General features: G+C 32.8%; 7 protein-coding genes across 8 annotated transcripts in view; 3 read left to right on the forward strand and 4 right to left on the reverse strand.

The window, feature by feature from the left end:
* Positions 1-3,301, reverse strand: part of LOC139843959 (uncharacterized) — a 4,067-nt gene extending 766 nt beyond the window's left edge. Inside the window, exons 1-7 of one of the 2 annotated variants that reach the window (XM_071834145.1) lie at positions 3,180-3,301; positions 2,646-2,828; positions 2,463-2,525; positions 1,781-1,838; positions 1,538-1,638; positions 1,222-1,266; positions 215-676 (exon numbers count right to left, since the gene is read on the reverse strand). In XM_071834145.1, the coding sequence (XP_071690246.1) occupies positions 215-676; positions 1,222-1,266; positions 1,538-1,638; positions 1,781-1,838; positions 2,463-2,525; positions 2,646-2,780 (864 nt within the window). In that variant the 5' untranslated portion in view covers positions 2,781-2,828; positions 3,180-3,301. Of the gene's footprint in view, positions 1-214; positions 677-1,221; positions 1,267-1,537; positions 1,639-1,780; positions 1,839-2,462; positions 2,526-2,645; positions 2,875-3,179 lie in introns of both variants that reach the window. The other variant, XM_071834144.1, reaches the window with a different exon arrangement.
* Positions 3,302-7,185: 3,884 nt separating this feature from the next.
* On the forward strand, positions 7,186-7,740 carry LOC139841860 (uncharacterized). The gene has a single exon (XM_071832053.1). It carries the CDS (start codon positions 7,186-7,188, stop codon positions 7,738-7,740), a length of 555 nt encoding a protein of 184 aa, XP_071688154.1.
* Positions 7,741-10,318: 2,578 nt separating this feature from the next.
* Positions 10,319-12,424, forward strand: LOC139841861 (uncharacterized). Its single transcript, XM_071832054.1, has 2 exons — positions 10,319-10,499; positions 11,853-12,424. Exons 1-2 carry the CDS (start codon positions 10,319-10,321, stop codon positions 12,422-12,424), a joined length of 753 nt encoding a protein of 250 aa, XP_071688155.1.
* A 726-nt stretch (positions 12,425-13,150) lies between these two features.
* LOC139841862 (uncharacterized) lies at positions 13,151-14,178 on the reverse strand. The gene is made up of 3 exons (XM_071832055.1): positions 13,875-14,178; positions 13,638-13,754; positions 13,151-13,545 (listed from the first exon to the last, which is right to left on the reverse strand). The coding sequence occupies exons 1-3, from the start codon at positions 14,176-14,178 to the stop codon at positions 13,151-13,153; spliced, it is 816 nt and encodes a 271-aa protein (XP_071688156.1).
* Positions 14,179-32,753: 18,575 nt separating this feature from the next.
* On the reverse strand, positions 32,754-33,648 carry LOC139841863 (uncharacterized). Its single transcript, XM_071832056.1, has 3 exons — positions 33,227-33,648; positions 33,061-33,137; positions 32,754-32,842 (listed from the first exon to the last, which is right to left on the reverse strand). Exons 1-3 carry the CDS (start codon positions 33,646-33,648, stop codon positions 32,754-32,756), a joined length of 588 nt encoding a protein of 195 aa, XP_071688157.1.
* A 222-nt stretch (positions 33,649-33,870) lies between these two features.
* Positions 33,871-36,245, forward strand: LOC139841864 (uncharacterized). Its single transcript, XM_071832057.1, has 2 exons — positions 33,871-33,940; positions 35,959-36,245. The coding sequence occupies exons 1-2, from the start codon at positions 33,871-33,873 to the stop codon at positions 36,243-36,245; spliced, it is 357 nt and encodes a 118-aa protein (XP_071688158.1).
* Positions 36,246-38,158: 1,913 nt separating this feature from the next.
* LOC139843960 (probable E3 ubiquitin-protein ligase ARI7) lies at positions 38,159-43,765 on the reverse strand. The gene is made up of 15 exons (XM_071834147.1): positions 43,411-43,765; positions 42,986-43,110; positions 42,788-42,893; positions 42,507-42,597; positions 42,204-42,376; positions 42,002-42,106; positions 41,817-41,905; positions 41,610-41,717; positions 40,873-40,963; positions 40,688-40,777; positions 40,337-40,384; positions 39,689-39,760; positions 39,326-39,425; positions 39,113-39,242; positions 38,159-38,752 (listed from the first exon to the last, which is right to left on the reverse strand). Exons 1-15 carry the CDS (start codon positions 43,573-43,575, stop codon positions 38,494-38,496), a joined length of 1,752 nt encoding a protein of 583 aa, XP_071690248.1. The 5' UTR covers positions 43,576-43,765; the 3' UTR covers positions 38,159-38,493.
* Between the last annotated feature and the right edge of the window lie 28,324 nt (positions 43,766-72,089).

Here is a 72,089-nt window from a genome sequence, read left to right on the forward strand (position 1 = left end):
GCGGTTATTGATTATTTTTAAAATGGCATTTATCTAGTTGTACAATACTTTAAAGTGTGTTAACGATAGCCCGAACCCATTTTGACCTAACTCACAACCAGCTATTTTGTCTACGAATATTTAGAACATATATACACGCGTACTTAGATTTCAGAACGTTATAATGATTATAAATTTATCCGTTCTGAAAGTGGTAAAGAATAGCACAACTGACCTTTTTAATTAGTGTATACAGTTTTTTCAAAGATGTTACAGAGTGTGGAATATCAGCCATCAATATGACATCATATCCTCCTCCATTGTCATCATCATTAGCCCTCTCCCACACCCGACTTCCCGGCCTTGATCGCTTGGACGAAGTAACTTGTCCCGTGATGCTACCGTCATGACTACTATACACATCCGTAAGATCTTCTTCCGAGAAGGTGCGGTTCACAATCGGTGACGTTTCGACTATATCGTTCTTAACAACAGACAAGACTTGAGCAAGATCGTCCCACTCTCCAGCATAAAATCGAGTCACTGGGGAGAGAGTTTGTGTTGAGGGAGTAACGGGACTTTCGGGATGTCGGCTCTGCGTTTCTCGAGCCTGCTCGAGATTGGCCAGAACGTTTGGGACAGTTGTGCATCTAACTATTTCAGCATTTAAACCATGAAAGTGCACTGTTGAAGCTCCCTGCAGTGTGTTACCAAACAAGTTTGGAATGAGAAATCTTAGAATATATGTTGGTGGTTTTAGTGTCATCTAACAATCATTTAAGGTAATTGTGATTTACTCGAAAGCATAGGTTATCAAATTATACTTAATAACAGGTTTGGAAAGTGTGAAGCGCACGCCTGTAAGAGTTAACTTGATATTGTCATGGAAATAACGGGGGTCAAAGGTGTTGCGCCCCCATGTGGGGTCAAGGGGCAGCTAAAATACCCGTAGTGTTTCCCGCCAAAAGTTGCACCCTTTCGGTTTAACTGCTATTAATTAATTTTCGAATGAATTCTCTTGGTAGATTGCTTTCATTTAGGATACACAGAAAAGACAAACTCTCTAACATCAAATTTGTGATTTGTTGCCAACAAGCAAATTGTATTCTTGTCATGTCCCGTTAGAGATTTGGTAAACCTAGGCATCAATCGGGTCAAAATACTTTGGAGCGATCCAGATTTCATACCTAATTTATAACATATCTACTGTGGTATGCAATAAATCAAGTCTTTTTGACGTACCTTCAGACACGCATAGATCCCTGGGATTCCATAGCTGCAATTAAGCTGGAAAATGAGAAGATATGGTTCTTAATATAGACTGGCAAATGGCGATAAAAAAAAAGCTTCTAAAAGACCAAAATAGCTCAAATCATAGGCAGTGTTTATGTGATTCACAAAAAAAAAAAAAAAAAAAAAATTCCATGGAAGATTGAAAAATCACAAGCATCTAACCTCATATCAATTATATTGTCCAACATAATCTTATCGGTTACACAAGTCAAGAGCAGAAAAGTACCCATCAATAAAAAAAAATTTCAGCTAAGAAAAAAAATACCTCAAGCACCCTTTTGCCTCTAAAGCTTAACTGTCCATCCCGAATCTCGTGCTTAAGAATATTAACAAGATCCACAGAGCTATCCCAGGATTTCAAAGCAACTGCAAATTTCAAGTTAGATTATTGGAAACTCTATAGATTAAAAATAACCATTCATTTTTCAGGTTAAACAAGTCTAGTGTCCCGTTACTGCAAAATCAAGTACACCATTAGCATGTAACAGTGGTATAAGTTTGTACTTACCGTCAGGTTTTGATGAAATCAACTCTGAACCTATAATATCCGAGACGCTAACTCTTCCCTACATATAAAATCAGGGGAACCATTAATCACTACTGCACAATCTTGAATATACATACAGTTAATGCACCAAAGCAGATATTAGTTAACCATAAATCAAATCTATGGTGCTATTAACATAAGAAATCATTAAATTTTCCTCCACATATATATATCACATTCACTTCGCATTGTGATTTGTGTATGACTACTAAACAAGACTTCTGAAGAAAATGTAGAGACGTAGCACAAAATGTCCAACTACAGAAAGCCAAATTCTAATGTAGCAAGCAGGCCTGAACTTGAACCCGGATACTGATGGGGCGGATGTAAAAATTTAATAAATTTTCCATTGTCAGCAGGGGTGAACACTATAAAAAAACCTTCTTTTTAAGTAAATTATTTTTTTTAGTGTAAAATTTTTTTTCCTATTAAATCCAGGTGGGTCGGATACCCCCTTTGGGATAAACTATAATCCGCCACTGGTAGCAAGGTAACCATTATACTTCTACATATACATAGACTGATAAACAACAATACATTATTTAAAGATCTAATCTATTAAACATGAGGGAGATCATATTGTGAAAAATATCACTACTTAACGACCACATAGTAGGTAAAAATCAGAAGGGAAATTATGCACCTTGAAGAGGTTTACACCTTGACAATCTGTGCTCTCCCCAGCATATTTGCAAGCATATCCCATCTGCATGGACAATACAATAATCGGTTCTTAAACATATACACTAAGCAGAAGTTAAGTGAAAAGAATATGATAAACCGAAAGGTCCAAATCGCCTCATGTAGAACAAAAAAAAAAAGGTACCTTCGATGGTATAATTTCAACAGCCGGTGAAGGCAGATGCATCTCCTTATCAGATACCATTGACACACTATGAGCTACCCGGTCATGGTGTCCCAAGCCGGGCAAACATTGTGTAAACAATGAAGGTGCACGCATTGTAGTCAAAAACACTTAGCTGATCTTAACTCTTTCAGAAACAAAGACCTATAAAGACCAGCACCTGATCCATCATACTTAGCCTTACATGATACTACAATTTTTCAAGCAATTAGAAGTCAAATAGTAATAGATAAACACAATAAAGTTGTTCAATGTAAATGCAAAATAAACTAAAAGCTAATTAATTAACATTAACAACAATCATAATAAGAAAAACACAACGTGAAAAGTAGCACATGATCACAATTTGATGCTACATAGATGCGTACCAACTTATTCATCAGTTAATTTGATTAACACGTCATTCAGCATATATATAAACCTATAGTCAAACAATTCATTACAAAATTCAGAAATAAACAGGCAGAATTATAAAAATTGATGTGAAGAACGAACCAAAACAACAGAAACCGAATCGAATGGTGATCGGTGAATGCAAAATTACGAAGAATTCAACTATATAAATAAGAGTCCCGGTAAATTGCATAGAATTGAAATAGGCTTTTATAATATAATATTAAATTCGATTTCAAAAGTCAAAAGAAAACACCAAATTTTTTGAATAAGCAGAATGAAGGTTCCGTATACAGACTTGCGTTTTCAAATTGGGTGTTGTGTTCCTTTTGGGCAATTTATCTATATCTATATTTTCTTCTACAATAATAACGACTATGTCATTGTTAAGCTAATTCATTTGTTAAAAAAAATTAAATAGAAAAAAAAGCTAATCTAATTATGAACTAATTAAATTAAATCTACTTATTTATTTATTTCATATTTTTTGGAAAAAAAATTCATTCTCATTAATTAATAATTATTTTTATATTACTATTCAAATTCAAATATGAATTCTTTACATACAATTCCGATTCGCTAGCCTCTCCATTTTTTTCATCGGGGTGAATTCGATATTAATTACGTTATATATGTATACGAAATATACGTCTCAATAAAAGGTTCTAATGTAGGCTTTTATGACAATGAAAATAGTAATTGTGATGAAAATTGGAAGATGATGGTGAGAGAATAAATGTAGTTCATTTATTCCGATCAAGTTAAGTATATCAATGTGTTTGTAAAAATAACGAGAAGTTTCTTAGTCATAATTCGCCGGGTCTTTAAACTAAATGACTTTAGCGTTTAAATTCACTTAATACTTAAAATACACCATTAAACTGTTTCGTTTAAAAAATCCCGTGATTTCACGGGTCATTTCACTAGTTTTTATTAAATTGTCGGAGGTGATTCTCTCACACAACTTTTTGATCCATGTCCACTTTTGTCTCATAATCTTATGGTTATGCCCCTAAGAAGTATTTATATTATTATTATATATATAATTAATGGTAAAACATGTAACTAGGTGTACATGAATCAAAAAATAGTGTGTGAGGATCACCTCCTATTTATTTATATTATTATAATTATTTAGGATTTAGGATTTAGAATTTATGATTAACATTTTGATAAACACCCGATCCTCTGGCAGCCTCACACTGACCGATCCCATGGCATAAAGACAGTAATATGGGTCATGGTTAAAATGCTTTAAATAATTGTACATTTTAATAACCGTCAATGTCATTGAAATTGAGTAACAACCATCATGTACAATAAATTAGTGTGTTAACATTGTTATTTATGATCGTCATTAGTAAATTCACATTATTATATTTAGTAGAATATTATTTTTATTATCTCTTTATCTAAAAGAGTAAATGTGTGAATTATTTAGGGGCGAACTTAGCATTATATTCGTGGAGTTCCGTAACACCACCAGTTGCGAAATTGTTTTTAAAAATGATTATTTAAAATTGTACATGCCACCACTAAATATAATTGTAGGACTTCATAATTTTTTAAATTTGTAATTTTATAGTATGAGCCATTAAAATATTTAAAACTAGTCCACATTTGATTTTATTGTATGAGCTAGTAATAAATAAATAAATAAATAAATAAACAAACAAACTAAAACTCAACTTTTTACTAATACAGTAATACCCACCACCACACGTGCACCTCTTCTTCTATTCCAAACTCTAATTCAACTAGTGAAATGACCCGTGAAATCACGGGTTTCTTTAAACGAAACAGTTTAGATGTATATTTTAGGTATTAAGTGAATTTAAACGCTAAAGTCACTTAGTTTAATGAGTCGACGGATTCCGACTAAGAAACTTCTCGTTGTTTTTCAAACACATTGATGTACTTAACTTGGTCGAACTAAATGAAGTACATTTATTCTCTCACCATCATCTTTCAATTTTAATCACAATTACTATTTTTCTTGTCATAAAAGCCTACATTAGAACCTTTTGTTGAGACGTGTATTTCGTATACATATATAACGTGATTAATCTAGTAAATAAAACTCATATTTGAATTCGAATAATAATACAATAATTTAATTATTAATTAATGAGAGTGATTTTTTTTTCCCGAAAAAATGAAATAAATAAATAAGTAGATTTAATTTAATTAGTCATTAATTAGATTAATGACATCACCTTAAGGGCTTAGATTTTTTTCTTTTTCTTTTTAATTTTTTCTTAACAAAGGAATTAGCCCAATAATGACATCATCATTTTAGAATTTTAATAGAAACTATAGATAGACAACTTTATTTTGACTTTTGTTCCCTACTTCACCACTTGGCCACTTGCTTACAAAATTGGAAGAATAGAAGTACAAAATTGGGAAATGGAAGTCCATTTCTAATCGATTGCTGACTTGCTGTGTTTATAAGGTGTGATCTTTTCTAGTTTTCTTTCACCTTTTTTACTATAATTTTACAACTCCTAATCTTTCTAATTTTCTATATAAGTGTGGTGCTTGATTATTATGTTTATATTCACAGTCTCATACATGATTTTCTAGTTTTCTTTCACTATTATTATGTTTGATTATTATGTTTCTTTCACCATTTTTTTTAACAAAGGCGAAGATTTTATAAAAGAAAGTAAAGCGCTTCATCAAAACAATGAAGACACTTACCAAAATTACAATGATGGAGTTAAACTCGATCATGAGTTGAAAGGAAACAAAGAAAGCAAAACAAAGGCCTATAAACATAAGAAAAATGGATTTTGATCTCATACATAGGATTGAAAGCCATTACAAAACTTGAGATTCGTAGCCCATAAGAAGACTTTTAGCTTGATGTTGCGCACTATGAAAGAACGACAAGTGAACTTTCCATTAAAAATGATGTCATTTCGGGCTAACCAAATGGCCCAAATTATGGCGGGACCAATCATCATGCTTAATGTTTAATTAATACCTAGATGGAATATTGGAATTTGATAGACCTAGAGTACCAGATTTTACTTATTTAAACATGCCCCTAATTAAAAAGATTTGGTATGTTTTGAAACTTTGGTTAGCATATATTATAACTTATAAGTGACATTCACCTCACATTGACACCTATTGTAACATGTTCCGGTACTTCAAAAAATTGGTGGAATAAAGGAATTCTGTTAGTGATTCAGTAACTACAAACTTAGACGAAGAACAAAACCATGCTGAAAAAACACCACTTGAAGAGGATGAACATGAACGTTGATGTAGATCCGGCCCAACTCGCAAACCAACCCACAACTTTATTTGATTATTTGGTGGGAATTGAAGATGGAGCTAAAAAGAAAAAGAAGGGCAGAAGCTAAAGAAGAAATACTGGAATTTGATAAGTCTATTTAATATAAGAAGTAATACTTGAACTTGATAAGTCTATGTAATATGTTATTTCCTCTTAGTTAAGCGGGGCTTTTTGTTCCCCTGGACTCAGTTTTTCTTTTTATCATTATCTTTCACTTGAAATAAGAATAGCCTTTTTGGCTTTGGTGTTGATTTTGTTTCATGTTTGTTATTTGTTCGGCCGATTGGGACATTATTTGGTAATCAGAGCGCTAGGTAATGGCCGATCGTAATTAACGTGGAAGACCCCGTAGGGCAGCAACTCATAGAAACGCCGATCGAGGCAATGATGTTGATCCACGTGACGTGGAGATTGATGGATTACAAAGACGAATTGCTAAGTTGGAACTTCACCATGAGTATGAAGAGAGTGAGTCTGATCAAACATACAAACCGACTGAGGAAGCGAATCCATTGGCTAACGTTTCGAGGGGTTTTCGCAGAGGGTACCAAGAAGATCCTTTGCGCAATATTGGCATGAAAGTGGAGATCCCAGAATTTTCGGGGACAGTTCATCCATACGACTTTCTAGACTGGTTGAGTACGGTTGGAAGGGTTTTCGACAGTAAATATATTCCAGAGCATTTAAAGATTAAGTTGGTAGCCATTAAGCTCCGGAAACATGCATCCTTGTGGTGGGATCATACAAAAAAAAAACCAACGAAATCTGGCTCGAAAATCTAAAGTGGAGACATGGGACAAGATGAAGAAATTGTTGAGGCGAAAGTTCTTGCCCGCAAACCATAGGCAAGAAGCTTTTCTTGACTACCACAATTTACAACAGCTTTCGTTGAGTGTTGAAGAGTTAATACATGAATTTGATAAATTGCGCATGCGATGTGATGTTAACGAGAAGGAGGAACAAATCATAGCTCAGTTTTTAGGAACTCTCAAACCGGAAATTGCTGATGTGGTAAGTCTACAGCCTTATTTGATGTATGAAGATGTTTGTAGGTTGGCACTCAAGGTGGAAAAACAACAAAGTAAGGGTAAATCAAAGGTGACATTTGGACATGGTAATATCAACCCGAAACCAAACCCTGTCGTGATTGATAAAGGAAAGGGGGAACAATTCATAAAAGTGTCAACACAAGGAGGTAACATTCGAGCTCCCAGGTGTTTTAAGTGTCAAGGATTGGGTCATTATGCTCGTGAGTGCCCAAATCAGCGCATTGTTACCCTTTGGGATGATTCATCTGCTCCAGTTTATGATACAGAAGAGGATTATGAGAACACAACAACTCCTCAGTGCGAATAAAGTGAAGTAATCTGCCCAGATAAAGGAGAGTTACTAGTGATTCGACGGGCTCTCAGTACGTCTATTGTTCACAATACTGATGATTACTCTTGGTTAAGGAATAATATTTTTCGCACACAGGTAACGGCTAAAGGAAAAGTCTGTAGTATGATTATTGATGGGGGGAGCTGCGAGAACGTGGTTTCAACTGAGATGGTCAACAAATTGGGATTGAAGGCTGAAGAACACCCAGAACCGTACAAATTGACTTGGCTGTGTTTAGTACAGTTTTCGATCGGGAGAAAATATAGTGATGAGGTGTGGTGCGAGGTTATCCCGATGGATGCTTGCCACATTCTGTTGGGATGTCCTTGGCAGTTTGACAGGAAGACCAAGCATGATGGATACCGTAACACGTATTCATTTTACAAGGACGGGGTTCACGTTACTTTAGCACCACTTGACACCCAACAAAAGTCAACAGAAAAACCCAACCTTTTCCTAAATAGATCTGATGTTATGGCAGCGAGAAAAACTACATCTACAATATTCGTGCTAGTTATTATAGAAGAGAATTCTGTAGTGAATGACATACCTGATGAAGTAGTACCCCTTATGGAAGAATTCTCAAATGTTTTTCCAAGTGAGATCCCTCCTGGGCTACCGTTGATGCGTGATATCCAGCACTGTATAGACTTTATACCGGGCTCTACCATTCCTAATAAACCCGCTTATCGAATGAATCCCACTGAGTTTGAGGAGTTGCAACGAGAAGTAACCGAGTTGTTAGAAAAGGGTCTCATACGAGAGAGCAAGAGCCCATGTCCGGTCCCTGCATTGTTAGTGCCGAAACATGGAGGCACCTTTCGCATGTGTATTGATAGTCGTGCGGTTAATAAAATTACCATAAAATATCTTTTTCCTATTCCACGTTTTGATGACTTATTGGATCAGTTGTATGGCGCAAAAGTTTTTTCTACAATTGACTTGAGAAGTGGTTATCACCAGATTCGCATGCGACCAGGAGATGAGTGGAAAACCTCTTTTAAGACACGTGATTAATTATACGAGTGGATGGTGATGCCATTCGGACTTTCGAACGCGCCGAGCACATTCATGCGCCTGATGAATCAAGTGTTTAAAGATTTTATTGGGAAGTTTGTAGTGGTATATTTTGATGACATTTTGGTATTCAGTCTCACCGTGGATGAACATCTCACACACTTAAGCCAGGTATTCATCGTTTTGCATGATCCGAGACTATATGCTAACGCTAAGAAGTGTCACTTTCTTGCATCAGAAATTACCTTTTTAGGGTACATCATTTCGGGAGGTGGTATTAGGATGGACCCAGCCAAGATTAACGCCATTCTTGATTGGCTGATACCAACGAATCTCCATGACATTCGGAGCTTCCACGGGCTTGCCTATTTTTATCGGAGATTTATAAAAAACTTTAGCACTATTATTGCTCTCGTTACCGAATGTATGTAAGTTGGGAAGTTCTCGTGGTCTATTAACGCCACCAATGCATTTAATGACTTAAAGGCTAAGGTAACTCAAGCCCATTTCCTAGCATTACCTAATTTGTCTGACATTTTCCAGGTTGAATATGATGCATCAGGTGTTGGAATCGGCGGTGTCTTGAGCCAAAATAAGCTACCGGTGGCTTATTTTAGTGAGAAGCTAAACGAAGTGAGGCGTAAATACTCCACTTATGATCGCGAGTTTTATGCCATTGTCCGCACGCTAGAGACTTGGCGACATTACTTGTTACCCGCTGAATTCATATTGTACTCGTATCATGAGTCTTTAAAGTACATTCAAGGCCAACATAAACTAAGTCCTCGACATGCGAAGTGGATAGAAATATTGCAAGCCTATTTGTTTGTGATTAAGCATAAAGCAGGGGCGCAAAATTAAGTAGCATGATGCCCTTAGTCAAAGACATGCGTTATTGTCAACAATGCAACACCATGTGCGAGGGTTTGACACATGGAAGTCTTTGTACAGGGATGATCCTGATTTTAAAGATATATGGTCCAAATGTTTGCATGGAACTTTCTCTATTTTTTATATATACGATGGGTTTCTTTTTCGAGGTATGCGTTTATGTATTCCACATAGTTCCTTACGTGATGCTATCATTGTGGAAAGCCATGGTGGGGGCCTTGGTGGCCATTTCGGAGTCAGCAAGACTTTGTCTATAATTACAAACCGTTTTTACTGGCCACGTAAGGCGAATGATGTTCATCGAGTGGTCGTTAGTTGTCGAGTTTGTCATATCGCGAAAACACATGGGAGTAATGTTGGGTTATATATGCCTTTACCTGTACCACATGCTCCATGGGAGGATGTTAGTTTAGATTTTGTGCTTGGGTTGCCTAGGACCCAACGGCATAAAGATTCACTTAAGGTGGTGTTGGACCGATTTTCCAAGATGGCCCATTTTGTTCCATGTGCAAAGACATTTGATGCTAGTTAGGTCGCCCGTTTGTATTTCACAGAGATAGTTAAGTTGCATGGAATTCCGAAAACGTTAACATCCGACCGTGAAGTGAAATTTATCAGTCATTTTTGGAGGACTCTATGGACGCATATGGGTTCCAAACTACACTTTAGTAGTTCACACCATTCACAAACGGATGGTCAAACCGAAGTTGTCAACTGGAGCTTGAGAAATCTAATGCGAAGTTTGGTGCGGGAACACCCTAAACAGTGGGACTTAACTTTGGCTCAAGCAGAATTCGCTTTTAATAGCTCGGTTAACCGGATAACAGGTAAAATCCCCTTTGAAGTCGTGTATGGTCGCAACCCTTTGACTCCACTTGACTTATTACCAAGACCTGTTTGTGAGGGATATGCTCAAGCTGAGAAAATTAAATCCTTGCATCAACGAGTTCGGGATCGTATTATTCGAAAAAAATAATGAGTACCAAACATAAGCCAACAAACATAAAAAGCGGGTTGTATATGAAGTGGGAGATTTAGTTTGGATACATTTGAGGAAGGAGCGTTTCCCTGCCGGATGATTTGGTAAACTCAAGCCTAGAGCTGATGGTCCCTTTCGAGTTTTGGAGCGTATCAATGACAACGTGTACAAGATCGAACTACCTGGTCACTAAAATGTATCGGGAACTTTTAATATTGCTGACTTGTCACCGTACCAGGGTGATAGTGTTGAGAATGTAGACTCAAGGTCGAGTCTTTCTGAAGAAGGGGAGGATGATGTAGATCCGGCCCAACTCGCAAACCAACCCACAACTTTATTTGATTATTTGGTGGGAATTAAAGATGGATCCAGAAAGAAAAAGAAGGGCAGAAGCTAAAGAAGTAATACTGGAATTTGATAAGTCTATTTAATATAAGAAGTAATACTGGAACTTGATAAGTCTATGTAATATGTTATTTCCTCTTATTTAAGCAGGGTTTTTTGTTCCCCTAGACTCAGTTTTTCTTTTTATCATTATATTTCACTTGAAATAAGAATAGCCTTTTTGGCTTTGGTGTTGATTTTATTTCCAAATCATATGTTTGTTATTTGTTCAGCCTATTGGGACATTAAACATCAGACCCCATTTAAAAAGTATACAAAAGTTGACTTTAATGAACTTGTAACTCATCCGGGAGAGCGTTTGAACATGGAACTCTACCATCCAACTCAACGAAATGAAATTAGAAGAAACTAATTGCTAAAAGGTCCACGTCAACCCCGAAATCATTCATTTCGGCAAAGAGAGATTGGAGGCAAAACTCGTAAATTTATTCCATTATGGTATGATGATTATAAATATTGGTTGGAGTATAGCATAAAGCATGAAGATGTATTTTGTTTATGTTGTTATCTATTTCAATTTAAAAAAGTTTAAGGAAGAGCAGATAATTTCATTAAAGGTGGATTTCAAGCATGGAATAAGAAAGAACACTTACATGTACACGATGCGAGCAAGCCATATACTATAGCAGTAGAAAAGTGTCAAAGTTTGTTGAACCATAGATAGTCCATCAGCGCAGCTTTTTGCAAGCAAAGTTATTTGTGTAAACAAAGCTATCGTATTCGGTTAACTGCTTCTGTTGATTGTGTAAGATTCTTATTGCGACAAGGTTTATCTTTCCATGGTCATAATGAAAAGGTGATTCAGTTAACAAAGGTAATTTTCTTGAATTGCTACATTGGTTAGCACGTCACTCAGAGAATATTGGTCATGTTGTGTTAAAGAACGCACCAAAGAATTCAAAAATAACTTGTAGTTCTATACAAAAAAATATTGTGAGTGCTGCTGCAACCGAGGTTGAGAAAGCTATTGCAAAAGAGATTGGAGGTGATTTCTTTTTCATTTTAGTAGATGAGTCCTGTGGTGTATCTTGTAAAGAGCAAATGTCACTAGTATTGAGCTTTGTGAATAATGAAGGGGTTGTTATTGAGAGGTTTGTCGGAATCAAACAAGTTAATGACACTTCAGCTTTGTCACTGAAGTCTGCCATTTATTCAATGTTGTTAGGACATGGGTTGAGTCCGTGTATAATCCGAGGGCAAGGTTTTGATGGAGCTAGTAATATGAGTGGCGCGTTCAATGGTATGAAGACTTTAATCATGAGAGAATCGGAATCTGCACATGTTATTCATTGTTTTGCACACCAGTTACAGTTAGCACTTGTGTTTGTTGCAAAAAATCATTGTTCAATAAACGAATTCTTTCAATAAATTTCTAGATTGCTTAATATGATTGGCTCCTTTTATAAGCGTCGAGACTTAATTTGAAAAAAACAATCAACATATGTAGTGGAGGCATTTGTTACATTATCTTTTAACACGATTTAATTTTAACTTGTATGTGTAACAGTATAACACCATCATATATCTTAGATGCTTTTACTACATTGTAAGCATAATTATTTTCGAGTCTAGAAACTTGAATTTAGGTGAAATATACGATCGAATGGTACTGATGAAAAATTTTACTTTATTATTTAAACTTAATTTTCACCTAAATTTCAGGTTTCTAGACTTGAAAATAATTATGCTTATAATGTAGTAAAAGCATCTAAGATATATGATGGTGTTATATTGTTACACATACCAGTCAAAACTAAATTATGTTAAAAGATAACTGTAGCCAATGCCTCCACTACATATGTTGATTTTTTTTTCTAAGTCTTGACGCTTATAAGAGGAGCCAAGCATATTAAGAAATCCAGGAAATTTGTTGAAAGAAGTCGCTTATTAAATAATGATTTTTTGCAACAAACACAAGTGCTAACTGTAACTGGTGTGCAAAACAATGAATAAAATGTACAGATTCTGATTCTCTCATGATTAAGGTCTCCAAACCATTGAACGCGCCACTCAATTACTAGCTCCATCATAACCGTGCCCTCGGATTCTACACGGACTCAACCCATGTCCTAACAACAATGAATAAATGGCAGACTACAGTGACAAAGCTGAAGTGTCATTGACTTGTTTGATCCCGACAAACCTCTCAACAACAACCCCTTCATTATTCACAAAGCATAAAACTAGTGACATTTGCTCTTTACAAGATACATCACGAGACTTGTCTACTAAAACGAAAAAGAACTCATCTCCAGTCTCTTTTGCAATAGCTTTCTCAACCTCGGTTGCAGCAGCATGCACAATATCTTTTTGTATAGAACTACACGTCATTTGTGAATTCTTTGGTGCGTTCTTTAACACAACATGACCAATATTCTCTGTGTGACGTGCTAACCAATGCAACAATTCAAGAAAATTACCTTTGTTAACTGAATCTTCATTTTCAATATGACTACGTACATATCGATAAACCTTGTCGCAATAAGAATCTTACACAATCAAGAGAAGCAGTTAACCGATATGGTAGCTTTGATCACGCAAATAACTTTTCTTAAAAAAGTTGCTGTGATGGACTGTTAACTTTGACACTTTTCTACTGCTATAGTATGTGGCATGCTAGCATCGTGTACATCTACGCGTTCTTTCTTATTCCATGCCTGAAATCCACCTTTAACAAAATTATCTGCTCCTCCTTGAACTTTTATTTCAGATTGAAATAGATAACAACATAAACAAAATAAGACTTTTTGCTTTATGCCATACTCCAACCAATATTTATAATCATCATACCATAATGGAATAAATTTACGACTTATACCTCCAATCTTTCTTTGCCGAATTGAATGATTTTGGGGTTGACAAGGACCTTTTAGCAAGTATTTTCTTTTAATTTCATCTCGTTGACTTGAATGGTAGAGTTCCATGTTCAAACGCTCTCCCGGATCAGTTACAAGTTCATTCAAGCCAACTTTTGTATACTTTTTAAGTGGGGTCTGATGTTCATGTTCATCCTCTTCAAGTGGTGTTTCTTCAACATGGTCTTGTTCTTCATCTAAGTTTGTAGTTACCGAATCACAAACAAAATTCCTTGATTCCCCCAATTTTTTGAAGTGCCGGAACATGAGACAATATATGTCAATGTGAGGTAAATTTCACTTATAAGTTATAATATACGCTAACCAAAGTTTCAAAACATAACAAATCTTTTTAATTAGGGGTATGTTTAAATAAGTTAAATTTGGTACTGTAGGTCTGTCAAATTCCAATATTCTATCTAGTATTAAACATAATAATAAAATGGTGAAAGAAACATAATAATCAAGCATAATAATGGTGAAAGAAAACTAGAAAATCATATACGAGATTGTGAATATAAACATACTAATCAAGCACCACATTTATATAGAAAATTAGAAAGATTAGGAGTTGTAAAATTATAATAAAAAAGGTGAAAGAAAACTAGAAAAGATCACACCTCATAAACAGAAGTCAGCAATCGATTAGAATTGTACTTCCATTCTTCCAATTTTGTAAGCAAGTGGTGAAGTAGGGAACAAAAATCAAAATAAAGTTGTTGAATCAGGGTTTGGAATACAATAAAAGGTTCATGTGTGGTGGTGGGTATTAGTAAAAAGTTGATTTTTAGTTTATTTATTTATTTATTAGTGGCTCATACTATAGATAAAATAGTGGGCACCTATGGTTTAAATCATCTTGTAACGAATCGGTTAGATTATAGTATTTTGGTTGTCGATTCGGTTCCTTTGGTTGATTTGAAGCTACAAGCATTCTTGATTAAATTTAAGGCTACAATTTGTAAGATCTCCAAAGTGGGCACCTACGGTGCCATCGTTGCTTGTGAAAATGCAGCAGGTGTAGAAGGTATTTTGAACGCTAGCTCGGATGAGTTTGTCATTGTTTCTGCTTTGAATGATATGGCTAGAAAATACTTTCAATTTTCTTGGTTGGAAATCAAGGGTATTCTGGTCGCTTATGCTTCGGCCGAAAGTGCCATATCGATTGCAAGTCTCTTCGGTGTCGTTTTAAAGGTTGCGGACGTTTCAAACCTTTTGGGTAACGTTGGGTCATTTTTTTCTTTCGTTAAAACCGAGAACCCGAAACATTTACATGATTTGGTTGAGGTTGACCTTGAAGATGATTCGTTCTCAGGATGCAACGTTTGGGTTAATGAGATTGGTGTAACGTCAGAGTTTGAATTGAAAGAATTTCCTGCCGAGTTGATCGCAATTACAAACCTCATAATTCTTGCGGGTCATCCTATTTATGGTAATCAAACCGCAATCATGTATGATGTTTTGACCGTTAATGGCGTTAGTGGGTCTCAAAGGGGTGAGGATGTTTGTGACCGTCAAGATTGTAGGGTAGGTGACGCACTTGATGACTTGGATGATGATGACGTGGTGGAAGACTTAAATGATGGTGTTATTCACTTTTTCTCTTTAAGCGAATTGGATGCTACAGGTGTGGCCTCGGTTTCGGGATCGACTAGGGTGCCGAGTACAGAGCGGTTTAATTTGAACTCGTCACTAATTTGTGAAATTGACCCTCCAGTTCCACTTCCATCGAATGTTGAAGATCATGGTCAAGGTATTTTAGGGAATGAGTCTTTAACTAATACTACTAATATTGTTTTTTCTACCAATGTTGGTGTTGTAGAAAATCCTACTATTTCTAGAGATTCTACACGGGAAAAGCTTAAGAAAGGTAAGACCAAAGTGTACGAGTCCAAGGATGTAGCTTCGGTACGTAATGAGCAAGGGTTGGGTCCTTCGGGTCCTAACCATAAAGGTTTTTCAAGATTTAGCGGACCGGGGAGTCATTCCCCAACCTTCGGGCGTTCTTATAAGCGACAAGTCCTCCAACGTTTTAACCTATTCCTTTCCAAATCGGAACGGAAAAGGAGTTCGGATCGATAAGCTTGATGAAATGACGTCGTGACCGGATGAAAGAAATAAAAAAGATGGTGCTAAGGCCGATTAATTTGGCAAACTTGGTTAATGGCAATTTTGGTTGCTTAAGTTCACATTTTTTTGGGTTGTTGTTGTGGTTACATTTACATTTTCTGTTTTTTGAGCTCATTATAACTTGCTATGTTGATTAGAGTTGTTTACTTTTGGTGTAGGAATTGTTCTCTTGTGGCTCGGTTAGAGTTAGCTAAGTTTGGATATCGTTTGTGGCTCTAGATAGTTTTCTTTTAGCGAGTCGTTCTTTGTTTGGATTGGTTGTATCGGTTTATAGGTTCCTCATTTTTTGATGAAGGTTTCCTAATTTTAATAGTATTCGTTATTTTAGCAAAAAAAAAAAAGGTGGACTAGTTTTAAATATTTTAGTGTCCCATACTATAAAATTACAAATTTAAAAAATTATGGATAACTACAATTATATTTAGCGGTGTTATGTACAATTTTTAATAATCGTTTCTAAAAAATCTGCAACTACTTGTGTCACGGGACCCACGAATATAATGCTAGGTTCCCCCTGTTAGCATGTAGCTATGAGTTGGTAAAGCGGACAAAAAATAAATGAAACTTTCAGAGCATTAAACACTCGCCAAGGGACCTAATTAAACACAAAGCCTTAACACAACCAAGCCTTCACCGATCCCCAACAGCACCCTTAATATAAGACCATATCTAACGTTCTGTCATTTTGCCAAGGTCAGATTAGGTGGCAAAACTAACGGAAACTGACGGCCGTTAACGGGGCGTCAGTTTCCGTTAGTTGAAAGCGTTAGTTAGGACTTTGACGGGAAAAAAACGATAGATTTGTTGTTCGAATCTTACTGGTCCACGTGGCGTCTGTGTCCCCCCAACGGCTATAGAGCCGTTTACCCATTTTTTTTAAATACATAATTTTATATATAAATATAACTCATTCCATCCCATTTTTACACACAACATTTCAATTTTTACTCTCAAATTTTACACAATCAAACCCATTTCCACAATTCTCAAATCAAAAAAATGGCCAACCATTGCTACATCAACCTCGACGTTCATCACGATGGTGAACTTTCCGACAACCGAAATACGACGGGAAAACTCAATCGTTCAACGATCTAGACGTCGCCGGCTGGGATGTAGAACGCGTAATAAGTTTTATACGCGATAGAGTTGATTTCGAAGCCGCCGACGTTTGGTATTGTGACGAGGTCACGAATTTGTTCAAGGCGTTTTGTTCCGATGCCGTGTGGGAACGGATGGTCGGAATAGCAAAACTGAAGAACAAACGTATCACGTTGTACTGCCGTAACGTGTGGAGCCTTCCGGCGGGGAACGGTCGAGATGATGATACGTCTTCGCATGATTCGGGATCTCCCACTCGCTATGGACGTTAATTTTTTTTATATTATTTAGGAATTAATAAGTAATTTTAGGAGTAATTTTAGGATTTAATAAGTAATTTTAGGACTTTAAGTTTTTTAACTTTTAATTTTAGGTTTTTAATTGTAATCGTTTTAGGACTTTTTTTTTATAAATTTGTAATCGTGATTAGGACTTTTTTTTAATAAATTTGTAATCGTGTTTAGGATTTTTAATTATTAGTTTTTTTATAGTTTTTTTTATATATAAAATGTGTTACAAATAAAATAAAATTTAAAAAATAATAAACTGCTGGACCCTACTGAAAACTGACACAAAAAACTGACCCTGACTGTTAGAAAAGGTCAAAAACTGACCCTGCTGACTCACAGCCACTTTGCGCTTTTTGGACAAAAAGCGCAAAAACTGCTTCTGACGTAAGTGTGACCACTAGAAATGGTCTAACAAGATTGTAATGGAACGACTCTTTTCTCTGACTTGAAAATCGAGCCCCAATACTTGACCAAAAAATTCAAATTTTCCTTATCCCACCTCTAACCATCACCACCCTTCACCTCCAACAACCACCCTCTCCTCCACCAACCTCCTTTTATTACTTACACCCACTATAAATAACGTATAGCAGATATGTCTTTCCCTTCCTCTTCCAAACTTCTTTTCTCAAACTCCTTTTCACCTTTAACACAACCAAACCTTCACCGATACCCAACAGCACCTCCGCCTCCTCCACTCCAGCCTGCTGCTACGTTTGATGATCTGTTGGTGGATGCTGATGGTGAGGCTCAGATCCCAACGGAATCTCATCACGGAGACACTATTTTCATCGGTCGTTTGGGACGGGTGTCACATAATATGCTTGAAGATGCCTTCAGTAAGATCGGAGCAATTAAGGAGATCAAATCATGGTCATTCTAGCGGTTTGCGTTTCTTACTTTCGAGTCTCCTCCTCACGCTGCTGTTACGGTACTTTCGATGAACGGATCAAAGGTTTTTGGGAAGCCTATTTTTGTAGGTTTCCCGTTTCGACGAAGTGACAGGCTTCCATCTGTTGGACGTGGTCCTGGCCAAGCACGTTCATGTGTTTCTGTTGTACCAAATTGGCTAGTTGCGGATCACACCGACCTTAGCATTTTAATTGTTGATTCGATCCCTTTATTGGAATTTAAAGTGAAATCATTCCTGATCGAGTGTAAAGCTGTTATTTCGAGCTACAGCAAGTTGGGTTCTTTTGGTTGCGTTGTTGTGTGCTCAGATTCAAGCTCTTATTCCTGTATCTTTGCTCACGCTTCCAGTTTCGGCTTCGAGTTGGTGACTCCCTTCGGCCCTAAGGCTGATTCATTCCTGAGATTTGTGTGGGTCGAATTAAGAGGTCTCCCATCTAAGTTTGTTTCGATTAATAACATTAAAAAGATCGCCGGTTGTGTTGGTGTTGTGTTGAAGATTGCTCAGTCGTCGGCTAATCTTTATAGCATCGGATCTTCGTACGCCTTTGTTGAAACTACTTGTGTGAAACACCTGCACGAATTGGTTTCTGTGAATTTAATTTCCTCTTCTGTTGTTAAAGGACATGTTTGGGTGAATGAGGTTGCCGACGTGAAGATCGTTTAGAGGTTACAAGCAGATGATTTTTCTTCAGATTTTGTGAGTTCATCTAATTGTTCGGTTATGGGTGCTTTGGATGCGCTTAGAGAGTGTAATGTTGCTATGGAATCGATTTCTCTTCCTGTTAGTGCATCGAAGAGGACGGTTTACTCGAACCAGGGAAATCTTAATGCAGATGGTCATTTAGGTGATCCTGTTAATGGCGGTGAGGTTTTGGGTACATGTATTGGGGGAGGAGTGGTTGATGGTGGGGTGGACGATTTTGGTTTTTCCTCTCCGGTTGTTTCGGGTATTAAGGCGGGTGTCTACAAGTCTAGCGTTGTTAAGTCGGGATCGCGAATTGGTACACCTTCTTTGGTTACGGTATCTTTGTATATGGTTCAGGCGGCGTTAGAATCTCATGGATTTTGAAAGCGTAAACGAGTTCGTTGTTCAAGTTCAAGTGATGGTGATGGGGGTGTAGGATGTCTTAAAAAGGTGATCGGGAAGAATGATTCGGGTCTTGCTCCGGCACGTGCAGGTTTTGAAATTGGTCAGTCGAGCAACAAGTTAGACGGGTTGGTTACGGGTCGGGTGGAATGTTTGTTTGGTAAGGATTCTTTTGGGTCTGTGATGGTGAAAATGAAATGACCCGTCCTAATCCATCCGGACGAAGTCCATATTGATTACAAACGATTCACAATAGTTGATTACATCGCGAGGTACTTGACCTCTATATGATACATTTTACAAACATTGCATTCGTTTTTAAAAGACAAACTTTCATTACATCAAAAGTTGACGGCAGGCATACCTTTTCATAATATATCTAACTATAATTAACTTAATAATAATATGGATGAATGCAACGATTCGAATGCAACGTCTTTTGAAATATGTCATAAATGACTCCAAGTAATATCTCTAAGATGAACAAATGCACAGCGGAAGATTTCTTTAATACCTGAGAATAAACATGCTTTAAAGTGTCAACCAAAAGGTTGGTGAGTTCATTAGTTTAACATAAATAATCATTTCATAATTTTTAATAGACCACAAGATTTCATATTTCCATTTCTCATAAACATACGTCCCATGCATAGAGACAAAATATCATTCATATGGATTGAACACCTGGTAACCGACATTCACAATATACATATAAGAATATCCCCATCATTCCGGGATCCTCCATCGGACATGATATAAATTTCGAAGTACTAAAGCATCAGGTACTTTGGATGGGGCTTGTTGGGCCCGATAGATCTATCTTTAGGATTCGCGTCAATTAGGGTGTCTGTTCCCTAATTCTTAGATTACCAGACTAAAAAGGGGCATATTCGGTTTAATAATCCAACCATAGAATGTAGTTTCGATCACTTGTGTCTATTTCGTAAAGCATTTATATAAGCAGCGCATGTATTCTCAGTCCCAAAAATATATATTGCAAAAGCATTTAAAAAGGGATTAATGAAACTCACGCATATAATTATTGTAAAACAGTTAATAAAGCATTTGCATGTATTCTCAGCTCCAAAAATGTAAAGAGAAAAAGGGGAAATGAAACTCACCTAATGTATTTTGTAGTAAAAATACATAGAACGACATTGAACAAGTATAGGGTTGGCCTTCGATTCACGAACCTATATCATTTGTATATTTATTAATATTCATAATCGTAATAGAATAATTTTATATATATACATACATAACTTATTAGTTATATCATATTTATATTAATAATATATTTAGATTTCATATATTCGTTTTATATATATAGAAAAGAAATACTTTGTTATGTTGTATGTGTTAAATATATTTATGTATATATATTTCGTTTGTTTATTAAAACAATAGTTATAATTATAATAGGTTAATATTAGTAAAGGTAAAAATAATGATAATAACCTTAATAAGATATTTATGATAATAATACTAATATTTATGTAAGTAATGATAACGTTAGTAATGATTCTTATTACTAATGCTTTTGTTGATAAGGACAGTAATAATACTAAAAATTTATAAAATGATACTAATAATAAGATTTATATTGATAAATTGTATTATGTTCATGCTAATAATAATAATAATAATAATAATGATCATAATTATAATAATAATAATAATAATAATACCTATGTGATATTAATAATAATAATAATAACAATAATACTAATTAATGATAATAGTATTAATAATAATAATTTTTAACAATACTAACTAATATTATCAATAACAATAACCATCATAATAATAATAATAATACTAATAATAATAATAATAATAATAATAATAATAATAATAATAATAATAATAATAATAATAATAATAATAATAACAATAAAAAAAATCTTAAAAGAATCTACCTCTTAAGAATGAGTTTCAAAAAAAAAGAAATATAACCCCTGCCGGGATTCGAACCGGCGACCTCCCGTACACACGTCAATACCCCAACCGTTCCTCCAGTTATGTTTTCTTAGATTTATCCCCCAACGTTTTCATTTTAATGTATAACTGCTTATCATCCTTTTCATCGTAATCGTCCCCAGATCAAAACCAGTTATCAACGAATTCATTATTTAGTTTTAGGATATAAAATAGATATTAAAACAATTAATAATTGTTCACATTAATTTAAAACAGAAAAATAGAATAAACAGAAGCTGAAACTTTCAGCGAAGAACACATACCCGTTCAAATTCAAATTCAGAGTGTGAGACTGTTATAGCGCATAATTTCTACATGAAAGAGGTTTCAAATGGTTCTTGGAAGCCTTCTGGACCTTCGATTTACCTTATAACATCAAAACGTATTCAAATTTGATCAAGAGAAAATCGTTTGACTTTTTGTAAATAAGGTTTGACTTCGAAATTCCTACTCGATAATACGAATTGAGTTTTAAAACTTTCCAGAAAGTTTAAATGAAAGATTTAGAATGAAATTGCATTGATAGATTTTTAAATGAATCAAGAATTCGAAATTTTTGAGAAATAACACCTGAACAGAGGGTACCGTCAGTTTCTTTGGATTTTTGATAATTTTCAATCGAATAAAGCTGTAAGGAGTAGTGGTAATTGATAGTTGGTAAGGTGAGGTGTTACTGGTATCACATATTATTGAAATCGAATCCTTTACATAACAAATTGAGGTCGAGGTTTATCACAGAGTCAGAAATAAAAGAAAAAAAAATAATAAAGTGGAAAGGATGGGGAAAGCAGAATCGTACGATTGGGATCTGATTCCTAACAACTTTTGTTTCTAACTACAACTGATTGACACTAAATCAGGAGAAGATATTGAAAGAAATTTTTGGACAAAGACTTCTAACAACTTAATACACTTATTTCACATTTACAGTAAAATTAATGATATTTAATAATAAATATATATTAATAATAATATTGATATTATTATAAGGATACTAGTAATAATAATAGTATTAATAAAAATAACAAAATAATAGTTAATATTGATAAATATGATGATAAGAGTAATAAAAAAATAATGATCATAATAATGGTTGATAATATTGTTAATAATGATAAATATAATAATAATATGATGTAATTAATAGTAACAATAATAATAATTTTAATTAAATTAATAACCATGATTAATAAAAATGATAATAACAATATTATTAATGATATCAATAATTTTACTTATAATAATACTAATTATAGTAATACTTATTATTAATGATAAGATTAGTAATGATATTCTATCACTTTACGTACATCAAATTTCTTATCTATAGATAATAATATTAGCATTGATAACATTAATATTGAAAGAACAACAATATTATTGTAACATCTATATCTTATTCCTTTTGATATATATTATTATTTAGGTAATATTTAGTAATCATATATACTGACTTTTATTGAATATTTATTATTTAAACATTTAATATACAATACAATATTTTTATTATACATAGAAATCTTATATTTTTATATATATAACTTATTTTAAATTATAATATAATTATTATAACTTATCTTACCTTTTTTTTTTACTCCAAATATTTAAATCCTATTCTATTATTTTTAATTATCATAAATACTTACATTTATATATATATATATATATATATATATATATATATATATATATATATATATATATATATATATATATATATATATATATATATATATATATATATATATATTTGATTACTTAATTATTTATAAATAAATTGTTCGTGAATCGTCGAAAATGTCGAAGGTCAAATGATATATGACAACATTCAAATATTTAAAGTCTCAATATTACAGACTTTGCTATTGTGTCGGAAACATATAAAGATTAAAGTTTAAATTTGGTCGGAGATTTCCGGGTCATCACAGTACCTACCCGTTAAAGAAATTTCGTCCCGAAATTTGAGTGAGGTCGTCATGGCTAACAATAATTATGTTTTCCTGACGAATATGAGCTGATAAATAGAGTTTTATCATTATTGAGTAATATGGATAAAAATAATTCGGTTATTCGAAGAGTACGAATGAAGCTATCTTAAAATAATGAAATGAGATAGACAAAATTTTATCATAACTTTTGACTAGTCATGGTTGAATTTAGAAAAATAAGGTGCGCCTTAACTTTTGACAGAGTCAGGGTTGAATTCCGGAATTCAAGGGATTTAGAGAAAATCTTCGAAATCTAAAAGATTTGATTCTTCGGCGAGTAAGAAAATTAAGATCTCTATAATTAAATACGGTGATCTGCCTCGATTTCTCCGTCTGATATTTCCCTTATAAATTTACCTTTTCCGTTCCATTAGTTTCCACCACTTTTATGCCTTCTTTCTCAGTTCATATATCCAAAAGATTATAATAATGCTTAATCCGGTTCTGATCCTTGTCCCCATCCTTATTATCGCAACAATTATTCTTCTTTTCCAACTTCCACCAGAGGAATCTGTTTTCTTCTACTTCGCCCTTGGGGTTATAGTGTTTTTAATTCTCCCGTGTCTTTATGTTGCGATAAACATTGACATACACGGTTTGTAATTTTCGTGTTGTTATCGGGATTTATATCCTTCTTTATATTTCGGAGCTTCATGCTTTTGTTTTCTCTTCCCGACTTTAAATCAAGCGAATAATGATCCAGAATTCATAGCTATGAATTTCGAAATGAACATAGTTAATGTTCTAAGAAAGAATTGGTAATAGCACGACCTTGATTCGTCAAATTACCAGAATATCCGAGAAAGATAGAACTATCAAGAAAATATGTTCTTGATATGTTCATATATCAGATAAAATGTAAGAGTCGTGTAACATGACACATGATGACGTTATAATCTGTGAATCATCATGTCCCATTTAGAAACTCAGAATGACTTACTGTAATATAATCACGTTGATCAAGTGTCATTATATTATACTAACTCATGCATCAATTTCCAACACTACTTCAAAATCATTCATAATTCAAACTCGAATTTTTAAAGAAATTTAGAAACTAAAGTAGTTTCCTTTATGATGTAATATGGATAGCACAAAGAGATAAATAATTTCGGACGATAATATTTATGGAAATATCTTCAGAAATATCGAAGATATTTATGATGATATTTTGGAATTTCTAAGTTCGATGGTTGATGAGGAAGATTTTTCGCAAGATTTTAACATGAGTACGGAGCAAGATATTCGTTGAAGGTTTCATCAGATTCAGAATTACCTGGATTCTTTGAATATATGGTATGGTCCTTGTGTTTGTCCTTGGTCTCCTTCGTGGTTAGTTCAATCCGTTTTTCAGTTCCAACTTTTCTGAGCTTTTCCAACATACTATTCTTTATCATCAAACTTTCGATGATTAAGGTCGTTTACGGTTGTCTATGATTTCTGCTGCTTCATTCAGCTTTTTCAACATTCAGAGTATTGATTTGTGACGGAGTGCTCTTCAGAATTTCAGAATGAGAGATCATAATTCTAAGAGATAAATGTCATACATATAACTGTTGATGTATAAACGTTGCGGGATTCGAAATACTGATTGCTGATTCTCGGTAATTGGTATGACAATACTCGTTACAAGTTGCGGATGAGTATATGATAGTGTTTCAATGAATATAATGATTTTCGGGAAATCAAAGATCAACGGAATTGCTGGTACATCTTCTGATAATGTCGTGGAATATAAAAGGTTCCTCGGTAACAATAAAAGAGTATACATATATATCAAGGTTATAATAAGGTTGTTTTGAACGAAAAGTTGAAGTTGACTTGCTGGAGCTGTGATAAAATTTGCTACTTTGAAAGGGATTACCAAGTTATTTTGGGTAATAGTAATGCTAAAGGAGCTAACACAGATACGGGTTAAACGTTTTACTCAGGTTCCGAGCGTTTTCAGGTGCATAACTATATGCTTCAATCTCTTCTTCCGTAGATGAAGTGCGGTTGGTTCATCCTCTCGATTGAGGTGTTTTCAAGAATCATGAAGGGTTTGAACGCAGATCATAATTGTCATGATACAAATGAAGTTTAGGATGAAAACAAGTGGCAAACTTGAAGAATTGTTTAGTTTCATATGTGATAATCAATATTTTAATTCATTTTAATTGTCCAATATTGGTAGTCCTTAGTTGATAGTCCACAGTTAGCAATATATAATATTCGAATTAATTAACATGTATCGTGACCCGTGTACATGTCTCAGACTCGATCACAACTCAAAATATATATATTATTGTAGAATTAACCTCAACCCTGTATAGAGAACTCGATCATTACTGCATATAGAGTGTCTATGGTTATTCCAAATAATATATATATATATATATATATATATATATATATATATATATATATATATATATATATATATATATATATATATATATATATATATATATATATATGATATGTCAAAACCTTGTATACGTGTCCCGATATTTAAAGTGCGTAAAATAAATACAGAATTTAAATGACGATAAATTAAATGCGTAAAGTAAATAACAGAAATTAAATGACGATAAATAAAATTGTGAGAATGTAAATTGCGATAATAAAATTGCGATAAATAAAATGTAATCAGTTAGCTAGGAACAATTAGCTAGGAACAGTTAGCGTGGATTCTTAACAAAATTTCTCATAGTTAATTTGTTTGTTTCTAACAAATTTTATTTTGTCAAATGTTTTCTTCATTATGCCACTTGTTGAATTCTGATAAATCAAAATCCAAATATGAAATTGGATGAAAATGGTTATTCTGTGGTGAACGGATTCGTATATCTGTGGATGTAAGTAAGATAGTGAATGACTGTTGAATCAGATTCGAAGATTGTACAGTGTAACTTATTAATGTGAAATCTAAATATTCCTCGGGTATTACCTACCCGTTAAAATATTTTCACCATTAATAGTTTGTACGAAAGAATTTTTAATTACAATCTTTATGAAAATATATGCATATATATTTTCTTTAGATGTAATCATGAATTTAATGAGTCAATATGATATTAAACTCATTTGATTTACCGTTAGAACAAGAATATATAATCTCTAAAACATTAGAGATTAAATAATTGTCATGTTGAGCGAAGATAAATGATGTAGAACGTCATGTAGAACGATGATTATGCTCGAGATATAGGATGAGATGTTGATGCATGGATTGTTGATGGTACTGGTGCTGTTACTGGTGGTACTGTTGGTGCCGGTGATGTTGCTGAAGCTGGTACATTTTGCACCATATTCTCCAGAGCCACTACTCGAGCACAAAGCTCTTTGACTTCTTCTATTATGCCGTGATGATTGTCGGTTCGGATGAGCGAATGAATGAGGTTTAGAATTTTAGATAGAATATAATCATGGCGAGATATTCGGGAAATGAGGGTGGAAATGGTGTTTCGGACTGGTTCGCCGGTAAGTGCTTCAGGTTCATTGCCAAGAGATAAATTCGGTTAGTGAAGGGGTCGCCTTCTGCGTGTTTCCATTGATTAAGTCGACTACGAACCCATCAGATGAATTGATAATGGCTGATTGGTTGATTCATGCTGATGATGCTGTTTTCGGAGCTTAGGTGAACATCTATGTCGGAATAGTTGTCGGAATAACTATCGGAATAGCTATCGGAATCTGAGGGACTCGAACTGGTTGCAGGATTCATCTTGTACGATCAGATGAAGGATTTTTCGATAAAAAATAGATTATAGGATGTAGATTAGTACCCTGCAATACATAATTTACATATGCATATATAATACTAAAATCCCATAAGTTACGGAGGAATCTACGGAAATTGTCAGGCAAAGTTACAGTAACAGATACGCTAAGATATGAAGTAGCAGATACGCTAAGATATGAATTTTGTCTATACACTATTCATGCAGTCAATGCAGTAAAACGTGTCTAGAATAAGAATGATAAGCAAGTGATTCTCTAAGAATGATAAGCAGGTAATTTTTGACACAAAATGATAAGCAAAACTTTTGACATGCAGACACGGTCGAAGTCCAGAATCACTAATGCATCCTAACGACTTATCAGTTAGACACACTAATGCAGACATGGTTCGCTAAGACCACCGCTCTGATACCAACTGAAATGACCCGTCCTAATCCATCCGGACGAAGTCCATATTGATTACAAACGATTCACAATAGTTGGTTACATCGCGAGGTACTTGACCTCTATATGATACATTTTACAAACATTGCATTCGTTTTTAAAAGACAAACTTTCATTACGTCAAAAGTTGACGGCAGGCATACCATTTCATAATATATCTAACTATAATTAACTTAATAATAATCTTGATGAATGCAACGATTCGAATGCAACGTCTTTTGAAATATGTCATAAATGACTCCAAGTAATATCTCTAAGATGAACAAATACACAGCGGAAGATTTCTTTAATACCTGAGAATAAACATGCTTTAAAGTGTCAACCAAAAGGTTGGTGAGTTCATTAGTTTAACATAAATAATCATTTCATAATTTTTAATAGACCACAAGATTTCATATTTCCATTTCTCATAAACATACGTCCCATGCATAGAGACAAAATATCATTCATATGGATTGAACACCTGGTAACCGACATTCACAATATACATATAAGAATATCCCCATCATTCCGGGATCCTCCATCGGACATGATATAAATTTCGAAGTACTAAAGCATCTGGTACTTTGGATGGGGCTTGTTGGGCCCGATAGATCTATCTTTAGGATTCGCGTCAATTAGGGTGTCTGTTCCCTAATTCTTAGATTACCAGACTAAAAAGGGGCATATTCGGTTTAATAATCCAACCATATAATGTAGTTTCGATCACTTGTGTCTATTTCGTAAAGCATTTATATAAGTAGCGCATGTATTCTCAGTCCCAAAAATATATATTGCAAAAGCATTTAAAAGGGGATTAATGAAACTCACGCATATAATTATTGTAAAACAGTTAATAAAGCATTTGCATGTATTCTCAGCCCCAAAAATGTAAAGAGAAAAAGGGGAAATGAAACTCACCTAATGTATTTTGTAGTAAAAATACATAGAACGACATTGAACAAGTATAGGGTTGGCCTTCGATTCACGAACCTATATCATTTGTATATTTATTAATATTCATAATCGTAATAGAATAATTTTATATATATGCATACATAACTTATTAGTTATATCATATTTATATTAATAATATATTTAGGTTTCATATATTCGTTTTATATATATAGAAAAGAAATACTTTGTTATGTTGTATGTGTTAAATATATTTATGTATATATATTTCGTTTGTTTATTAAAACAATAGTTATAATTATAATAGGTTAATATTAGTAAAGGTAAAAATAATGATAATAACCTTAATAAGATATTTATGATAATAATACTAATATTTATGTAAGTAATGATAACGTCAGTAATGATTCTTATTACTAATGCTTTTGTTGATAAGGACGGTAATAATACTAAAAATTTATAAAATGATACTAATAATAAGATTTATATTGATAAATTGTATTATGTTCATGCTAATAATAATAATAATAATAATAATAATACCTATGTGATATTAATAATAATAATAACAATAATACTAATTAATGATAATAGTATTAATAATAATAATTTTTAACAATACTAACTAATATTATCAATAACAATAACCATAATAATAATAATAATAATAATAATAATAATAATAATAATAATAATAATAATAATAATAATAATAATAATAATAATAATAACAATAAAAAAAATTTCTTAAAAGAATCTACCTCTTAAGAATGAGTTCCAAAAAAAAGAAATATAACCCCTGCCGGGATTCGAACCGGCGACCTCCCGTACACACGTCAATACCCCAACCGTTCCTCCAGTTATGTTTTCTCAGATTTATCCCCCAACGTTTTCATTTTAATGTCTAACTGCTTATCATCCTTTTCATCGTAATCGTCCCCAGATCAAAACCAGTTATCAACGAATTCATTATTTAGCTTTAGGATATAAAATAGATATTAAAACAATTAATAATTGTTCACATTAATTTAAAACAGAAAAATATAATAAACAGAAGCTGAAACTTTCAACGAAGAACACATACCCGTTCAAATTCAAATTCAGAGTGTGAGACTGTTATAGCGCATAATTTCTACATGAAAGAGGTTTCAAATGGTTCTTGGAAGCCTTCTGGACCTTCGATTGAGCTTATAACATCAAAACGTGTTCAAATTTGATCAAGAGAAAATCGTTTGACTTTTTGTAAATAAGGTTTGACTTCGAAATTCCTACTCGATAATACGAATTGAGTTTTAAAACTTTCCAGAAGTTTAAATGAAAGATTTAGAATGAAATTGCATTGATAGGTTTTTAAATGAATCAAGAATTCGAAATTTTTGAGAAATAACACCTGAACAGAGGGTACCGTCGGTTTCTTTAGATTTTTGATAATTTTCAATCGAATAAAGCTGTAAGGAGTAGTGGTAATTGATAGTTGGTAAGGTGAGGTGTTACTGGTATCACATATCATTGAAATCGAATCCTTTACATAACAAATTGAGGTCGAGGTTTATCACAGAGTCAGAAATAAAAGAAAAAAAATAATAAAGTGGAAAGGATGGGGAAAGCAGAATCGTACGATTGGGATCTGATTCCTAACAACTTTTGTTTCTAACTACAACTGATTGACACTAAATCAGGAGAAGATATTGAAAGAAATTTTTGGACAAAGACTTCTAACAACTTAATACACTTATTTCACATTTACAGTAAAATTAATGATATTTAATAATAAATATATATTAATAATAATATTGATATTATTATAAGGATACTAGTAATAATAATAGTATTAATAAAAATAACAAAATAATAGTTAATATTGATAAATATGATGATAAGAGTAATAAAAAAATAATGATCATAATAATGGTTGATAATATTGTTAATAATGATAAATATAATAATAATATGATGTAATTAATAGTAACAATAATAATAATTTTAATCAAATTAATAACCATGATTAATAAAAATGATAATAACAATATTATTAATGATATCAATAATTTTACTTATAATAATACTAATTATAGTAATACTTATTATTAATGATAAGATTAGTAATGATATTCTATCACTTTACGTACATCAAATTTCTTATCTATAGATAATAATATTAGCATTGATAACATTAATATTGAAAGAACAACAATATTATTGTAACATCTATATCTTATTCGTTTTGATATATATTATTATTTAGGTAATATTTAGTAATCATATATACTGACTTTTATTGAATATTTATTATTTAAACATTTAATATACAATACAATATTTTTATTATACATAGAAATCTTATATTTTTATATATATAACTTATTTTAAATTATAATATAATTATTTTATAACTTATCTTATCTTTTTTTTTTACTTCAAATATTTAAATCCTATTTTATTATTTTTAATTATCATAAATACTTACATTTATATATATATATATATATATATATATATATATATATATATATATATATATATATATATATATATATATATATATTTGATTACTTAATTATTTATAAATAAATTGTTCGTGAATCGTCAGAAATGTCGAAGGTCAAATGATATATGACAACATTCAAATATTTAAAGTCTCAATATTACAGACTTTGCTTATCGTGTCGGAAACATATAAAGATTAAAGTTTAAATTTGGTCGGAGATTCCCGGGTCATCACAGAAAAGGTCTGACGTGGGGCCTGGTGGTGGGCCTGGGTTGGGTCCTGATTCGGTAATCGGGTCGGGAGAAGGTGGTGGGTCGGGTAGAGCGTTTAGTTTCTTCGAAGAGGCGGTGAAAGATATGCAAGGTTTGGTTAGGGTGTAAGGTAAATTTATTGGGTCGAAGACGCTTCCGAAGCTTAAAGAGGGGACGAGGGCTCGGCTAAAGAAAGGTAAAGGGGTGATCGTTCGAAGGTCTAAGTTTGATGGTTAAGCTTGTTGCGTTCTTTAGTTCGTTATTTTGTTAGTCTCTTCGAGTCTTCTTTGTTTGTGTGCGTGTGTTTGTAGAAGTTTTTATGTTGTTTGGCCTCGGTGCCTTTGTTTGTATCCTTGTTCCGAGTCTTCATCTTTTTGATGAATGCCTCGTGTTCTATAAAAGTTTCGATTTTTTGCTAAAAAAAAGCCTTAGCTCTACCACTCAAGCTACACAGTTTTTTGGTTTTTATAATGCAAAGCATTATATATTTCTTCCATCCCAAATCTATAATCCTGTATTTTATTTTTAAATGTTTCAAATTAATTGTTCATTTTCATAAATGGAAAAAAATAATAAGGAAAAAAAACTTTTTTACCCCTATTTTATTCATGTAGGACAAAAAGATAAGCAAAAAGTAAGGGGTAAAACTGAAAAGTTAACAAAATGGTACAAGTGTCAGATAGTTTTTCTTAAACTGTGTATTTTTTGTATGGGCACAATAGATTTGAGACGGGGGAGTATATGATATGATTAAAAATTTATAAAATGACAAAAAAGGTCGACGTGAACAGTATTCCATATTTCACAATTAGACCACTTGTATTGGTTGAAGGCATTTCTTGTGGTGTCACTTGTATTTTTGCACTTTTTTGATGAGTAAGATGTGTTTCTTTTTTGAGTGGAGTAGTGGTGATGTTTCTTTTTTGGTGTTACTTTTAGTGGAATGCTGATGTGACATTTTTTTTCTTCTTATTTTGTTTTATTTATTTGTGTTTATATTATTTTTATTATTATATGATTATAATTATATTTTAAAAATATTTTTAAATTATAACGGCTATATTATTGAACCGTTTTTTTAAATTTTAATTTTTGTTTAAAAAAAACGGCTAGTTTTTACCCCTATATATACAACCACTCTTCTCAAATCATAACACACACTTCATCTCTTATAAAACTCTCAAATCATAAAACACACACACTTCGACATGAGCCCGTTGAATGTTTGCGTTAAAATTCATTAAGGAGGTGAATTTGATCGAGAATTGATGAATTATACCCCGTATGAAACACGAGATAATTACATGGATGTTCGTAAGTGTCCAAATTATTTGACGCTGCTTGAGTTGCTCCAGCGAGACATCCTTACCCCTTCATACATATGTCTTCTAATTTTGTTGAAATCTATAGATCTCGCCGGAGTTTTAACATTGCAAATCTACCATGTAATACTCAAAATGCACGTTCAATATCTTTCCTTGCACTTTCTTGAAACTGTTTAAATTTTTTACGAGGTTCGTCAGTTGGATTATGAGGCGCTTTTACGAACATAGCTCAATCTGGGTATATACCAATACCTAAGTAATATCCTCTTTCGTAGCGACGCCCGTTTACTTCAAATGGTGAAGGTGGAGCAGTTCCATCTTTATAGTGTTAAACAATGGAGAAAAATTCAAAACGTTAATGTCGTTGTTCGAACCTGCCATACCAAAGAATGCATGCCATATCCACAAATCTTGTGAGGCGACTGCTTCAAGCATAACAAAAGGCCATTTTTGATCACCTCTTGTGTATTGTCCTTGCCAAGCAACAGGACAATTCTTTCGCTCTCAATGCATAAAATCAATACTACCTAACATACCCGGTAAACCATGTTTTTGTGCATGAAAATTATAAAGTCTAGCAATATCTTCGGCAGTTGGTTTTCGCAAATGCTGTCTAGCAAACAAATGAAATACACATTGACAAAAAATTTCAAGACATAACGCAGCTGTTTTCTCCCCAATTTTTTTATATATTCATCAAACAAATCAGGAGTTGTTCCATACGCCATTTGACGTATGGCTGCTGTGCACTTTTGGAGAATTGTCAAACTTTGACGGCCCGTTGCATCGGGCCGTTCCCGAAAATACATAAAATAATCAGGAATAACGACACTATTAAAATTAGATATACCTTCAACAATTCGAAGAAATAACTCACGACTCATTTGAAAACGTCGTTTAAAATATCTAGCGGGAAACACCGGTGACTCCGCAAAATAATCATTGTATAACCTTATAGCCGCATCTTCTCGATCCCTAGCAATATAAATTCGGGATCGAGGGACTCGAGAACTACTTGCCTCTCCATCGACTTCTTCTTGCGTTAAACTATTAACAAAACTAACAATCTTTTCGTCATCCGAATCATCCACAAGAGTCTCTAACATTTTGAAAGCTTTATCCATTTGGAATAAATTAAAATTGTAGGTTTTATGTATTTTGATAAGAAAATAAAAAGGAAAGTGTGGAGTGTGTGTTAAAATGTAAAATACATATACCTATATATATATAGAAAATGAAATACAAATAATTTTTTTTTATGCTGCAACGGTAAAAAAAAACAGCCACTCAACGGATGCCACGTGTAAGTGACATCTGTCTCCTTCCCCGTTTCTTCGCGACTGACGATGGCGAAACGCGGCTCAATGCCGCCGCGATACGCCATTACCGGTGTTTCTTTGCTGCCACGCGTGCAAGGTGACGCTGTCACCTACGGACGATACAAATGGTCTTGGTATAAGATTATAGTGTAAAGAGTTTATTGTTTGATTAGTTTAAGAAATCTAGACGATATCAACTTAACATGTGGCACACGAAGTTCATCGAGCATGATGAGGTTGTCCATCTAGAAAGTGATAGGCTATTAGGCTTAGTTCTATTAGGCTTAATTAGTCCATCCGATTGTATAGATGAACTCAGTTCATTATAATGTTAGTATTATGGTTTTCATTATAATTTATAAATAGTCTTTTAATAATGTTTTATTTTATACTTAGGGGTTTATATTATTCTATTTTTTTTTCTCCATGTTTCCAGCCAATCGTCTACAACTCTAATTAGTATGTGATGGGCCGTCTATTTTGACTAAGTTCCAACCCTTAATATATATATATATATATATATATATATATATATATATATATATATATATATATATATATATATATATATTTATTTATATATCATTCGTTCCATTATAAGTGTCTACTGCTGACTTTTCAAAGTCTATCTTTTACAACTTTGACTATAAATATCTATATAATACATGGTGAAAGTTATATTAATGAAAATACATCTAAAACTTAACATATTCATACGATTTTCATCAAATATTATATAACAACAACAACAACAACAAAACTCAATACCACATGAGTGGTATATGTGAGATGTGAGATGTAGACAATCCTTCCCCTATCCGAGAATAAAAACAAGTCATTTCTCCACCCATAGTGAAACACTCTCAAAAGTAGAGGGAATCTTCTCTCTCACTATTCGACGGATAAAGAGATTGCTTCTGAGTGGACCTCCGGCCAATAAGTAAAATAAAATTAAAATCGAGACGCCGTGAAAATGGTAGAATCAAATTTTCACGGGTTTTAAACCATGCCTGAAAATCAATTTAGGCTCTAAACTGCAGTCAAGATGTCAATAAAATAAAAATATTTAAAGTCAAAGTTGAAAAAAAAAAAAAACTTTGAAAAGTCAGTAGTGTAGTGGACACTTATAATGGGGCCGAGGGAGTATAAAAAGTGAAAAGATAACCCTCTTTTTTCAATTTTAAAGAAAATTGTTATCGTCCACAAAGTCTGTCGAAGTCAGGCTCAATCCTTATCTTCGCGTAAAAAAAAAGTTTCAGAAAAGGAACATACGAATTAGAGAGAAAAGGATTTTTGGTGAATATCAATTTGTATCATGCAACAAATTAGAGAGAAAAGTTGTTCTTTTATTAATTCATTTAATATCCAGTGAACTTTCGCAATTTCATTGTTCGAACTACCAAAAAGTATTAGACTATAAGTTTAGGGTTGCCCAAATGTCCGATTGTGGTCTATAAATATCGTATCAATAATACTAACATCATAAAGGCTTCACGAAGTTTCTATTGTCTAACAGAAAGGCCTTACATGGAATAAGAAATTATCGAGGCAATTAAAATCTGGGAAGGGTAAAAACACCGGGACCGTATATGTTACTAAATTTTTTTACAATATTTATTGGGATATAATCAAGGAAGATCTTGCAAGGGACTTGAACGGTTTCTATGAAGCCAGACTAATATCCAAAGGTTGTAAAACCTCTTTCGTCACTGCATGAAAAAAGATCGAAAAAGGATTTTTGGGATTAGCAGATTTTCCGCCAATCAACTTAATTGGGAGCTATTATAAATCATATCCAAAGCACTTGCAAATAGGCTAAAAAATCGTTCCTTGGATAATTGGAGAGGAAAAATGATTTTTAAGAGATAGATACATTCTGGATTGAGTTTTAGTTTTTAACTTAATCGACAGAAGAAAAGCAAATAAAAAGAAAAAGCTTTGTTTTCAAAGCCGATTTCGAGAAACCTTTGATTGCATAGATTGAGAATTCTTAGTTACAACTATGGAACAAATGGGGTTCGATATTCAATGGAGATAATGGATGAGACCATATTTATCTTCAACTTCCATATCAGATCTTATTAAAGTCTCCCTGACTGAAGAATTCATTCTCAGATAGAGGTTTGAGGCTAGGTGATCCGCTTTCTCCTTTTCTTTTTATGACTGATGCGGAGGGTCTCATTAAAGGTGCTGAGATAAGGGCTGATAGTATTATGATTTCCCAATTACAGTATGTGGATGCCACGATTTTTTGGAGTGGAACAGAAAATATGTCTGAAACACTTATCAAACAGCTTAAAAACTTTGAATACATTATCTCTGGGCTAAAAGTAAATTCAAACCAAAGTTGTGTATACGGGATTGGTGGGACTAATACGGAGCTTGACGAGATGGCATCATGATTCAGATGTAAGGTTGGTAACTTTCTGTTCTTGTATTTGGGTCTCTCGATTGGTGCAAAAATGAACAAACCAAGTAATTGGGAATCAATGATTGAAATTTTCGTAAAAGACTAACAAACTAGAAGGAAATATCTATGTCCTTTGGTAGTCGAATAAGCCTCATGAAGTTGGTTTTTGTTAACTTACCATTGTACTGTTTCACGCTCTTTCGTGCACCTCCAGGCATTGTCGATAAACTAGAAGGTTTGAGTCGTACTAATTCTATGGCAAATGATAGAACATGCAAACCACATTTAATATTGAATCCACCTCAAACAATATACGGTGTGATATCTCGAACTCTTTTGTCAAAGTCATTGGTCAAGGCAGGAACACTAGCTTTTGGAATGAAACATGGCTTGGAAACGGACTATTTTAGCATACTGTTTCGGTTGGAATCGAATACCTACAGGGGCGGAGCTTTGTGTAGACAGGGCAGGGCATCCGCCCCAGCTGGATTTAAAAAAAAAATATACACTAAAAAAAATTTACTAAAAAATAAGGTTTTTTTTTTAATGTTTACTCCAGCTGTAATGAAAAATTTAATAATTTTTTCCACCCGCCCCATCTGTGGTCGGGTTCAAGTTCCGCCACTGAATACCTATGCTCTAATATATGACAAATATAGATGGTTGGATTGTGAAGGTGTTGCTAAATGGAATTTGGATTAAAGAACCAAATGGTAGAACGAAGGGTGAATTGCAAACGCTTCAAAAAGAACTTCAAGCTTTCACAGCCTCTCATAAAGAAATGGATGAGTGGCAACGGAAAACGGATTTTAAGTGGTATCTTCATGAAGAAATCGTTGGCTCCAAAAATCGATGGTCTAAGTCTCGTCAGAAGCAAGCAAAATGCCGAAGAATTAATTCCTCAAAAAGTGGGAATCTTCATGTGGAGGGCCAAGAAGAGAAAACTACTTGTACGTTTTGAACTCGATTGACGTGGTATTGACTTAAATTGACATGTCTAATGTGCGTTGAAGATATTGAGAAGGTGGATCTTTCACTAATCTTCTATAAATCGGCAATGGAAATATGGGATCGTGTTTTCAAATGTGGGACGTGTGGGACATTGCAAATCTAAGTATATCCGAGAACTTTAGTGGCTTTTGAAGGAACATAAAGACTAAGATTTATAAATTAATATGACATGCAATTGAACGGATCCGTGGATACTCAATTTGGAAAAACAAAGATTTTGAATTATAGGAAAGAGCGTTTGAGCAGTGCAATGCTACTTAATGAAATACTCCGTATAACTTAAAGGCTTTCAAAAAACATAGATAATTTGGAAAAACAGAGATTTTGATTTATGGGAAAGAGCGTTTGAGCAATGCTATGCTACTTGATGAAATACTCCATATAACCTAAAGGCTTTCGAAAAACATAGATAATTTGGAAAAATAGAGATTTTGATTTATACGAAAGAGCGTTTGAGCAGTGCTATGCTACTTAATGAAATACTCCGTATAACTTAAAGGCTTTCATTGGATCGCTAACCTGTGGAAAAAGGGATCACTAGACTGGCTTAAATGGCTAACCAATCCTATGTCCTACAACATCTGAGCTTCACACAGAACAGGAATTTGTTAGACCTACCCACAGAACTGGAATTTGTTAGACCTACCATCGGCTGATGCTCTTAACGATGGTTAAGGAATAATATCATATTTGAGGATATATCTCGGTCATATACACTTATATATACGTGCACTGTAACTTGAATAGATTTGAGTACCTGTAACTTGTATTTGTAGCTTCGGATCTAAGTTTGCACATTTGTTTGCTCAGTCTCATCTTAATTCTTTCTACGTACAGTTGTAAAAATTTAATGATTATTTGCCTTTCAGAAGGAAAAAAAAAAAACAATAGAACAGACAAATAACAAGATTTTCTAAGAACTCCAATACAAACTTTAATAACAGACCTCATTTTAAGTTAACGCAAATAATCCACAATCAATTCAGTTCAAAAGAGCAACAATCAAAATCTACATCTTTGGCCACCAACAGACCAAAACAAACCACCATGTCCTATGAACCATGCACCCAAGTATTACCTTGATACCATCTTATATACATTAAGAACCCACCCACATTACCACCCTCTAATGATTGCAAGTTTGCAATAAACTGGAACCTTTTGATCTTTGCATCAAGCGGTAACATGTAGTGAAGTTCCACTAACCGGGAGTAACCATCAAGCTGTTTTCACCTACTTGTGTTGCACATCTGGCATGAGCTGACGTTCTTTGGGTTCATATATGTGCACTGATCACATGGCCACCCGGTTGAGTCATCTATTCGGCTAGTGGCACCACCTTTAGAGGAACCTTTTCCTTTGCCAGGCTTGCTTGGCCCAGCAGCATTTATTGAGCTACTTGTCTTGCTTGATGCTCCGAGTGAATCCACATCAGCAAGTCCGTTCTCTAGTGCTCTTACCAAGTTCTCAAAGTAAATACGTGTAACACTGTTGGATTGCACAAAACACATGCTTATTAGAGAACTTTAGCTCCATTTCTATTCTAGGTAAAAATGCTAAATGGTCCGATAAACAAAAACAATAATAAAGCGCAAGTCTTCATAGTTGGTTTTAGTAGTTTGTGTAATCATATTCAATATTCTAATTAAAAAAAATAAAAAGAGAAGGCAGTGATTTTAGGTGGACCCAACTCACTCAACCCATACCAAAATGTACCCATTCTGACATGTTATCCAACCGGACCAACCCACTCACCTCTACCTAAAGCACAGATATGAGCCCAAGGTGAATTGGTTTTTACTAAGATAAAAATAAGAAATAGTCTGAAACGTATTTTTGTTTAATTACCGAGTCAGACTGGCTAATTTTTGTTTAAATTCAAAGAAATTCAATTGAGGTTCTTCAATATTATTAAGGTAAGTATATAATTCCTTCTCTGCACATTGATGAAGCCTTTCTAAGCCAGCCTCTGCTTCACCTGCCACATGTAATTCATCTCTCAAGTCTTACTCAGAGGTATAATTCATATACCCTGAAAAAAGTATGAACGTCAAAACATACCTTGTACGTATTCAAAAAACGTTCTCTTTGCAGTTTCGTCCTCTGGTAAGTAATACCCGTATGCATAGGTCCATTTTAAAACTCGCCTGCATTCAACTATCTGGAGTAGGAAGCCATAAAGTTATTATTTAACAAGTCTTTTCCAAGACATTAGTCTATACATTCAGAAATAAATAATATTAACAATAAATTGACATAGAGCACAGAATCATATCAATATCTTCAATATTCATAGTTGGAATTTATATACAAGTATAAGAGTATGAAAGATGAGAAAAGGCACATCTATAGTAGTGAAAGGAAACATATAAGATTATACAATAAGAATAGAAAACGTTCTCAAAAATTAGAAAGTAGAATTACCTGCAACCATGCCTCTATAACAAATTTCATTTCTGCTTCGGCTAGATTGTATTTCTCCCTGAGCTTTTCAACCTGAAAAGGAGATAAAAAATAGATACACAAGAGATCATTTTATCATTGTAGCAGGGATATTGCATACCCACCATTAGTTCTATTCATTTTATCATCGTAGACCTGGTTAAGTAATATAAACGTCAAATGTTAAGTTTTTCCTTTGATCATATTCTATATTCATCAAGCACTAAACCAAAATGATGTATGCCTGATTTCGAATTTTATACTTGGAGTAGGAGCAGCCACTCAATCATCAGGAGAAAGAGTTTACACCATATATGCCAAACTACTACAATTCTACAAAGCTTTTTTTTTTTTTTTTTTGCTAAAGAATTCTAAAAAAACTTTACAGATACTTGATATAAAATTATATGAAAGAACGAGAATCTTTCATTTAAATCCGAGCTGTCGGAACTGCAAATGAACTCACTTAAACATGTCCCAAACGGGACTAAAACTCACAACCCATAAAACGTACAGACTAGACACACACACACACACACACACACACACTCTCATTATAAAGAACCACTAATGCCCTTCCTTAATATCCAATTTAAAGTAGCATAAAAAAAATCAGGACCAACAACTTACATGAACTGTTCGCATCTGTTCCAAATCCCCCATTGCTTTTTTCCTTGACTGCCATTGAAAAAGAAAGAGAAACAAGTATACATCAGATATATAACCTTATTGAATAACCGCGGTGCCGTACTTATGGCTAACCAAATCCACGGGCCGTGAGTCTGTAGCCACATGAACTCAGGTAAAGTTCGGGTCAAAAAGAGAATTCAAGAAGCCTCCCAAAGGTTTATAACACCCAGAGACTATCAAAACTTCGACCTCAATCTTAGGGGAGACCCAGGCTAATAACCAACTTAGCCACCCAATATAAATTATAAATTTGCATCAAATGAGGCATTAACTTGATACAAGAAAGCATACCGATTGGTTTGTAGCCCAGCGTTCATAATAGTGAGTGTATCTCTCTAAAGAATTCTTTGCCATCTCTCTTCGACGTTCAGCTTCATCATACTGAAAAGAGTTATAAAAGATCAAAGGTCATGAATTTAAGAGACGCAAATGGCAATGCCTGACTAGTTGGCAACAAAATATGATAAATTTATTACCACTCCCTCTTGCTTTGCAGCTTCATAACGGTTGCAAGCATAAAAACCACCCGTTCTCTCCCCATGTTCTGACCATTGGCCAAGGCAAAGCCTACACGTAAAAAATTTAAACGCATTGAAGTTATACAACATGAATCAACATATTAAAAGTAAAACCTTTAGGACATATAGTTACATAAATCAATTAATAGCATAAATTCTTAAACATGAAATGCTAAAGGCAAAATGAGCAGGTTGGGTGACAGGTTTGGTTCAGAGAAACAAACAATTCTGCTTTTCTTTAGTAATGATACTGCTAACAGCCACTGACAAGGATACACGTCTTGAGGAGCTAAGCACCAACCTACTTAACCCCAATTCTACTTGTAAATCATATTAGATCTAAGTCACGATTGGAGAACATAATATTAGGACTTACTACTTAGAGAACCTTATTTTGTAGAGGTCTTAAAAGTTAGGTAACTGCTAACTACTTTATCTTTTTTAGTAGTTCGTGATTAAGTCAAGAAAGAGAAGAAGAATAGGCCCCTTGAGTCTCAGCTAGTTGCTATTTTAGCCTCTAGTACTCCATATAATTGTTTATCTCATTCATATAGAGAGTGCTACTTTCAATTGTCTTTCATGTAAACTTTGGATAACTTTTAACCGATTCCACTTTAGCTATGTTTTCTAGATTTATCCAAATGACCTGTCAAGGAAGAGAAGTTATCAACGAAGTACATAAAGCTAAATCTTACCAGCAAAATTCGTGTTTACAAGGGGGGTTGCAAGTCATGTGCATACAGCCTTGGTTCTTCTCAATTGGACGTTTGCACTTTGGGCAAGGCTTAGAATTAGCTAGAATCCTGTAAGGCGTTACATCAGCATCAAATCAAATTTAACATTATAAAAGAGAGAGTATATATATGCAATAAATCATGATGAACATATGCTTAAAGCGTTACCAATTCATATTTTCAGACTCTGCGCTGTTTTTCAGTATCCACTTCGACACAGTCTCACAATCCACAGGGCGATGAGCTTCTTCCGTACACTAAACCGATAACAGTAACAAACTAAACTTTATCATCTATGAAAAAAATAGAAGAACTTCATGAAAACTTAAAAAAAGAGAAAATTAAATACTGACATTCCAACAAAAGCTGTACGAACAATTGCATTTTACATCATAGCTTCCACTTCCATGAACAAATTTAACAGCAAACTCACAGCCAGGAGCAGGGCACCACTTGGTCTGTAAACATGATATAAAATATTTATATAAAATATATACAAAAATACATACATAGATACATATTGGCATACATACATATGATAAAATTTAACTGTACCTTTCGATTGTCCTCAATATAAGATCTTAGAAGGTAGCGCCTATATTTTATCTTAACTGCATCTGAAGTCAACATATCTACCATGTCCACACGAACGGCAGCACCACAAGCTGGAACGGGACATCTTAATGTCAAACACCCAGGACCATCGTTGATAGATGTGCTAATGTAGGCTACCACAATCAATAAGATACAGACGTGAGAAATAGTTATTCTACGTGTAAACATATAATAATAAGATGATTGTGGTAACATTACTAACACAACGTATTTAAAACATACTACCACAAAACAGGTACAAACCTCTCCAGCACGTATTACAGAAAGGATGGCCACATGCAGCTGAACTGATTTTATAAACTGGATATGATTCAAAGCAGATTCCACAACGCAGCTTCAAAAGACAGAGATAAGAAACTGATTATGCAACATGAAAGAACAATCAAGAAACTATTTAATCTAAACATATACACAAGGGGTGATTTTGAGGTGTCCAGATATGGCATTAGGTGTGTCGGCTTATTTACCCAACCATAACATGTCAGGATTACCACCTCTACTGTAACTTATTCACCCTAAAATACCTTTCCATTTTTTGGTGGCTTAAAATTTGTTTTTTCTAGCATGCCAACAGCCTTCTTAACTTCATCTTCATCAGCAAACCATGCTTCCTGAACACTATCAACATTCCTGCAGGTACCAAACCAGCTTAGATATCCAACACAAGTGCCAAAAGGACCTTGGCCAATCACTGACAGTAATTAGAAACTTGAACGACTTACCACTTATAACGGCGCAAAAGCATGCACGCATCATCTCTTGAGATTGATAAAACTGAGACAACTTGTGTGATGCTATCTTCTTGACATTGTCGTATATCATCTTCCGTCAATACATTATAATTTTTCTGAAAGAAGAGAATAAGCCATCAAGACAAAGTTTAAACAGCAGAATCCTATCCATCATAAAACCTTTTTTTCTCACATGAGTTAACCATTACAACATTAACCTTACTAACACTAACAACCTGATAATTAGCACCGATAGCATCTACACATAATTATGATTTTTAACATATAACCTACTTATAGTGATTGAAACGATAAACTCAATATTGCGTAAAATTACAAGTAAACAGATACGTACATACATAATTTATACATAAAAAACAATTAATAATTAATAATACATGTGAATATCAATATACCTGTAGCCGACTAACTAAATCTTCATCCGAACCAGCATCATCATCAGGATCAAACTCACTACCTTCAATATTATCATCATCGCAATAACTCGCATCATCGTTGTAAAACTCTTCATCATAATAATCAACATCGTTCGCATCATTCATGTCATCTTCCGAATCCATCGTAAGAACAAAAACCCTAAATAAATTAAAAAACGGTGACCTAGGGTTTTAGTCGGTACGATTATACAATAAATTTACGATTACATATATTCTAGACACTGATTCGAGAGAGATAGTAATCGATTAGTGATATAATATAGAGGAGGATGATGATATTGAATTGTGGGAATTTAGGGTTTCTGATAAATTAATTTTTGTGTGGGTTGGTGTACGTGAAGTCGTAACGTAATTGTGGAATTGAGAGTTTGTGATAAATTTATCTTATGATCTTATGATAAATAAATAAATTTATTTATATATTTATACAAAACTTAATCGAATATGTTGGCTATGTTTTTATTGCGATCGTAGCCCTAATTTGCCAAGTCAAAAAGCAACGAGATGAACCGACATATATATACTTATATTGATATTGATATTGATATTGATAATTGATAATTATAATTATAATTATAATTATTATAATAATAATATATATATATATATATATATATATATATATATATATATATATGGCAGGATCAATGGGAAATAACCAATCGGGGAGAAGCGGGGGAACCAAATTTTTTTCTTTCGTTTTTTTTGAAATTTTTTTTTCCGGCATCAATATCACACGAAAATATGAACATTTAGAAGAGACACTTCGTGATGAATGTTATTATTTAGGCGGGAAAACGATCGACAAAAATAACATTCAAAATAATATTATTCGTGAAGAATATGAACGTTTTTTTTTCTTCATATTTTGTGAAGTAAAATTTAGCCCGATTTAGAGTTTAGGGTTTAGGGTTTAGGGTTTGGTGTTTTGGTTTATTCCATAAACTCAAAACACTAAACCTTAAACCCTAAACTCTAAACCGTTCGTGTTAAAAACTCAATCTAAATCCTAAATCTAAACCCTAAATCTAAACCCTAAACCCTAAATTTCTAAACCATAATATCTAAACCCTATAAACCCTAATATCTAAACTCTAATATCTAAACCCCAATAGCTAAAACATCAAAATACGCTTGAAAAACACGATAATTGTTATATATTACTTCTTCGAGCGTTTTCCCGCCAAAATAAAAACATTTATCACAAAGTGTCTCTACTAAATGTTCATATTTTCATCTCATCTATAATGTTCGTGAATAAAGTTTTTCAAAAAACGAAAAAAAAAAAGTTTTGCTTCCCTCCGCTTCCCCCCGAATGGTTACTTCCCTCTTGATCCTACCACATATATATATATTATATATTATATATTATATATATAGATATAGATATAGATTCAATTAGAAAACACAAAAAAGACAAAAAAGTGGAACGATTCATTTAAAACTTTTTCGCAAATTTTGTCACCTTACCCCCCGGTCTTTACATTATGTTAAATTTCACCCCCTTTTGATTACCTTAAAATTTTGCCCAACCCTCTAAATTTAAGGGATATATATTAAACACTGTAAAATAATAACACAAAGACATAAGTGGCTGGGTGGCTTGGTGGCCTTCATTGTTTCCTGATGGGTGTAGGTTCGATTCTTGCAGGGGGCGTTTATATATATGTATATGTATATGTATATGTATATGTATATGTATATGTATATGTATATGTATATGTATATGTATATGTATATGTATATGTATACTAGTTTTATGAACTCGTGCGTTGCACGATAATTGTATAAATTAGTATACGATAACGTTAGTATTGATACTCATCAAATGTATAATACAATTATAATAAAAAATCATTTAACACCGATAATATTTGTATTGAAAGCATTACTGTTAAAAGCATTGTATACGATAATATTAGTGATGCACACACTTCATATAATGTATGATTATATGAGTATGAGGTATTGAAAACATTAGTATCGTAAACGTTAGTATTGATTATTGAATACAATTACAATACAACAAACAGTTGTTCTCATTCAATGTCGCAAAATTTCTTGAACATACAATAATACATTTATGAATTCGTCCGTTAAAATATTTAACTATCATATTTTGTATTTATATACATATTTTATTGTTTATTTAAATTAAGTTATATACCTAATTTTATTTAAGGTTTATTCATTTATTTTCTGTACATTTCACACACATATTTGTGTTGTGGAGTATAACTTATGCTCGAATATAGTCTTATGTATTAGGACGCGAATATTGTTTACTATTTTTTATGTGTATACCTATTAATAGCCGATAATAATATTGTCAGATTTAATATTTAAGTAATTGTGTTGTACTTAGAATATGGTTAAACAATATTAACTTTTATAATGATATTATTTTATTTATATATTTAACTATAAATTATTATTTTTATTTTATATTTTTGTTAATGTCAAAAGTAAACTTCTATTGCTCCGGTTACTTCCATATTTATATTTGTATTATTTTATCTATTTAGTTTAATAAGTATTTAAAGTAATTATATCTATTTAGAATATGAATATTTTCCTTGTTTGAGAAAATTATTAAATAGAAGAAAAGAACAATAGAATGACATGTGGCAAGTATAAATGAGGAGTTGGCATCTCAGCATAAATGGCACTCACTTTATAATATATATATATATATATATATATATATATATATATATATATATATATATATATATATATATATATATATATATATAACAATAATAATAATAATAATAATAATAATAATATAACTAGTTAAAGACCCGCGAATTCGCGGGTTAATTCAAAAAGGAAAAAAATTGGATGCAAACTCTACCGATGGCCCATTATGATATGATCGATTAATATAATAATTGAAAAGTTAAATGACGTACTAATAATTAGCCATATAATAGTAATATAATCAAAATTTACTTTTTATTTCCCACAAACTGTAATTCATCTTTTGAAACAGAAAGAAAGAACAAGATAAATGTTATATATATATGATTTGCTTGTCATTGGTGATTAAATGAAATTAATCTTTTTTGGTAGTTGTGAAGTGCAATCCATACCAAAGCTCTTTGCTTTATAGCCATGGGGTTTGAGATTATAGCCGATTGAGATTGAGATAAGAATGGAAGTGATTGCTGTTGATATATAAATTCAAACAAATGATATGCAATTAAGCAATTTGGAGTTTTTCTCCGCATAATTTGTTAACCGTTTGAAGCGGGTATTAAGTTTTTCAAAGATTTTGGTCAAATTCTTACCAAAGCTTCATGAAAAATAATCGATTAAAATGATTTGTTCTAATAAAGGAATGAATACAACAAAATACCTGATGGGAATAGGTGGTGTGGATGTAATACGATTGTGAAGAAATGAGTTATGAAGATTGATGATGATAATTTTGAGGATATTCGTAAAGAAAAAAACACATTCTTTTTTTATTATTTTAATTTTTATTTTATTATAGTCCCAAATATTGTTTATTAATAAATAGATTATTAATTCTGTAAAATAAACGAGTAATAAAATTGTTATCAAAATGATATAGACGATTAATTTTCATGTATTATTAAATCGATAGCAACTATTAAATAATGTGTTGACATTAGTTTATGTATTTATGTAATGGCGTACGGTTTTATTATTGTAATATCTTGTATTTACTTTATTTACCATGGTAATATTTGTAAGTTATGTAACTAGAGAGGTTGTCATATATAAACAACGTCCCCACCATTTTGTGAACTAGTTATCTATTTTACACTTCCATTTCTCTATTGTTCTCTCTCAAATGTTCATACTAACTAATACCTCTAACCCACATAATCAACAACATAACCGATCGCTAAAGGATCCATAGGGACTAACAATTGGTATCAGGGCGGGACATGCTATCTTGCTTGTAGATCCAAGGACTGAAGCCTCTTGATTCGTGTTTTGAAGTGTTGTGTGTTCTTCGGTTTAGGGATCACGATAACTCGACTTGTATATCATTTTTCTGCTTGTTTTGTCAATTACATCGAACCTACATGCTTATAATCTGTCAATTTTGCTTAAATAAAACTGAATCTAAGTTATAAAATTGCAGTTTGTTAAATGTGTGAAATGGTTTATGTATGAAAAACTTGAAACTCACTCCATTTGGTTGATTTTATGAAGTGTTTGTAAAGATATTTAGCATGCTATTACTGTTTAAAACGATGTACATGTTAATAATGGCAGTGTTACATGATAAAACTTGTTAAAACTAGTGTAGATATCATATTCATGTGCTCAAGAACATGTTTCTGCTACTATGCTTAGTTTCTTGACATTTTGGTGCTTAAAACATGGTTTAATTGAATTATGCTTGTCCAAACTTGCTCTATATGTGTCAAGGATGCTTAAAAGGTGTTAAATCTACTTGATTCATAAAGAGTTTGCCATCAAATCTTGTTTAAATTAGTCTTAAAATAGAAAAACTAGTGTTTTCTGTCACATACAGCTCGCTCGAAAACCCCCATCTGGGTTCAAATTCGCTCGAAAACCACCTAGGTTTCACTGATAACTGTCTAACCCTAAGTGATCTGCTCAAAAATCTTGAATTTGTGACTCATTTCGTTGACTTGTTGACTGAGATTTGGCTCCAAACTTTGGACTTGTGGACAATACCCACCGAAAATCCATTTACCCAATAGATTTTAGTTAGAAAATGACATGTCCATGACATAATCCCTTGATTATTTCATAAAGGACAAAGTACTTGTCCTTTTGTGCATAAGACTTGTACTTGGGTGTAAGCATTCACGTGCTTGGGTTGGTTTAATCGAAGAAGTCAAAATTTAACTATTAAGACTTCAACATTTCAGTTAAAAGGTCGAAAACTTTGCTAAAAAACGTAGCCAGTGCTCGAAAATAGTTTAAAATTTGGGACATTTGCTCGAAAACAATGTGAAATCTTGAACATTTGCTCGAAAACAGTGTCTAAATTTTAAAGAGTGTCTGAAAAACTGTCATTTACTCTTGCGCGAAAACCTAAGGTTGTTCGAAAACTTGAACAGTGCTCGAGACCTGCTCGAAAACCTTGACTTTTGTCCTTTAGTGCTCGAAAAACTTTGTTGTCCAGAAAACTTGGTTTTGCTCGAAAACCACCTTGTTTTGAAGGCTTGGTTTTGTTTGAAACCTTAGTTGGTCTGCTCGAAAATTAAATTAGTGGTTTGGTGAATTGAAGTTGGCCTTAGGTGTAATAGGACTCCCAGTTACTGTACGCGATCGTATACTGAGGTGCTCCCCGCCGGTTGTTGGAACGACGCGAGCCGGGCCGGGTCTCGAATCAGAAAGATGAAGGGCCCAAAAGTCTAAATAGGGAGTTGTAAATTCCCCAACTCATTGGGGGCGGAAAACGAATCCTCGAATATTTAACTGCTCTAGAACTAGGATTGTGCTCGAATATCTTGCCTGCTCGAAATCTAAGTTTTTGCTCGAATACCTGTGCTGCTCGAAAACATTCCCTTTTCATAACCCAACTGTTTTTCTGTCCGGAAACCAACCCCTGCTCGAAAACCTTAGTTGATTTGAAATTTGGCTTTGCTCGAAAACGACTTTGTCTCATAAAGGTGGTTTTAAACCAAAACCCTAATTTCACTTATCGAAAACCTTGACCCTTACTGTTCAAAATCTTAACTTGACAATCTCACTTAAACCTCTACTCTCTTGCACCACTCTGTTTCCATTCTTAGTTAAGATGGCAACCGCAAACCGTGATGCTTTAGTCGTGGGCTCGGATACCCGTCCACCCATGCTGTTCGAGGGACTGTTCGACGAATGAAAAGGAAGATTTGACAACTTCATTGATGAAAAGGGAGAACAAACCAAGAATCTTTGGGATTCCTATCTCAATGGCCCAAAGGTCTCTCCTCACCCTGAAACTGGTGTTCCCCTGAAACCCTATAAACTCCAGGGTGAACAAGCCAAGAGAGCTCAAGCCGACGTTGACTAAGGACATTCATCATGCAAGCTCTTCCTCATGACATGTACAAATCCGTCAGCTCCCTGAAATCTGGAAAAGAACTTTTAGATGAAATCACTCGTCAACAGGAAGGATACAGCCAATCCGACCAAATAAAACTTGACATTGCTCTCGCTCTGTGTGACGACCCGAAAATTTTCGACCAAATTTAAATTTAATCTTTATATGATTTCGATACGATAAGCAAAGTCTGTAATGTTGAGTCTCAAAAATTTTGAAAACTGTTTTTATAGAATTGATTAACCTTTGACTATTCCTGACGATTCACGAACAATTGAGTGTGTGTGTATATATATATATATATATATATATATATATATATATATATATATATATATATATATATATATAGGGGCAGGATCAATGGGGAAGTAACCAATGGGGGAAGCGGGGGGAAGCAAAAAAAAAATTGTTTTTTTTGAATTTTTTTTTCCGGCATCAAGATCACACGAAAATATGAACATTTAGAAGAGACACTTCGTGATGAATGTTATTATTTAGGCGGGAAAATGATCGACAAAAATAACATTCAAGATAATATTGTTCGTGAAGAATATGAACGTTTTTTTTCCATATTTTGTGAAGTAAAATTTAGCCCGATTTAGAGTTTAGGGTTTAGGGTTTAGGGTTTAGGGTTTGGTGTTTTGGGTTTATTCCATAAACCCAAAACACCAAACCCTAAACCCTAAACTCTAAACCGTTCGTGTTAAAAATTCAATCCAAATCCTAAATCTAAACCCTAAACCCTAAACCCTAAATTTCTAAACCCTAATATCTAAACCCTATAAACCCTAATATCTAAACCCTAATATCTAAACCCCAATAGCTAAAACCTCAAAATACGCTCGAAAAACACGATAATTGTTATATATTACTTATTCGAGCGTTTTCCCGCCAAAACAAAAACATTTATCACAAAGTGTCTCTACTAAATGTTCATATTTTCATCTCATCTATAATGTTCGTGAACAAAGTTTTTTCAAAAAAAGAAAAAAAAAGTTTTTGCTTCCCCCCGCTTCCCCCCGAATGGTTACTTCCCTATTGATCCTACCACTATATATATATATATATATATATATATATATATATATATATATATATATATATATATATATATATATATATATATATATATATGAATATAAACAAAAGTATATGTAGTAATTTAAAATAATAAAATACAATAGATCAGTAAAGATAATTATTTTTATCATTAATAATAATATAATTATCATTTTTATATAAATTTATTGTTGCCATTACTTTATCATGATTCTTATTCATATTAGTATTATTTTGATATTATTATTACCAAAATTATTATTATTATTGTTATTATTAATATTATCATTATCATTTTATTTAATAACATCTTTATAATATATATATATATATATATATATATATATATATATATATATATATATACCATTAATATTATTACTAATAAGAATGTAGTAGTAATAAAGTTTAGTATTAATTAGTATTATTATTATTTATGCATATATATATATATATATATATATATATATATATTTATATATATATATATATATTTATATATACATATACATATACATATATATATATATATATATATATATATATATATATATTAATGTTTATTAATTATAGGAAAATAAAACAGATATAGACGAATCTGTTTCCTCTTCTTATAAAATCTGCTTTATATTTTTTTTTATCATTCGGTCGACTACATTCCAAATCAGTTTTCTATCACAATCACACTAATGTAAATCTTGTTTCTGATCTCTAAATCGAATCAAAATCCCATATGCAACCAAATTTTGTGGACTTAACTATCGGCTTTAACATTTTTTCTTCATCTGCTACATAACTGCTCGTACTTCTTATCTGCTTTGGTTACACGTCTCAATCTAGCCCAATGTAAACAAATTAGGATTGAATGTAAGTATTATAATTGGTACATCACTCAGACACATTCAATTAACTCAATACTTCGTGAATTAAACAGCCCACTTTCAACAACCCATAACCACCCTACAATCACTTTACACTTCCATCTAGAACCACCCTACCACCACCAACTTCAATCATGAACCTCATCGCCATCACAATCCACTACTACAACTACTTCTGCTGCTAACGTTTTCCGTTTCGAAGCCCACCACACAGCCACCATGTTTATGAAACTGCTACTGCACTTGTATTCTGTTCAAACGGTAACGAAACCCTCCACCTTTCTTTCCTTCTCTTCCTTTGATTTCTGTTTCAAACAAACCACGATTTCAGCTGAATTTGTTGGCCGATAATTGCTACAACCCATTAATTTATTTCTTTACTTCATATCTTCTTCAAGCTACTTGATTTATGGTCAATACAGCCATTCTCCTTGTTTTCTGCCATGATCACTAAAGATAAATGGGGAGGATACTTGTGTAGCTATTCCATTTTCTTTAATCGATTATATATATTACAGCCTTGTTCTTTTGGACCGAAAGCCACCCACTCTTTATATTAAAACCATAAATTACTACATTTGTCATCTTCTTTTTGTAGAAAAGATACGCGTACCAACTCTTACAGCTATTCCACTTTATTTTATTTTTTTGAGTGGCAGACATACCCTACTTATCTTGAAAGGAATGTAAAAAAAAAAAAAAAGAATCGATTGTTACAAAGTTTGATGAATGGGTCACATGTGTTCTTATTTGTTTTTGGGCGATTATGATCACATGTATTGGGGCCGCAGAGTTTAATTGGTTTTTGAAGTTTTAGTGGGCCGTAAAGATTGATTCCATGTCTGCTATACTTCGATTATTAATTGGGGTTTCATGTTGCGATTAATAAAATGATTAAACGAATAATGTATCGGTGATAATTTAAAAGGCGATGATTAATGATAGTTGATGATGGCGTGATATATATATAAGATAGTAGAAGTAGAGGATGATTAAGGTTTACTGAATGAGATTAGTGATAATAATCATGATGGTGATGATGATCACAATAAGAGTGATGGTAATAAAAGATGATGATGATTATGAAAACAATAATAACGATGATATACGTATAGATATTAAGAATGATGATGAGGGTTTGGTTACGATCATTAAGTGATTATAATTATGATTATAGGTGATGATCATGAAATGGGTTTAACAAAGAAGGAAAGTAGAAACGAAATTACGAGTTAAATAAATATAGGATACGGATTATAACACAAAAGTAACAATAATCGGATGGTTAATAGGGTGTTAGTGGAATCGAGAGGTCATGGGTTCAAGCCCGGGCAAGGACACTATATTATTTTAGCTATTCTTGTGAGGAATAAATTTTATTATTATTATTATTATTTCGTTATTATTATTATTATTATTATTATTATTATTATTATTATTATTATTATTATTATTATTATTATTATTATTATTTCGTTATTATTATTATTATTATTATTATTATTATTATTATTATTATTATTATTATTATTATTATTATTATAAGTATTAGTAGTATTATTATCATTATAGTTATTAATATAAAAACGAGTATCATTATTATTATTAGTAAATTCATTATTTTTATAATTATTATTATTAGTATACATTATTATTAAAATTAACATTTTTATTAAAAGTATTATTTTTATTAAAGTTATCATTTTATCATTAATAGTAAAAGTATCATTTTTACTCTATTATCACTATTATTATTTTTATCACTTCTAAGATTATTTTAGTATTAATATAATTTTAACAAACAAAAGATATATAGATATATATACAAAAATGTATTAAATACATATAACATAACAAAATTAATATTTTTATTTATTTTAAATAAATAAAATAAATATATGAAACATATAGATTATTAATATAAAAATGATATAACTAATAAATTCATATATATATAAATTTGTTCGATTACAATTATGTGTGTTAATATATATATACACAAATGATATAGGTTCGTGAATCCGAGGCCAACCCTGCATTGTTCAATATAGTCATATGTATTTTTACTACAAAATACATTAGGTGAGTTTCATTTGCCTTTTTACCCTTTATATTTTTGGGCTGAGAATACATGAGCATTTTTTATAAATGTTTTACGAAATAGACACAAGTAATTGAAACTACATTATATGGGTAAATGATTGAAGCCGAATATGCCCCTTTTGCTTGGTAACCTAAGAATTAGTAAACCGATCTACTAATTGACGCGAATCCTAAAGATAGATCTATTGGGCCTAACGAACCCCATCCAAAGTACCGGATGCTTTAGTACTTCGATGTTGTTTTTATCCTGTCCGAAGAATTTCCCGGAATGATAGGGGATATTCTTATATGCATCTTGTTAATGTCGGTTACCAGGTGTTCACCATATGAATGATTTTTGTCTCTATGCATGGGACGTATATTTATGAGAAATGAAAATCTTGTGGTCTATTAAAATGATGAAAGTGATCGTTTATGATAAACTAATGAACTCACCAACCTTTTGGTTGACACTTTAAAGCATGTTTATTCTCAGGTATGAAAGAAATCTTCCGCTGTGCATTTGCTCATTTTAGAGATATTACTTGGAGTCATTCATGACATATTTCAAAAGACGTTGCATTCGAGTCGTTGAGTTCATCAAGATTATTATTAAGTCAATTATAGTTGGATATATTATGAAATGGTATGCATGCAGTCAACTTTCGATGAAATGAAAGTTTGTCTTTTAAAAACGAATGCAATGTTTATAAAATGTATCATATAGAGGTCAAGTACCTCGCAATGTAATAATATGTTATTGTATTCATTCTTATGGATTAGGATGGGTCGTCTCACTCTGTATGAGGATTATCACCAGAAACCTGATGAACCGCTAAAAGACTGCTATAAATGCTTCTGTGAAGTCATCAATGAGCTGAAGAAAGTGGGAGTGAATAAAGAAAATTAGGAGCTGAACATGAAATTCCTGAAAAAGCTGAATGCAACTTGGACACCATATGGAAATAACTTTCGTGCTGCTAAGAACACCAAGAAGTACAACATTCATGAAGTTGTCGGTAAACTAATGAACCACCAACCTTATGTTCAAGCTGTCCTTGACTCCAAAACAAACCTTGCTGGAACCAATGACCCAATGGCTCTGTATGTGAACAGAAGCTCTAGCAAAGCTACTTCCAGCCGCTCTAACCCATTCAAAGCAAAGCAGACCATGTCATCCAACGAAGATACATACTCTGATGTTGATGAAGAACATCGAGATCTTGTCAAAGTTGCCGCAATGTTTAGCAAGCAGCTAACTCTCAGGAGATCATCTGGCGGTTTCAACAAAAACAACAACAACAGAACTTCATCCAGCTCCTCGTACTACAAAAGGCATGAAACCTCGGCAACCCAGTACCGAGTCCCTGACAATAACGACTCTGATAATGTGTGTTTCAACTGTGGTAAAACATGTCACTTTGCACGAGAATACAGACTACCCAAATGAAAAGATGCTGAGTACTACAAAAAGAAGATGTTACTAGCACAAGATGCTGAAAAGGGAAAGGTTCTCAAAGCCTCCGACGATGTTTGGCTAAACTGGTCAGACAGTGAACAGGAGCCAGAACGTGCCAATGTGGTCAAGCTAACCAACATTACCCGTACACCTGATCACATTTCTTTCGATGTTGAGGAAGATGTACAACTTTACACTAATGTAACTCATGAATATTATAACTCTGTACATAACAATTCTGAATTTATATATGATGTACTGCATGCTCCTTCTGAAATACCTAGTGCTCAACACACTGACCCACCTGTCCAACTAAATGTGCCAATTAGAACTGAACCTGTCCTTAGTAATGAAGATAGAGTGTTTCATGAATTGCCTGATGTGTATATTGATAACTTTGCTAAAATGAGTAAAGACCTTAGATCTTTTGCTAGTCAAATTAGTGGACTACAAATTGAGAACCATAGGTTAAAAGCTAAATTGAAAATTAAAGTGTCAAATAATGCATACCTGAACCTTCAGAAGGATCTAGCTGAAAAGGTAGCACAACTAAAAGAGCTAGAAACTAGTGTGAAACCTCTACGCATAGAAAGAACAGACTTCAAGTTAAGGAATGAAGTTCTTAATGAGAAAGTTGATAATGCAGAGAAAGAAATTAAGAAATTCAGTGACTCCAAGAAAACTCTTCTAGAAACTTTAGAGCAAAAGATAAGAGAACCTTTGTGTGACCTTGCTAAGAAAACCTCTGAATGTTCTAAACTAGCTGCAAATAACCTACTGCTTCAAACTTGTCTAGGCCAATTTGACGAAAAACTGTATAAAACCGAACAAGCTAAGGTTGTATTAGCTGGTCAAGTCTCTAATCAAACTCTGTTCATGAATCGGCCAAAGGATTCTTACCATGAGAATAGAGGATTGGGATTTGAAAATCCCTACTCTGACCAATGTGGCCAAAGTTAAACCTTGGCTGTATGATAGTAGATACTTAAAGATAGGCTTACCCGCACGACTCACATTTGCATCAAATAGTGAGATTGGAGAGGCATTAGCTAAAAGATCAATCAAAATGAATCGAGAAATTTCTCTAATCTATGATAAAATCAATGCCCTTTATTTGAAAAAGAATAATTCATTTTCACATGAGAGTATACTCGAGATGTTTAATGTGAGTGAAAGTTCAGAAGGTCAAAAGCGTATTGTCTATTTACCAACTTTGGTTTTAGAAAAATACATCATCAGTTTAGAAAAGGAACTTGATGAAAACAAAATGAATTATTTTGACAATGAACTTAAATTTCAAATGATCATTAAGGCCATGCAACACCAAATCTCACTCACTGAGTCCACCAATGTCAGACTTGTATGTGACGTGCATAAACTTGAAAAGCAGATTGCTAGTCAAGCGACTACTTTCTGTGAAATGATCTCAAAGACCACAGCCTCACGAGACCTACAACCAAGTCCTATGAATGACTCATTCACTGAAGGATCACCAAATGCCCTCATTGATACACTAAGGGAAGAAACCGTTGATTTAAAACTTGAACTAAAAGGCTCTAGAAAACATGTTGAACTTATTGAAAAGGACAACACTGATTTAGAACTGAAAGTTTTAATGAAAAGAGATACTGAAATTACTAAAAAAGCTTTTGGTCCATCGGTACCACTCTGTACTAAACAAAACTCTTTACTCGAAAAGGACACTGAACAATAAAAGAAAAAATTGTACCATGGGTACCAACTTATTCTCAACGAGTTCTCCCTCCACACCACCATGGTTTCCCTTACACTACAATAGTGAACTCAGGGAAACATGTGATCCTAACTATCACCATTCTAAAGAACCCTATTGCTGGCTCCCGAATAGAAATGATTGTTACCAAAAGGGGTGCCGATCCCAAACCATCATCTTCCGCAACTTTGCTGAGAAAGCCAAACAACTTGTACGAAGAATAATCCAAGCACAGGGTGGGGATGACTACTCAGCAAGAAAGGTTCAAAAACACCCAGCACCGTCTAATCCAGACAGGAGGGGTAGTCCAAGGAACACTTTTGTCAACAAAACTACCAACCACTCTAACTCTTCTCAGAGCAAAAGTGGTAGGTCGTTGAAACAAAACCATCAGAAACCTGCAACATAGGAAGTTTGAATATAAGGAGAACTTTGCCTCCAACAATGTTGCTAAAAGGGTATCCGGTGGTTTAACAAAGACTCAAAAGAGAAATCGTCGCAAACGAGCACAAAAAGCTAGACAATCATTACTTCACAACATGAATCATTTTCAAACGGAGTCGAAATTTGGTGTTTTAAATTCCACAGGACCTAAACTAAAACAAAGCATTTTGAAAGAGTGGAAACCCAAGACTGAAACAGTCCAAGCATCATCAAGTTTTGATTCTCAGTCAGGGTCATTAAAATGTGTTAGATGTATTAGACGTCTGTACTTTGTCACCAAAACCATGATTTGTGTGTTGTAGTGAATGTTCAGATTTTGTTGAATGAACCATCTGATGAACTTAATGTTTTGAATTCTCTGAAACTGTCTGTAAACAAGGAACCCGAGATAACTGGGGTACCTAAAACCCGTGCTTAACTATGTTTTGCAGGTTATCCCAACATGTGTTTGGTATTTGGATTCTGGTTGCTCCAGACACATGACTGGTGATAAATCCATGTTGACAAACTATGTCGACAAGTTCTTAGGTATTGTTCACTTTGAAAATGAGGAAATCGCTACAATCGAAGGATATGGAGAATATGTGTTAAACGGTGTAACATTCAAGCATGTGTCCTATGTGCGAGGTCTTGGGTGATGTATCTTTAGCGTTAGCCAATTTTGTGATAGTGATCTCCGCCTAATCTTTGAAAGATCCATGTGCTATGTGCAAACCATGAAGGGCGACGATCTTCTTGTAGGAAAACGTGCATCTACCCTCTATACTCTGGCCATGAAAAACATGTCCTCCAACACACAACCTCTTTGCCTGGTTTCGAAAGCTTCCTCCGAAACCTCTTGGTTATGGCATCACCGGATGTCACACCAACATACTCAAAACCTTAACAAATTAGTTTCCAATAATCTTGTTGACGGTGTTCCACTTATCTCATTCGATTCCACTCAGTTTTGTCCTGCTTGTGCCATGGGAAAGATTCATAAATCCTCCCACAAATCAAAAATCGAACATAACACCACCAGTCCATTTCAAATGCTGCATATGGATCTCTGTGGACCAATAGTACATTCTGGTGATAGTTGATGATTTCTCACGTTACACCTAGGTCAGATTCTTGAAAAGTAAATATGAAACTACCAAAGTAATCATTGATTTCTTGAAAAGAACCCAACTCGCCACCAATAAAATTGTATGCATTCTCAGAACTGATAACGGCACTGAATTTCAGAACTCAATACTCAAATCGTATCTTGATCACGCCGGTATCACTCATCAAACCTCCGCCGCCCGTACTCCACAACAGTATGGCGTTGTTAAAAGACAAAATCGCACTCTAGTTGAAGCAGCAAGGACAATGCTTGTTTACTCCAAGCTACCTCCATCCCTCTGGGCTGAGGCTGTTAACACTGTGTGCTTCACTCAAAACCGCTCAATCATTAATCGTCGATTTGACAAAACTCCATATGAAATTCTCTTTGATCGATGACCGAATGTGAAGTACTTTCATTTTTTTGGATGTGTTTGCTATGTTCTAAACGATGAAGATAACCTTGGAAAGTTTGATGTTCGTGGTGATGAAGCCATTTTCATTGGTTATTTACAGGATAGTGTGGCATACCGCATCTATAACCGTCGAACTCGCATCATTAAAGAAAGCACAAATGTTAAGTTTGACGAGATATCCTGAATGATTCTTGGACATAATGGTTCTCGACCCAGTCTTAATCCCTCTACACCTGGATCTCCATTCCGACATGTTCCCCTTGCGACCTCGGATGACCTCGATGTGTTGTTTGAACCCATCATTCCACCACTTCTACCAACTCCCACGGTAGCTCCTGAATCTATTCCCCCTGAATCCATCACAATTGGTTCTTCTACTCTCGCTGCCGTGGGTGAATCTCCATCCACTGAAAATGATTCATCTGAATTCCTTCTCCTAGATGAACTTGATACAGGAGTGTCTTCTACTAATAATGCTCCTGCTGTTACCTCTCATACTCCATTAGTAGAGACATCTCGCCTTGAAACTGGCAAAACTTCCCCCTCCAGTGGAACAAATAACCCTGTTTCTGATGAAACAACTCCTCCCGTGCTTCCCAATGATCAAAATGTCGAAATACCCGTACCTATGTGGGAAGAGAATGACACCTATCCTATTGTCAATACGAAAAAAAAAACATGATCGTCATCTTCTTCATATGTTGATACTTCTCTTGACAATGAAACCAATCCTCCACTTCCACATACTACCAAATGGACCATAGATTACCCAATTCATCAAATCATTGGTGATCTAGATGCTCCAGTTCGAACTCGTGGTGCCTCCAATAATGAATGTCTCTTTGCTGCCTTTCTGAGCAAAGTAGAACCTAAGTCAGCTCATGAGGCTCTACAAGATCCTGACTGGTTGATGTGCAAAAGTGTGCAGTGCTTAATTTGCCTTATCAAACTTTTAAATTTATAAAACCTTTATTTAATACACTTTTAACACCCTAACGAGCAACAAGACCCGGTCGGATGTAGTATTTTAAGTTATCGTCCCAAGAGAGCGTGAAAGCAGATAAGAGTTGTTTTATTATATAGCTTAACTCTTATTAAAAAACTAAAGTTAGATTTTATGTGTTTTAAGGTTATTGATTTTTATCTCTTAGGAAAGAGACGATTGAAGATACGTTTTTAATGAAGAAAATAACAAATGCTTAATAAATAAAAGATGAAGAAACAAATAAATAATAAAAGTAGTTATATAAACGAATAACTTCTAAGGGAAACTTATTAGGCAAATTTCATAACTTATATTAACACAAATTAAGATAATAATCATAGACCAACTATTATCCCTAAATAGGTTAAGGCAAGTGTTGCATATCATTCAATATGCAGGACTTAAAACATATGCTAGACACGTGATGTGCATGGCAAACATCTCGATTCTTAGTATTTAATTCAATTACATGATACATATCAACCTTATGATGCGGATCAACATGCAAATAGACTGACAAATTATATAAGCTATTAAACATCAAGTAGATCAACTCAAGTTACTAGCTGAAAGTCAATCATTACCCAGTTCTCATGCAATCATTAATCAAACACATTCAAATAGAGGATCTTTGACTAAGCCTAAAAATATCAAACTTTATTATATAAGCGTAACTCAAATTCAACAGATTCATCACTAACCATGTTGTTTAACTTAATTGCATGCAATCCAATTTAACAAGTTTGATTGACTAGATCTAAACAAGTAGCATGAATCGAATAATAGATCGTTGGATTAAGTGCTAATTAACCCTAGAATCTAACATTTAATCATTAAGCATGGCAAACAAGCATATTAAAACATAGTAGATTCAAAACAGTTTAAATAATCGTCATAGAAACTCAAGCTATACATACCTGGAAAAACCAGAAACTGCACAGAATGAAGCATGAAGCTGGCGGCTTTGTTCCAGTCAAGCCGGCGGCTTCGACTGGTGAAGCCGACGGCTTTATCTGATTCCCAGACAAAGTTAGTTTTCGTCCACGTAACCACTATGAACGGTTAGTTCATAGTGGAAGACGAACAGAAGTAATTAACAATAAATAAAGACATAATAAAAGTAGATGCAATAAATTAAAAGAACAAGTACCTTAATAAAGTGATTAAAGAAGAAGAAAACTTGAATTAACTTGCATAAAACTTGAATCCAATGCTAAATAGCAACTTTACATTAAAAATAAACCCTAACTAAACCCTAAACTAAAGAAATTCGTAACTAGAGAGAGAAAACTGTAAAACTCGGCCAGTATTTATAGACCTCGAAATCCGTGTCAAGCCGGCGGCTTCGTACGAAGCCCCCCGGCTTCCCTTGACGGTGACTTTTTTGTCCACTCAAAACTTGATCGTTACACTCAAGAAAATGTGTTTTATGTCCAAGATGGCGGCTTCGGATGTCAAGCCGGCAGCTTCACTTCAGATTTGAGCTTGGAGGCTAAGAAAAACGTGCCCGGCAAAATGTTGACATTTTGACTGAAGCCGGCGGCTTCCTTGGCCAAGCCGGCAGCTTCCCTTTAACCAAGAGGAAGGCTTCCTCTAATATGTTGTAGATTTTTGTCTTGCGGTCGTTTTGACAGGTGGCTCGTCGAAAACGAAGTCCGGATGCTCAAGATATGCCCAAAACGGTGACAACACGCAGATTTTCAGCATTTCTTCAATACTTAGTTCCCTTTTTCCTCTTTTTAGTCCTGTTTTAACACATTTCTCAAACAAAATATTAAAAATACCCTTTTCTTGATTTTATCCATTTTTCTATGTTAAAGTACTTAAAATGACTTTAAAATGCCAAAATAACTTCTCCAAATGTATTCAAAAACATGTATAATTTAGGAGTTATCAAATTCTTCACACTTAAGTTTTTGCTTGTCCTCAAGCAAATAAAGATTTAAACATTTAAAAGTATACTCCCTTAGGCATTTTTATAAAACATAGTATTTAATGAGATGTTTTGATAATACTTTGATTAATCTTGTGCTTTGAGCTGAAAATTATCTTCAAATTTTTTCAAAGATTAACACTTATATATGAATTTCACCAAGATAATGTATCAAAAGAAATATTAAATGGGTAGTTTATATCGAAATTTGGTTTATCGGGGTGGTCATGACAAGGATACAATTGGTTTAAAAGCGAAAGTAAAATGCAAAGTCAAAAAGATGTCTAATCATTAATGTTTAGTTATTATTATAAGAACTAGTCTGAACCAGACCAAGGAGTACAAGTGGTCCTAATGTTCATTAATCCATATTTATACAACAGTTGGTCATCATTGGACTCTTTTATTTTCTAACTAGAGCTTTTATAGGTGTGTGGTTCTCATTGGAACTCTTTTCTCTCACTCTCATCACTCTTATTGGCCTTCATTGGGCTCTTTTGCTTTTCATTTCTTTCTTTCATGCTTAGCATTAGCTTTACATTTGGCAATTTTCTAAGTTAGCCCTCATTGGGACTCTTTTGCTGCCTCAGTGGTCATGCTTATTATGCCATATGGTAGTGGCTATAAGTTTGCAATCGTTTCACCATTTTTGACGTTTATTTCCTATCGTAAACAAGTAGTCTGATCTCAATGTTGAGAGTAGTTCTATTAGCTTTTAGATTAAATTTATGAAAAAACATAAGTTTGCCTAAGAATTTATACTTCCAAAAATATAGGGTTAGGAATGGGAATTTGATTTTATTCCTAAAATGGTTTAGGTTTCTACGGTAACTATTTGTTTCTAGCACACATACTGAGTGCTAACGACCTGGGTAAACTGGCTTAAATTGGTTTTAAAACAAAAGACTAACAAAAAATAAAATCCTAGATATTTCTTTATCATTTACATTACCTTGATTTTAGGTGATCTATATTTCTTTACAATTTATTCTATCTCAAAAATTAAAAATTTCACCATATAGGGAGTCAAAAACTAGTTACTTTTAAATGGTAATTATTAATCAAAAAGCAACAATTTTCATAATGTAGGACAAACAAAATCAAGTGTGATTTATAAATTATAAAAACCTAATTTTATTAATATTTCTTTAACACTTTCCAAAAAATCGTAGGTTTTTAATTTAGTGAAGAATTCACACCTCCCCCACACTTATTTCATGTTATGTCCTCACTAGCATAAAATCAGACTTATAAAAATATAGAAAACATAAATAATAGTAGTAAATAGGGAGAAGAATGATATTACTTGGAAGTATGTTGTAGTTATAGGATAGTTCCAGACGTTGAATTTGAAGAACACTCGCCCAATCACCCCATTTATTCAAATAACCATTAATAAAAAGGAAATAAATACGTTCTTCTTTATTAACGAGTCATAAGCTTGACTCGACCCCATTTAAATTTTTCCATAGTGGGGTTTAACTTCCCCCAAACTTATCTCGCGACATATAAAATCGGTGGAAAATGTTCCACAAATTAGTAACGTTAACCAGTTATTAACACCTCGGGTTGTAAAGATATATTTAATTTGCTGTTTGTTCAAAATTTTGAAATTAACCCGAGTGTCAATTAATAGTTTCCCATTGAGTAGGTCTTGCGGCAATAAGTTTGTTTTTGTTGCAGGTTCTTTCCAAAACAGGTCTATAAATACCATTTCACATCCGATTATTTTTTTAGGATACACGAAGTCTATCGGAGTTATATATATTTCAATTGGTGTCTTCGATATAAGTTCTTTCTTAGTAAATATTTCAAACAGTTCATCCTCGAATTCATCATTGATGTTGACCTTCATAAACTCGTCAAACTCGGCATCTAGATCTTCATCCTTAATACTTATATGGTTAAAATCCCCTATGTCTACATCCATTAATTCACGAAAGTCTTCCTCAAGAGAAGAATCACTATCATATAACCTTAAAATTGGAGCAGTTTCCACTAAAATAGTGTTTTCTAGCAACCTTTCCACCTCGAATAACATAGGTGGTGAAATGGTAGGTTATGGTATTGGAATGGATTCTGTCATTTTCAAATGTTCTAAGAAGTGAATTTAGGGAATTAAGATTCTAACGGAATAAATAAACTAAGATTTAATATTATATTTATGATGACCCGGGAATTTCCAACTAAATTTAAACTTAAAATTTATATAAGCTCGACATGATAAGCAAAGTCTATTAAACTGAGTCTCATAATGTTTGAACTAGTTCCATGAATGCATTTGACTTTGACTATTCCCGGCGATTCATGAACAATCATTTGTAAATAAATATGTAAATACATATGTAGTTATAAAATATATATATGTATATAAGTTTTATAATAATATTGTACTATTTCTAATAATAATATCAACCGTATTGTTATTAATAATCTATAGATACGAACATGATATATATAGATGGATTAGTATTATTATATTTAATATCATAGTTATTAGTATTAGTGTTATTAACAATCTTATGATTTTTACATTCAATATTAGTATTAATGTTATTATTAATATTAATAATTGTATTATCAATTCTGATACAAGATATAAAGATACATATATATATATATATATATATATATAATTTATTGTGTATAAGTTATTATATTATTTGTATAAATATTATCATATTATTATTTGTCATTTATTATTATTAGTCTTTATTAATAAAATTATTATTAATAATATTGTTATTAGTATTATTAATACTAATAAGTATTAGTATAATTATATTAGCTAGTTAACAAAAAAATAAGAATTTAATATATATATATACAGATATATAAGCACAGTTATATATAAATATACATCTATAAATACAAAAATATATATATAAGGAAACCTATATTGTTATAATTTATTATTATTAATAGAATTATTATTATTAATATATTTGTATTTATTATTTATTAGTATTAATTATATATAAATCATATTAAATAATACAGATTAGTACGCTATCCCTATCAGATTTTTTTTATATTTTTTTTTCTGTCATTTTCTTCTTGGCCGAAGCATATGGGTGTCGACACTACTCCAATGATTCAATTAACATCTTATTTATCATTTATATAGTTGGTATTGACTGCTAATCGAATACCATATCAGAGAACAAGAACGCATTATTTTTTTTTTCTTCCTCTGCTCACGACCACTCTACAACCATAACACAAATTCGAATCAATCTTCCAAAAATAATAATGCAGTGTTGTTGGAAACCTTTCACTTAAACTATCTGCAAATTTCTAGCCTCCAATTCCTCTCCTTGATTTCAAATTCGTAAGTCAAAGTTTTAAATTCTAAAAGTCAACCCTTGTGTTCATCCTTAAATTCGAATCCTAGTTGATGATTCTGGATAAATTGATGATACTTGAAGTTTCTAACAACGATTTACTACCTATCTTATTTTGTGACCATAGCCTAAAAAGGTCCAAAACTCAAAATCAATTTTTTTTTTTGAAACCGTCGGACAGCAGCAGCGGTTATGCTGCTATTTTTTTTATTTTATCTGTTTGTTCAATTGAGATACCAGTTACAAACATTAGGTTCGTTATAAAAATCTTATCACAAATTCGTACACCAAATGAATTCCATCCCTGATCGAATTGTTACATGAAGAAGAAACAGTTTATGTCTTAATAAATAAATACGGGTGTTAAACATAACAGAAAAGCAGGCCGGTGCAGATGGTTATAGGGTGTGGTGCGTGAACGGGAGGTCTCGGGTTCGAGCCTTGTGGGTGGCAACTTTTATTTTTGAGCATTTTGAGGTAGTTTTACAAAAACTAAATATCTTTATTATTATTATTATTATTATTATTATTATTATTATTATTATTATTATTATTATTATTATTATTATTATTATTATTGTTATTATATTTAGAATCATGATTTTTATCATTTTTATTATTATTATGATTTTAATTGTTATTGTTATTATTAGTTATTATCATTATTATTATTATTATTAGAAGTATTATTAATTAAGTATTATAAATTTTATTACTATTATTACTAATACATGTATTAATACTATTATGATGATTATGACTACTATTATTATTTACATAAGTATAAACAATAATAATATCATTAGTAATATTCTTATAAGTATTGTTATTATACCTTTATCATATAGATCATTTGTTGTTATTAATATGAGTATGATTAGGATTATTAGTATTATGAAAATATTACTAGTTATCATTAATCTCAACGATATTAGTATTAGTATCACTTTGATAACTATTACTATTACTATTATTATTATTATTATTATTAAAATGTATCATTATTATTAACAGTATAAGTATCATTAAAATTAACATTTTATATAAAATTTTCCTAATTATTATTATTATCGAAACTAATAGTATTATTACCTTTAATTGTTATTTTCATAAAGTTAACTAGCAAATGATATTTATATAATAATATACTTAATATACATCATAAAACTATATTAATATCTTATTTATAAAAATATATAAAATGAATATACTTAATAAGATATATAATTTATTAATATAAAAATTATATTACTAATAATAATGTACATATTTGTCTGATTACAAGGATACGTTTTAATATATATACAAATGATTTAGGTTCGTGAATCCGAGGCCAACCCTGCTTTATTCAAATGTCGTCATATGTATTTTTACTACAAAATACAGTACTGTGAGTTTCATTTGCTCCCTTTTACTCTTTACATTTTTGGGCTGAGAATACATGCAAATGCTTTATTAACTGTTTTACAATATTTATATGCGTGAGTTTTCATTTGCCTTTTTTACCCTTTATATTTTTGGGCTGAGAATACATGCGCAATTTTTATAAATGTTTTACGAAATAGACACAAGTAATCGAAACTACATTATATGGTTGAATTATCGAAATCGAATATGCCCCTTTTTATTAAGTCTGGTAATCTAAGAATTAGGGAACAGAAACCCTAATTGACGCGAACTCTAAAGATAGATCTATCGGGCCCAACAAGCCCCATCCAAAGTACCGGATGCTTTAGTACTTCGAAATTTTATATCATGTCCGAAGGAGGTTCCCGGAATGATGGGGATATTCTTATATGCATATTGTGAATGTCGATTACCAGGTGTTCACCATATGAATGATTTTTGTCTCTATGCATGGGACGTATGTTTATGAGAATTGGAAATATGAAATCTTGTGGTCTATTAAAAATATGAAATGATTATTTGTGCTAAACTAATGAACTCACCAACCTTTTGGTTGACACTTGAAAGCATGTTTATTCTCAGGTATGAAAGAAATCTTCCGCTGTGAAATTGCTCATTTTAAAGATATTACTTGGAGTCATTCATGACATATTTCAAAAGACGTTGCATTCGAGTCGTTGAGTTCATCAAGATTATTATTAAGTCAATTATAGTTAGATATTATAAAATGGTATGCATGCCGTCCACTTTTGATGTAATGAAATGTTGTCTTTTCAAAAACGAATGCAATGTTTGTAAAATGTATCATATAGAGGTCAAGTACCTCGCGATGTAATCAACTGTTGTGATTCGTTTATAATCGATATGGACTTCGTCCCGATGGATTAGGACGGGGCGTTTCAGTTGGTATCAGAGCGGTGGTCTTAGCGAATCAGGTCTGCATTAGTGTGTCTAACTGATAAGTCGTTAGGATACATTAGTGAGTCTGGACTTCGACCGTGTCTGCATGTCAAAAGTTTTGCTTATCATTTTGTGTCGAAAATTACCTACTTATCATCCTTAGGAAATTACCTGCTTATCATTCTTAGTCTAGACACATCTTACTGCAATGACTGCATGAAAAGTGTATAGACAAAATTCATATCTTAGCGTATCTGTTATTGTTATCTTTGCCTGACAGTTTCCGTAGATTCCTCTGTAACTTATGAGATTTTAGTATTATATATGTATATGTAAATTATGTATTGCAGGATACTAATCTACATCCTATAATCTATTTCTTATCGAAAATCCTTCATCTGATTGTACGGGATGAATCCCTCAACCAGTTCGAGTCCCTCAGATTTCGATAGCTATTCCGATAGTTATTCCGACAACTATTCCGACATGAATATTCACCTAAGCTCCGAAAGCGATGTCACCAGAATGAATCAATCAATCAACCATTCCCAATTCATCTGATTCATTCGTAGTCGACTTAAACAATGAAGACGCGAAGAAGGCGATCCCTTCCACCAACCGAATTCACCTCTTGACAATGAACCTGAAGCGTTTACCGGCGGACCTATCCGAAACACCATTTTCAGCCTCATTTCCAGGGTAGCTAGTTACGATTATATTCTATCTAAAATTCTAAACCTTATTCATCTGCTCGTTCCGACCGACAATCATCTTGAAATAATAGGAGAAGTCAACGAACTTCGCGCTTGAGTAATCAATCTGGAGAATATGGTACAAAATGTACCAGCTTCAGCAACATCACCGGCACCAACAGTACCATCAGTAACAGCACCAGTACCATCAACAATCCATGCCTCAACATCTCATTATGTACCTCGAGTATAATCATCATTCTACGTATCGTTCTACATCGATTATCTTCGTTCTTCATGACGATTAAGTAATCTCTAAATGTTTTAGAGATTATGTATTTTAGTTCTAATGGTAAACCAAATGAGTTTAATATGATATTAACTCATTAAATCCATGATTATATCTGAAGAAAATATATATGTATATATATTTTCATAAAGATTGTAATTAAAAATTCTTTTGTACAAACTGTTAATGATGAAAATATTTTAACGGGTAGGTAATACCCGAGGAATATTTAAATTTCACATTAATAAGCTACATTGTACGTTCTTCGAATCTGTTTCAACAGTCATTTACTATCCTACTTGCAACCACAGCTATACGAATCCGTTCATCACAGAATAACCATTTTCATTCAATTTCATATTTGGATTTTGATTTATCAGAATTCAACAAGTGGCATAATGAAGAAAACATTTGACAAAATAAAATTTGTTAGAAACAAACAAATTAACTATGAGAAATTTTGTTAAGAATCCACGCTAACTGTTTCCAGCTAACTGTTCCTAGCTAACTGATTACATTTTATTTATCGCAGTTTATTTATCGCAATTTAATTATCGCAATTTTATTTATTGTCATTTAATTTTCTTTTATTTACTTTACGCACTTTATTTATCGTCACTTAATTTCTGTTATTTAATTTACGCACTTTAAATATCGGGACACGTATACAAGGTTTTGACATATCATATCGACGCATCTATACAGGGTTGAGGTTGATTCTCAAATATTATATATACTTTGAGTTGTGATCGAGTCTGAGACATGTACACGGGTCACGATACGTATTAATAAATTCGAATATTATATATTAAACTATATATGAATTATTGGACTGTCAACTGTGGACTATCGACTGTGGACTAATAAAATTGGACAATTAAAATGAATTAAAATATTGATTATGATATATGAAACTAAATAATTCTTCAAGTTGCCACTTGATTTCGTCTTAAACATCAATTGTATCTTCACGATTACATTCTGCGTTCAAACCTTTTATGATTCTTGAAAACACCTCAATCAAGAGGATGAATCAACCACACTTCATCTACAGAAATAAAGATTGATGCGTATAGTTATGCACATGAAAACTCTCGAAAACTGAGTAAACGTTTAACGCGTAACTGTGCTAATTCCTTTAGCGCTATTATTACCGAAAATAACTTTGCAAACTCTTTCCAAATTAGTCAATTTTATCACAGCTTCAACAGGTCAACTTCGACTTTTCGTTCGAAATAACAATATTATAACCTTGATATATATATATATATATACGTGCTCTTTTATTATTACAGGGGAACCTTTTATATTCCTCCATATTACCAGCAAACATACCAGCAACCTCGTTGTTTCTTGGCTTAAATCTCTCTGATAAATCATTATATTTATTCATAGAAACCTTATCATATACTCATCCGCATCTTGTAACGAGAACTGCCATACTAATTACCGGGAATCAGCAATCAGTACTTTGAAAACTCACAGCATATCTACATCAACAGTTATATGTATAACATTTATCTCTTAGAATTATGATCTTTCATTCTGAAATTCTGAAAAGCACTCAGTCTACAAATCAATATTCTGAATGTTGAAAAGCTGAATGAAGCAGCAGAAACCGTAGACAACCGTAAACGATCTTGATCATCAAAAGTTTGATGATAAAGAATAGTGTGTTGGTAAAGCTCAGAAAAGTTGGAACTGAAAAACGGATTGAGCTAACCACGAAGGAGACCAAGGATAAATACAAGGACCATACCCTATATTCAAAGAATCCAGATAATTCTGGATCCGTTGAAATCTTTAGAGAATATCTTGCTCCGAAGTCATGTTAAAATCTTGCGAAAAATCTTTCTCCGTCAACCATCGAACTTAGAAATTCCAAAATATCATCATCAATATCTTCGATATTTCTGAGGATATTTTCATAAATATTCGCGTTCGAAATTATATACCTCCTCGTGCTTCCTGTGTATCATTATATTGGAAACATTCAATAGAAAATTTAGTACCGAAAAGCGGATTATGCGAAACTATGAAAGAAGCCGTGGACAAATCACAAAGAATAAGTTTGACTTCAAAGAATCTAAAAGATTCAATGTCTACTGAAATCTTTAGCGAATATCTTGCTCCTTACTCTAGACCCTTGCGGACAATAGTCTCCATCATCCTCTGATGATAGATATTCAAAGATATTATCGTATCTTTCATTATAAATATCCTCCATATTTCTGAAGATATTTTCATAACTATTCTTATCTGAAATCATTAATCTCTTCGTGCTATCAGTGTTACATCATATAGAAACTGTTAGTTTCTATATTCTGTAAACTTTCGAGCCTAAAATATGAATGTTATTGAAGTAATGTTGGGAACTGATGCATGAGTTAGTATAATATAATGACACTTGATCAACGTGATTATATTACAGTAAGTCATGATGAGTTTCTAAATGGAACATGATGATTCACAGATTATAACATCATCATGTGCCATGTTACATAACTCTTTCATTCTGCTTAACTTCTGAACATATCAAGAAACTATATTCTTGATAGTTCTATTCTCAGTGATTCAGGTAATTTGACAAAACAAATCGTGCTACTACCTTTCCTTTCTACCTTGTATATTATGATAATTCGAAACTCCATACCTATGAATTCTAGACCGTTACTTGCGAAAAGTAAACAAAAGCATTAAGCTCCAAAATAGAAAGGGGGTATAAATTGCAGCAAATAAGAGAGCGCGTTAACTGTGGATGACAATAATTATAGGAGACAGAAGCAGGGACATTGAATTATAAGGGGAAGCTATAAAACTCAATAACAACACAGAAGTTACAAACTGTGGATATTAATACGAATAGCAATATAAAGGCACGACGTAATTAAGAATAGTATCATCCTAAGATAATAGTAGAAGTAAACAGATTCTTCTGGTGGAAGATTAAAAAGAAGGATGACAGAAATGTAATTAGGAAAATATCAAGGATTAGAACTGGATGAAGCATTTTCAAAATCTTTTAAAAGTAAGAATCAGAATGAAAATATAGGAATGATGAAAATATTGGAACGGAAGAAGTTCATTTATAGTAGGAATACCAGGCAGAGCAATCGAGGCAGATGATCGCATTTAATTAAAGAGATCTTAAATTTCATAAATCCCGAAGAATCAGATCTTATAGATTTCCAAAGATTTCTTTAAATCCCTTAAATTCCGGAATTCAACCTTGGTTACGTCAAAAGTAAGGAAAATCTTATTTTCTTCAATTCACTCTTTTAATATAGCTTCATTCGTATTATTAGAATAATCGAATTATTTTAGCATTATTATTCAATGCTGATAAACCTCTAATTATCAACTCATATTCGTCATGAAAACATTCTTATTGTTAACCATGACCACCTCACTCAAATTTCGGGACGAAATTTCTTTAACGGGTAGGTACTGTGATGACCCGGGAATTTCCAACTAAATTTAAACTTAAAATTTATATAAGTTCGACATGATAAGCAAAGTCTATTAAACTGAGTCTCATAATGTTTGAACTAGTTCCATGAATGCATTTGACTTTGACTATTCCCGGCGATTCATGAACAATCATTTGTAAATAAATATGTAAATACATATGTAGTTATAAAATATATATATGTATATAAGTTTTATAATAATATTGTACTATTTCTAATAATAATATCAACCGTATTGTTATTAATAATCTATAGATACGAACATGATATATATAGATGGATTAGTATTATTATATTTAATATCATAGTTATTAGTATTAGTGTTATTAACAATCTTATGATTTCTACATTCAATATTAGTATTAATGTTATTATTAATATTAATAATTGTATTATCAATTCTGATACAAGATAT

The sequence above is a fragment of the Rutidosis leptorrhynchoides genome, chromosome 4 (genome assembly GCF_046630445.1).
Source record: "Rutidosis leptorrhynchoides isolate AG116_Rl617_1_P2 chromosome 4, CSIRO_AGI_Rlap_v1, whole genome shotgun sequence".
NCBI classification, from domain to species: Eukaryota; Viridiplantae; Streptophyta; class Magnoliopsida; order Asterales; family Asteraceae; genus Rutidosis; species Rutidosis leptorrhynchoides.

Bases quoted from the DNA above. Each gene is read 5' to 3' on its own strand.
- LOC139841860 (XM_071832053.1), top strand. From the start codon at position 7,186: ATGAAGAAATTGTTGAGGCGAAAGTTCTTGCCCGCAAACCATAGGCAA.
- LOC139841861 (XM_071832054.1), top strand. From the start codon at position 10,319: ATGGGTTCCAAACTACACTTTAGTAGTTCACACCATTCACAAACGGAT. The intron at 10,500-11,852 runs GTAAAATCCCCT...CATAATGAAAAG, and splicing joins CTCGGTTAACCGGATAACAG to GTGATTCAGTTAACAAAGGT.
- LOC139841862 (XM_071832055.1), bottom strand. From the start codon at position 14,178: ATGTTCCGGCACTTCAAAAAATTGGGGGAATCAAGGAATTTTGTTTGT. The intron at 13,755-13,874 runs GTATAAGTCGTA...CTGAAATAAAAG, and splicing joins TCGGCAAAGAAAGATTGGAG to TTCAAGGAGGAGCAGATAAT. The intron at 13,546-13,637 runs GTTAACAGTCCA...TGATTGTGTAAG, and splicing joins AGCAGTAGAAAAGTGTCAAA to ATTCTTATTGCGACAAGGTT.
- LOC139841863 (XM_071832056.1), bottom strand. From the start codon at position 33,648: ATGGATAAAGCTTTCAAAATGTTAGAGACTCTTGTGGATGATTCGGAT. The intron at 33,138-33,226 runs GTTTGATGAATA...TTTGTTTGCTAG, and splicing joins TATGGAACAACTCCTGATTT to ACAGCATTTGCGAAAACCAA. The intron at 32,843-33,060 runs GTATGTTAGGTA...AACACTATAAAG, and splicing joins ACAAAAACATGGTTTACCGG to ATGGAACTGCTCCACCTTCA.
- LOC139841864 (XM_071832057.1), top strand. From the start codon at position 33,871: ATGGCGAAACGCGGCTCAATGCCGCCGCGATACGCCATTACCGGTGTT. The intron at 33,941-35,958 runs GTGACGCTGTCA...ATTCATTCTCAG, and splicing joins TTTGCTGCCACGCGTGCAAG to ATAGAGGTTTGAGGCTAGGT.
- LOC139843960 (XM_071834147.1), bottom strand. From the start codon at position 43,575: ATGGATTCGGAAGATGACATGAATGATGCGAACGATGTTGATTATTAT. The intron at 41,718-41,816 runs GTAACGCTTTAA...AACGCCTTACAG, and splicing joins GAGTCTGAAAATATGAATTG to GATTCTAGCTAATTCTAAGC. The intron at 40,385-40,687 runs GTATGCTTTCTT...TTTCAATGGCAG, and splicing joins GCTGGGCTACAAACCAATCG to TCAAGGAAAAAAGCAATGGG.